Source organism: Corapipo altera, unplaced genomic scaffold, assembly GCF_003945725.1.
Source record: "Corapipo altera isolate COAL_440 unplaced genomic scaffold, ASM394572v1 64, whole genome shotgun sequence".
NCBI classification, from domain to species: Eukaryota; Metazoa; Chordata; class Aves; order Passeriformes; family Pipridae; genus Corapipo; species Corapipo altera.
Window position 1 is genome coordinate 7,568,297 of NW_020884893.1, and position 60,948 is coordinate 7,629,244.

The 60,948-nt window shown below is 45.6% G+C and overlaps 1 protein-coding gene and 2 long non-coding RNA genes across 4 annotated transcripts; all 3 read left to right on the forward strand.

The window, feature by feature from the left end:
* The first annotated feature begins 7,558 nt into the window (after window positions 1-7,558).
* LOC113948505 lies at window positions 7,559-22,714 on the forward strand. 2 transcript variants are annotated; one of them, XR_003528171.1, is made up of 3 exons: window positions 7,559-7,570; window positions 20,002-20,145; window positions 20,582-22,714. It is a non-coding gene; the product is annotated as an uncharacterized LOC113948505 (long non-coding RNA). The 2 variants fall into 2 exon arrangements; XR_003528170.1 differs by lacking the exon at window positions 7,559-7,570 and having other exon boundaries at window positions 19,497-20,145.
* Window positions 8,667-19,186, forward strand: LOC113948506. The gene is made up of 3 exons (XR_003528172.1): window positions 8,667-8,723; window positions 18,763-18,839; window positions 19,105-19,186. It is a non-coding gene; the product is annotated as an uncharacterized LOC113948506 (long non-coding RNA).
* Window positions 22,715-26,878: 4,164 nt separating the features above from the next.
* On the forward strand, window positions 26,879-53,250 carry SLCO4A1 (solute carrier organic anion transporter family member 4A1). Its single transcript, XM_027646337.1, has 12 exons — window positions 26,879-26,930; window positions 39,253-40,233; window positions 41,546-41,636; window positions 42,569-42,690; window positions 42,993-43,104; window positions 47,591-47,744; window positions 48,427-48,623; window positions 49,195-49,360; window positions 49,961-50,133; window positions 50,495-50,559; window positions 51,092-51,240; window positions 51,934-53,250. Exons 2-12 carry the CDS (start codon window positions 39,408-39,410, stop codon window positions 52,081-52,083), a joined length of 2,205 nt encoding a protein of 734 aa, XP_027502138.1. The 5' UTR covers window positions 26,879-26,930; window positions 39,253-39,407; the 3' UTR covers window positions 52,084-53,250.
* The last annotated feature ends 7,698 nt before the right edge of the window (window positions 53,251-60,948 follow it).

Genomic DNA, 60,948 nt, shown 5'->3' on the forward strand with positions numbered 1-60,948 from the left:
GATTTTGCGCATGGTCAAGAGGTCTGTAAAAAGTGGGAATACTGTAATATGGCTCTTCAGAGAAAAGCATCCCAAAGTTATGAAACATCAACAACATGAGACCAAAACGGGTGGTTTCAATGCATTTTGCCTGTCTGCTGATCACAAACTGCCCCACTACGGTCTGCCCAGCCCAGAAGCTGCTTTTTTGTTTAGTTTGATGGATTTTTGGTCAAATCTCAGGGGAATGTCACTCCACTGGCTGGCAACTCCTTGGCCAGGATTTGATCCTGGGGTTTGGCACATGCAGGGTGTGATCCCTCCCTGATCAGCCGCCACATGGAACACTGGCACATGTCCTGATTCTCTTCTCTGTTCCCAACATCTCCAGAGGAGTGCGAGGAGACCTGGGGTGGGCAAGGTCCCCTTCCCATGGGACACAGAGCACAAAGGTCCCTCCAAACATGGACATAAACATCCAAACCACCACCGAAAGACAGCTGTGTCACAGAAAGCGCTGGCTGCTCTTAGGAGCAAACTGGAGATTTCTCCTGCTAATTATAAAAATGGCAGACAAAACCCTGCACGATATGATTCCTTACATTAAACAAATTTTATGGCGGAGAAGACTTTTAGTGGCACTATTTGCAGACCTGGCCTTTCGCCAGCTCGCTGTCATTAAATCTGCCGATCTTAAGTATCAGCTGCACTTATTCCAAGGGGCTATAAATAAACCCCTGAAGCCTATTAAAGGAGCCAGGCTGTTTGTCAAGCCTGGACAGACTGACATCGCCGGTGTTGTGGCTGTGCTCAGTGTTGGGAATGTCTCTGGATGGGTCTTTCACATGCTCATAGATTTATCTTTCACTCTGCGGGACATGCGTGACTTTTTTGATTAAAAGAAAACCTCAGTTTGCTCTGGCAACAAATAGTTCTGGTTCTGTTAGGGATGGGTGAGTCCTTGACCACATGCATGGAGCACGAAACTGTTTAACCTTTGCTAGCTGGAAGGGTTAAAATTGAACAGGAGATTAGGAGAGGATAAGAAATGGAGACGATATTTTATAAGACAAGGAAGTGTTTTAATATAAAATACAGAGAAGTCACCACTCCCAGGATATTTATCAGTCACACTCGCACTCAAGGTTACCACCATTCTGGCTCTCCTCTGGGATTTGCCTGGTGAAAATCTAGGCTATAGGTGCCCTCTGCCACCCTGAGTAGCCCACGGGCCACAGGCAGGATGCTCCAGGATGCAGCAGCCACTCTCTGTGTTGCTGGTGCAGCTCCTATGAAAAATGGGTGGCAGCACTAATGTGTGGTTAATGACCCGTGGTTCAGAAATGACTAAGATGCAGGAATTAAATTTACAATCAACTTCCCTTTTTTTTCTTTTTTTTTCTTCCCCCCTGAAACCTTGAAATCAAAGTTCCTAATCAGAAAAGTCCATGAAAGTTCCTCTCCCCTCCCAGGCAGGGCAGGTGACTGCAGGCAGCTGCAGTTTTGAAGCTGGGTGCTGTCACGGTGCCAGACGTGACACGGGGCTGCTTCAGCAGCAGGGTAAATTGATGACACAATCTAAGGAGAGCTCACTACTTGATGCCAGGTTTATTTTTGTAAGTGCAAACTAATGAAATTTAGAGATTTTAACAGGAGGGGAAAAAAAAGAAAAAGAAAGAAAGAAAGAAAAGTAGAAGCTACAATTTATAAATGAAATTCATTACGGAGCTGAGCACCAACCGCATTAAGGAAATGAGCAGCTCAGGGTTTTACTCAGAACAGCTCCAACGTTTTTTGGCAGGAAGCAGGGAAGCCTACTTTGTCCCAGTGAAGCTTCTGTCTCTGCACAAATGATGGAAGAGGAAGAGGGGGCTGTGCAGGGTCCCTGCAGACACCACACTGTCAATCTGTCCTGGCCTAAACGAGGAAACCACCCCGAGGGGTTTGGGGTGATACTTGTCCTGCAGAAAGCACTGACCTCTGCTACAGACCAGATATCCCTTTCCCATTCCCACACCGCACAGCCAAGGGTGGACCTCGCTTGTCATGTCCTGAATTTTAAGAGGCAGCAAAGAAATTGTTCGAAAGGCAATGAAAGGGAAAGAAAAGTAACCATAAACACATGGCAGAGGCATCCCAGAAAAGGAAGAAGAGCATCCAGGAGGAGAGAAAAAGACAACCTTGAACATCTCCCAACAGGAAGGATGTGTAATTCAGAGCAACCGGGAGGCATTTTGTAGCTTTTTTTATTTTACAGACTTTCTGTTCTCCTGTACTTCACCACTTCTCCACTTACAGATTTGCCCCTAAATACTCTGACAGATCAAAGAAGATGGAGGAGCTATTTTCAAGAGCAGGGATAGGCACATCCTCAGGCACAGAGCGTGGCTGCAGCCACATCTAGAGGACTGCTGGGGTTTGGTCTTTTCTTACATGAATGCTTCTATGATCCTATGATTCTATGGTTCTGTGATTCTATGATTCTGTGTTATGGGGTCAGCACAGCTTGTCCTGATCTAGACACTTGTACTGGGTGAGAAGGAACAGGCACTGGAGAGTGTGAAGAAGCAGCACAGAAATCTTTCAACATCCATCTCCATCCCTTGCCCAAGTAAGCAATGAAGCTGCTGAGAAAAGAACTAATGAACACACTTAAGGAAGTGAGGAGAGGGACATTAATTGCCTGTATAGCAGTGCAGAGTCTGAGCAACACAAAAAACTGGGAGTGACTAATTTATGAGTACAAATTCTATCTGGAGAGCATGACTTAAACTTAGGGAGAAAAATCCATGTGCCTGGAATATTAAAATCAATAGTTTTAACCTATTTAGAAAGAATTGAGTGGGCAAAGAAGGTGCAGGAGGGACAATCAATATCAGAAGTGACATTGCTGCATTCCAAGTACCACTAGAAACTGAAGGGAAAGTGACCTCAAATATAAAAGAAGCCAAAAGAAGGTGTTTCTCCAGACAATCAGCCCTCACTAGAAAACAGGGACTACTAGCTCCTTAGTCGCATATCATATTCCAGAAAATTTCCCTCTGCTCTCCTGGGGAACCTCAACTCGAATGATGTGAGCTGCAGTGCTCATGCTGCTGCTTTAGGGATTTTCTAAATGTTGTAGAAGAGTATTTTCTAACCAAAACCAGGAGGATCCTCGACAGGATCATCTTGACAGCTGGAGAACTGTTCACAGATCCAAAAACCAGCTAGAGCCAGCACAGAGGTGACCCTGTTTCAATCATACATGCTGGGCACAGACAGAAGAAAGCCTGAGCTGACAGTAGGTCCCTTTGCTTTTCAGTGTTGTAAGCCAGGTCACCTGGAGGATTTTAAAGAGAAAATGTGAATGATATTTAACAACTCTTGGTTTAAAGGCACTCTGACTTCTAGGAAATCTAGTAAAACTTCAACGTTGGGAAAGAGAAGGTTATTCTGGCTAAAAAAATGAAGCTCAAAGGGGAGTGAGAGTAGGTAAACTCACAGAAAGGAAGGAAGGGAAAGCGAGTGATAATGAACATAAACCAGCCCCAAGCAGAAGGCTGTTAGGTGAAACCTGTGGCTAGCAGGGCTGAGGGCAATAGGGAAGTGCTCTTTAGATGTAAGAGACTAAAAGTAGTTGTCTAGACAGAACAGCAGACATTAAAAAAAAAAAAATGCATAAAAGGCAGGCACCGACTATTTAATTTCTCTATTTTGGGGGGGAAAAAATGCTAAGTGAAATAGCCATGTAATATGATGATGTGGAATATCTTCTGTTCCAACTCAGGATGTTAAACAGCTGCTGCTACAGCTAGAGGATTTTTTTTGATCGGCAGCTCTCAATATTCAGTGCTTTGAGTTTTAAAATCTGTCCCAGGAGCGCCCCAGGCCGGCACAGAGTTTTCCAGAAGACCTAAGCAGTGTTGACTTTGTGCCAATGCATAAATGTCGATGAGGAGGATGACTTGCGTAATTATAAATCTGATTGTTTGATGTTGATTTTGTGAAAAAAAATAATGGAAGAGCTGATAAGGGACTTGATTAATAACAATTTAAGGAGAATAACTAATTACAATCAACACGAGTTAATGGAAAACAGATCTTATTAAACGAAATTGATATAATTTTTCAAGAATGTGATTATAGATTTGATTGATTTAGTACATTTCATCAACACTGTTACGTTTGACTTCTGCGAGGCATTTAACTTAATGTTGTCTCATTTATTAGGAAGCTAAAACAATGTAAAATCAACACGGCACGCGCTAAACGGATGAAAACCCTGCTGATATGTTTAAACATATCAGAGGAGCATCCCGAGTGGCTGCGTTTCGGTTCATCATTTTTAGCAAACGGTAGAAAATCAAAACTCATTACAATCAAAGTTTGCTGATGAGATTTGGAGCCGGACCACAGCTGGCATGCTGGATGCACTTTCCGTGAACCAGATGGAAGCGAACTCCGGTCTGTTTAACGTGGGCACACACAAAGCCACGCTTCTAGGAACCAGGATTTCACTGCGGGGAGGAGAGATCCTCTTACACAATGCTGGAAACTTGATAAAATAGTGGAGTGAAATATCTCTGGTGTAACATCTAGGGGGACACTGCAGCTATTTCCTGGTGCCTGCGACTCAAGAAGGATGGTGATGAATGGGAGAGGGCACACAAGAATGACTGAAGCGTTGCAAAACATGCCTTATAGTGACAGATTCAAGGACCCCAATACGCTTAGCTTAACAAAGAGAAGGTTAAGGGATGGCTTAATGACAATCCAGATGTATTCAGACAGGGTACAGGAATGCAGAAAGGGAGTGCTCCTCAATCTAACAGACAGAGCGATAAAAAGAGCTGATGACTGGAAGCTGATGCTGTTAAATTCAAACTGGGAAGGGGCTGTGCTTTATAACTGGACGAAGTAACATCAGAAAAACTTCCCAACAGCTGGTTTCATCATCACGGGATATTTCAAATTCATGCTGGGGGTTTTTTTGGGTTTTTTTAAGCCATTCCCTGGATGCACAAAAGATCACTGTGAATTGACACACAAACACGCACACCACAGGGATGGAGTGGTGCTTTTTGGGTTTTTAATTTTCTTAATAATGAGTATGTAAGCTGTCATCCTCAAGCACTGACTGGGACCATTCCCTTTTCCCAGAGTTATTGATCTGGCCTTGGTGGAGAGACACACAGACACCTCCGTGTTATTGGTACTTCATCTTTTCAAGTGGAGAGGCTGGAAAAGTACTATGAAACCCCATAAAACAAACCCAGCCTGCATCCCTCTGCTATAAAAAACCCCAAAATGCAGTGCCAAAGAGAGCAGCTCAAAGCAAGTACATGAAGGACCTGCGTTCCAGTGGTTCAGATAAATCCTGCTGATCCCCATCTGCTGCTGTAGTTTGATAGACTTTTCAGGGAAATGACACATCCATATTCCTTAAAGGTTGATAAAACTGTGAGTAAAACTGTGTAGTTTGATAACAGACTCACCTACTCCCAGGAAATCACAGAATGAGAGAGAGCCACAATCTTGTGGGATTTTCTTCAGAAGCTCCATCACATCTCTGCTCTCTGCTTTGGAAGCTGAAATTTCTCCTTTCACAGAAATTCTTCAGCAGGAGTCCTGCCTGCAGACTCCTCGCTCAGGAAGCTCCAGGAGCCATCTGGGACTAGTCTGCAAGGCTCAGCTGATGTGTTACTGTGTATCCAGATGTACTTCGGGACCAAAAAGGTGTGTATATATATATATATATACACACACATATAGAATTTATTTCTTATTTTTGGTTGGGTACTGAGACATTATTTCTGGGTTTTAAAGCTCTGAAAACAGTGTCATAAAAAAATTTCCTTCCAAAGAAATACTGTGACTGGGGGAGGTGATTAGATAAGAACTTATATCCAAAAGCTAGACAACTAAAGTTGCTTCATAATTGATTTATATATATAAGGGACTTTAGCTCCTGCTGAGGTCTTCACCTTTAAAAGCAGGTCTTTACCTTATATAAAGGATATAAAAGAGAGGCCATTTGTTATCTTAACTTGTAATGAGATCAGGAAAGAGAGACTTTTAAGCCCCTCCACAGCTTATTCATGATATCACAGTGATTCTTCAATAGCAAAATATATCCAGCTGTAATCTGGGAGTCTGGGACCATGTCTCATCCCTTCTACCTGCACTAAGGAGCTGTCTGCACACAAAAGCACCACCAAAGACTTTGAGTCCTCAGCTGTGCTGGGTTTACCTCCGGCATGATTCAAGCCATTGCTGCTGTCCCCACCATCTGCCACCTCTCTGCTGCTGTCACCAGCACCCAAGAGCCACATCTGATAATCAGATTACCAGTGAGTGGGGAGGAGGCAGCACTGCAGGATGCTGACCTGCCTCTGACACACCTCTACACCTCCGGCTCAGGGCAGAGGGCATCACCCAGTAAATTCTTCAGTAGTTCCAATTCAGCCTGCAAGAGCCCTCTGCTCCAAATGCCACTTAATCCAGCTCCATATTAGCCAGCCAACAAGATTTCCATTGATTTTAGGTTTTGGCCCAGGAACTGTGCAGATGCTTTTGAACTGAACATCTTAAGCACAACATTCTGTTTTGTCAGAAAAAGCCTGAACCAGCAGAAACTCTTTTAAAGCAACATCATTACCATAGAGACAAACACTAATTTAATGTGGTTCCCAGTAACAACAGACCATTTATTTAAATACTTCACCATTTAATTTATTCAGCATTTTATATTGAAGAGTATTTTCATTAGGATTCCACTGCAAAACTGAAGAAGGCATTAAATCATTTAATATACTGACAGCTCACTTAATTTATTTAAGCACAGGAGTCTAATTCAAAGAAGCAGACCTTACACAGAGCCCTGTCTTTACAGACCTGGCATATAAGGGCCTATTAATTTCAGAGTAGGGTGTTACATGTTTTTGTTTTGAGGTCCCACTATGTGTTCTCTTCTGGTCAGCAGCCTGCTGTGGTGCTGCACCTGCCAGAGCTACATTTAGGAATCCCTCCTGGTGCACACCAGAGCATCTCCATGCCTTTTGCTTCTGCTAACGCTGGTGAACATCCAGTCCTTTGCATTTGTCCTCTGGCTTGGTTTGGAGCTTGATGGACCACAGAGCAACCAGCATGGCTGGAGTAGCAGATCAGCAGGGAAACAGGGACAAATTGCAGCGAGCCCTGAGGCCATCAGTGATGTCTTCAGTTTAACTCTCCTTAGTTGGCATTCCTGGCTCTGGAGCATGTGATAAAGTCTGTGAGATCCACTGCAATGCACTCCTGTCTCAGTTGATGTTGAATTAACTCGAGACACTCAGTTCACCAGCTCTGGGGCCATGAGTAGTGAGGTCCCCCCAGCCCTGCCCTGGGAGGTGCTGAGCAGCATCAGGACTGTTCACAATTGTCACATCAAAGCTCCCACGTCCACCTGAAGCAAATCCTCCACTTGTTATTCAGGGTGCTCAGCTCCTTGGGCAATCAAGCCCTTGTGGCTTATTACTGATGTTCCCAGATCTACCATGATAAATGGGGGAGAAGAAAATTGTCCCCTATGACAAAGCTCTGGGTGATATTGGGGTCTCTAGTGACTCTGGTTTGGCTGCTTTCCGAGATTGGTGTTGAAGCAGAACTTCAGAAACAATAGCACGTTGTCAATAGGATGCACAGGACATCATTAATAAACATTAGAGAGCTTGATATGATCAGGCAAAAGCAGTACAATGAAATGAGGTACCAAAAGCAGGACAGAGAGGAGGGGAAAGGACCTGAACAGGGTGTTTAATGACTCACCCGACTGTGAAATGCAGCAGAGAGCAAGGCTGGGATAGAAAACCTTTTAATGAATTCAACATGTGTGCACCCTTTGAAGGCTTAGCTACCCATTCCCCAGTGGTGTTTGACCCACCTGAAGATACAGATCATGCAGAAAATAATAACCAGTAAGTAATAATAATAGTAATAATAGGAAGAGCAGGACCCTCATCTCCAATTCATATTTATAATCCAGCAAATATTTCACCTAAAGCCAGGAGATTTATGGGTTTGCATCTATAATTAATATCCTTCCTTAAGCAGGAAAGGGCATATGTTCATACAAATAAATCTGCTACTCTAGACCTGGATTTTGAAGACTAATATTTAAATCCCCAGCAAGACACAGTTTATTGATTGTATAGATGCATACAACAGAAACACACCACGCACTTTTATAGAGATAACATTGTACAGCTATTTTTAAAATAAATAGATAGAGTTTCTCTTTTAAATGCAAGAGATGAAGCTTAATCAGGGAAAAGGAGGAAGATGGGGAGGTTGGCTTGGTGTCTGCTCCAAACTGTCCCTGTTTCCCAAAGATTTCCTTTGCATTAGGCCCTTTGCTAACAGCAGGGCTGCTCCTGGGCGCCAAGACACATAAAGGGCTTTGAGACAGAGGTAATCGATTTGGTTTAGTTTTATGAGGAAAATAAACAGTTAGGCTGATATAACAGTAAAAGGGTCAAACGGGGTCAGGGCTAATGAAGTGACTCAAAGCAAGTTGGAATTAAAACACCCTTCCCTTTTCTTCTGTCCTCCCTTTCATACCTCTCCTCCACAAGTGTCTGCCCAAAATCACACCCATGGACAACAGCAAAGCACCAGCCAAGGTGGGTCAACCCACTTCATTTGGGGCTGGGCACAGGACTTGCCTTGGCTGAAGGTTTCCATCTCCAGCAGTGTCTGCTGAGCAATTGAAAACTCCAACCAAGGTAAGCCCTGCCCTTCAGCCCCTTGTCATGGAGAAGGAGGGAAATGACAACAAAAGGGTGGTGAGCCCCCAGGCAGACTGGTTGCACCCTGTTTTGGAGAGTCATCTCCATCACCAACCATCTTCATGGACTGGAGATGATCCTTCCTCCAAATGTTACCTTCCAGTGTCAGGAAGGGGTTTTGGAAGGAGGAAAAAGAAGTATCAAAGGAAACCTTATGACAAGTGCTGTGCTGCTCCAAGTCCTATGCACCAAAACCTAAGCTTTCCCTACAGATATGCTGCTCAATGCACTCCTTTATGATTTTTATACCCCTTAACAACATGGACTGTGGGTGCCCAGACACTGCTCTTCTCTGTGGCTGTGAAAGGGGGAAAAAATCAAGGCTGTTGCTCTGCAAGGACAAGCACAAGTAGCACAGGGGCTCTGGAAGCTGCAACCAGTGTGAGGTACTCAGCCAAGGCAGAGCTTTGCTGCAACTTTGTTTTCATGATTTAGCATTCCTGCTGTAAATAATTGATACTAATGTAAGGGAGATAAGAGACAGACTGTCTGTGGGCCGGGAGGAAGTGGATCCTGGTGACATCCACCTGGAAATGTGCTTGCGGATTTATCTGAAATAAAAACGTTGAAGAGCCAAACACAAAATCTGAGAGGTGGGGAGGGAAGAGGGATAAGAAAGGCAACCTGTGATCAGCTCTGAGCTTTCTCATCTCTCTAAGAAAAAGCTACCAATAATAATTTCCTTAACAAGAAAATTCCTGCACTAACTAGCACTTTCTCCCTAAAAATTGCTCTCACACTAGTCCATAAGCTGTGTTCCTGCATTGCCAGAGAGCTGGGTGGGTGTTAGCACAGTTGAAGGAATTAAAATGTCATTAAGGGGGTGCATGGAGCACACCCCTCCTCGTTGGACACTGTGCTGGCAGGAAAATGCCAGGGAGCTCAGTATATTTGATGCCTTTGGCTTAGGTTATCTACAAGCAGCTGAGTACCAGGAAGGAGCTCTCCTGCATCTTAGTCTTTGAAATTGGAGAAGGAAAAATTAAATCTCTGATCCTGCAAGGGCAGCCGTGAGACAGGCAATGGAGACAATGTTGCTGGGTGGAGAAGGGGAGATTTCCCCGCTGGGAGCCTTGGAACCCAGCATATCCCAGGGGCCATTACACCGTATCCATTTCTGAATCCTGGTTTTGAGGCTGCTATTGGCATATCACATCCTCTGAGGAGTCTGTGCCCGGCAGCAAACTGGCATTCACTTCTCCCGGCCTGACGTAATGCCTGTTTTCATCCTGTCTAGTAAATAAAAAACGATAATGTCAGCTGAAAAAAAATGACATCACCACTGAGCCTTGCAGCTCTCCTGTGTCTCCGTCTTCACACCTCACTTATGTTACCTGTCGCTCATCAGCTCAAGGATGTTCCTGTACCCACTGTACAAGGTAAGTGTGCCTGGGGGATTTAAATTGCTGGGGGCTTCCAGTGCCAAAGTGAAAAGAATCTGCAGTGGAAATTCCTTCGTTTTGAACTATTTTCTTGTAAACCTAGCAGAGGGTCCCTCAGATCTGGGGTCTCCCAGGCAGGTTGTTGAAGGCCATGACTTTACATATCACTCTGGTAAGCACATGTTCAGGGCTCTAAGTTTGTTTTAAAATATACTTTTTAACTTACAGACTTCATGCAGGAAGGCAGATGAAAAGAGCTGCTTTGGAAATGTTAGGAAACAGCAGCATTGACTTGTCAGTGATATGAATGGGGAAAGCCAGAGAGACTTTCTCATCTCTAATGTGATTTCATGATTCAGTGAATAATGCATATTAGCATAATTCTAACTAAAAAAATCCATACTCATCATAGAATCACAGTTATCAACATTATCCTATTATTAATTATTAACATTTACACTATCAATCAGCCCCTGGCTGACCGATAGCTTAAAATCTTGCATAAAGATTGTTACAACAACAGCCACAGTACATCACGTAATGTGCTTCACAGTCAGGTTGTCATATCCTCATCTATAAAGCTTTTTACTAATGCACTTTACAACATATCTTACAGCACATGGATGAAGAATGTGGCTGCACCCAGTAATAATTCCATTAATTATGAATAAAGCATTTACAAATGACATCCTTATTTAAAACTGGTGATGAACACATTTTGTTTTAATGCAGATGCACTGTGTAATTTGTAATTGGATAAAAAGCAGTGCTGGCAGCGCGGGGCAGGGAAAGGGGGCCAAGATCTTATGAACCTTGCAACAGAAAGGGGGAAAAAAATAGTGGAGAAAATGACTGACAAACAACAAAACACTGGGATAAAGCTGAGTAAAGTCCAAGGTGATGGCTGAAAGGAGTAATTAAAGGCGCCCTGCAAAGCTGAAAGGCAAAATTCCTTACCTACTGCCCTCGCATTGCGGTTGCGTTAATAAAACTCTCTCCTATATTAATAAAGTGTATATTTTCATTGCTTTCTCTCATTTGCAGTGTTTTCAGCTGGCTGGCAGCTCACCAAGACTCATTAGCCACATACAGTTTGCCTTTGCAGTACCTTGGTACCGCTTTGTCCTATAGGCTCTCTGAGATGGCAGAATATTTATTACATACAATATTTCACTGAGGCTACTTACGTCAAGAGGCTATAAATACATTACTCTTCCTAGTTTACTTAAGGGATAAAAAGTGAGTAGCTAAGTTTACAGAGCAGGCTCAAGCTCTATTAATGTGTGGTCTGTTCATTTTCATATGGCTCTCAATTGTTTGAAATTATTTTCCAAATTAATCCTGTGAGTGATTCTTGCCTTGCTGATCATTTCTGAGCACTGCTGGCCTACATGTGCAGTGGTGATATTCAGGTTATTACATGTATTATGGAAAAAAAAGTTAATTTAAACTCATGATGGTTTTTGGTAATAAAGCTGTGAATATTTATGTGGTCGTAGTTTTCAGCTGAGAGCCTTGAGCCAAGAACATCTTATATTGAGGTTCAGCTATTTAAATAGGTGCTAACTGGGGATGCAAAAATCCCAGCAACTCAGTTCTGGCTGCACTGGTGGGTGGACAAGAGCTTTGGTGTTCAGTAGAAAGTCAGCAAACTCCTCCTGATCACTTTTTTCCTGAGTTTTCCCCGTGTTTACAGCAGTCTGGACCAACAAGGTGCCTGGATAATGCACACACCATGGTGTCATGTGTCTGCTAGCACAGAGCCAAAGCTGTGCATGGCAGTGAGTGCTGAGGGTGGTGCAAGATTCTGCAGGCTCAGAGAATCCAGAGAAAAGAGTCCTGCATGTACCATGTAAAGTTAAGAAAAAAGATTGCCTTGGGAGGGACCTAGTTTTGGGCTCAGGTAGACTTTTTTGCAGGTTTTCCAAGGAGATGAGGCTGCAAATTAGAGCCAAGCCAGGCAGGAATTTTTGCTGAATTATTTTCACATTCCCTTTCAGTGTCCCATTTGTGGGCCATACCTAGTGCAAAGCATGACACCTGACATGGCCCTTCCCCAAATTTTCAAGTTAATAAACATAGTAAAAAATTCATATATAGTGTTTATTGCCAGCACTGTCAAAGATGACACTGCATTCCCCTTATCCTCTCAAACTCAGGCAGTGTAGGAGAGGCTGCTGTAATTACAGGTCTCCTTGTGCAAGACTGCTTTGAAATTCCCAATAATTCTTGAAACCACCAGCAAGTTGGTTTTCCAAGCCAGCTGACAGAGGATTTATTTATTAAGGTTTTGGCTGTTTGCAGCAGTGGCTGGGCAGCAGCAGTTCCGCAGAGTTATCAAAAATCTATTTCCTCTCAGAGTCACAAGTAAAATATCAAACCCCCTCTGAAAAGCCGAGTGCAACATTTACATTTTAATCTCCCGAAACACTTTCGTTTCTGACAAACTGGGTTTCTTGGTCTGTGTGTTATGGAGAGGAAAGGCAGCAGGGTTGCAGAGGAAGGTTTATAGCTCTGGGAGTGAGCGTGGGCTGCTTTGTGTGTGTGGTACAGCCAGAGTGGCACAGTGACCTCCCTGTCCACAATGACAGCAAGGACTCTCACTCTGCAGCACTGCTGGGGTCAGGTGAAAAAGAAAAGCACCCTGGCCCCAAAATCTAACAGTGTGTGGGCATCAATAACTGAGCTTGTTCAGAGATCACACGTGCACGTGGGAAAAAATTTTATTACTCCAGGGCTGGAGGAATAACAGCCCTTTTCTGGGCTGGGCACAGCTCTGCTGGCTACAAACAGAGCCCAGACAGGGGTCATGTGGGCTTGGCAGTGGCTATTTGCAGCCACTTATATATAAGGGCAAACCCTTATTTCACTGTCTATTCACATCTTTGCCCACAGGTTAATTGGGATAAAGTGGAGTGTCTGGCTGGACCCAAGCTCTACAGTTTGCAGTCTGGCAACAAAAAGCAACTCTCTCTTTCCCTTGTTATCACCGAGGCTGAGGTCCTGTGCTGCCTCTGTAGAGTCGCTGCAGCAAAACATGAATTATGGATGAAATGAAAAATCCCAGCCCAGTGCACAGAGGGAATATGCAAAGTGCAGAGCAATCACCTCTGTGCCTGAGCCTCACTGTGTGCCACCTTCACATGCATAATGCCCAAAATACTCCGCTCAGCTTCAGCCTGCCACTCCCTCATCCCACAGGGCTCAGGATTCCCTCCTCCGAAGGGATTTGGGTTTTAAAATGATGACATTCATTAATTTGAAAAGCATGCCCTTGTGCTTTGTGGGATCTCTGTGGGAGGTACTAAGGGTGCTGTATGTCTGGATAAGCTCTTTGGAATTCACACACAGAGCACTTCCAGGGGTGCAGGCATCAGGAAGGACGAGTGTCTGCTCCCAGCGTGGGAAGGGTTTGCCCTGGGGAAATTTGGCATGTTGCAGATTGCCCACTCTGAGCCTGGCAGGGCCTCACTAAGCGCAGAGGAACTCCCGAGGGATCTGCAGAGGTGATGGCTGGTTCCCACAGGAGCTCCCTTCTCCTGAAGCAAAGTGAAGTGTTGGACAAATGCTTCCAGTTAGTCACAGACTCTGGCTTTAAGGATCTGTGATTTGAGGAAGCTCAGTCTCTCTACTCATAACTTCTCTTTCACAGAAAAAAATGCCTTTCAGGAGGCATTTCTAAAATGTCTTTTAATTTTTAAATGCTTTAGTTCCTCCCTTGCAAGTGCAGCTCTTTGCTTTCGTGCACCATCTAATAACACACTGCAAATGTGCTTCCAAACAACCATTTCTGAGTGTGCAATATCAACATCTGTACTAAAACCAAGCAGAAATTTTTCCCTGAAGCAATATTTTGCTCAGTATTATTGTTACTTTTTTTTTTTTATTTAATGGTTTGCTGTCATGGGAGCTCTTCAGCCTCTTGGTTTTGGGAACTGAAAGCTTTCTGCTTCTCCCTCCTTGTTGAAGACACCCTGGCAGGTGAGCCCATTATCACCCTTGTACCACCTGCTAAAAAAGCTTTACTGAGTGTTCACTAAAACTGTGTTGCACTGAAGCACCTCATTGAACTGGGAGTCTGATATGCAGCAAGTTGGCAAAATTAGTTGATTAGTGTTTGTACAGGGTTTTGAACTTCTCCTGTTAAGTAGATGTGAATAATAAAAATAATATTAATTTATTATTATTGTTATTGTTATTCTGACTCTCTATCATACCAGTGATGAACATTTCCCTGTGCATGTATTTAAGCTATCCAATGTGGGATGCTTTGTTCTTAATTTTGATTATTTTAAGTGTCCTTTAGCACATCAAATAGTCTCCCTAGATAAGGATTTATAGGAAGGTCTTCAGAGCTGTCAGAGTAATGTTTTTCTAGCAGCAAAAACTTAACCTCCTCTTAGATCTTCATTTCTGCTTTGTCCTGGGTGTAGCTGCAGCGAGTGCTCAGTCACAGCCATCAGGATGAAGATGTGTTGTCAGTTGTTTTATTTTTGATCCCATTTGAATGTGTCAGTCAACTGCCTCGAATCAAAGAAAGTGAGAAGGAGCCTTTAACAGTTGTGATTGGAAACTTCAGACTTACCTTTTTTTTTTTTTTTTCATTTTTATAGACACTAACTAAATGCTTGGCAGGTCCTTGTGAATCATAACATTTCTAAATATATCAAAGAGGCTCTTTGCCAAGCTGCTGGTGAAGGTGGTGTCTATTCCTATTGACTCCTTTTTCCCCTTCAGATTACTTATCATTTAATAATTTCAAATCTTAATGCAAAAAAGCCAGGGACTCTTAACTAGGCTGGCTAACATTGTGATTAATGAAAGTGTAATGCGAGCTACTGTACAGCCATTAGAAACCAGTTAGCTAATTAGTGTAATCACAGGGGTGGAAATAATTAAAAGACCATAAAATAGAGGTAACCTAATAACAACATTTTCCTCTGACCCAGAACTGGTGAGAAGAGGGTGGTTTGCTGGGTTAGGAGCAGAGAGGAGTGGAGATGGAAGGTTCTGTGAGTAATCACTGTCAAGGAGGTCTCGGGGCACAGACAAGGAGAACAGAGCAGATTTTACACCTGCATAATCCAGATTGCAGCAGCACTTCACACCACTGCACCCCTCTCCCATCTTATGCTTTGTCACAAGTTTAGTGGCAAACTAATCAAGACATGGGTGAGGCAGGATCCAGTTGGTTTGGTCTTATTTACTTTTTTGTTCCCTTTCCTCCTTCCCAGGTTATTAACAAATATAGTATTAAAACTTCCTTCACATTCCCTGAGTCCACCAGGTTTGGTTTCAGGAAAGGGGGAAATCGGTGTCCTAAGGTGCTTAAGAAGAAAATCCTGTTAGAGGATTCCCTATATTTATAGAGCTTCTAATGTATTTATGTATGTTATTCACTGCAAGTTTCACAAAACTCTACAGCTTGTTCAAAAATCTCTTGCTAAGAGGAAAGAGCCTTTCTGGGCAGAGTGGAGTGGTGCAGTGACTGATGAGGGTGACAGTCACTGCCAGAGCTGCTCCCAGGAGCTGGTGCCAAGCAGATGTGCCCCCCCCCCTCAACCCTCACCTGCAGCCTTTGCACTCATGTTGGTGCAGACAGCCCAAGCCCTTTGGGCAGTACCAGCACACTATTGCGGTGGTGAATCCAAAACAACCCCCAAAATGTGTGCCCTGGTGCTTCTCTAAGGGGTCTCCTATGCAGGACTGTTCAGGTTCATCTCTTGTTAATGAGAGATGGGGGACGGTGTGATGGGCTGGATCTCACCCCTGCTGATTAGAAGTGACCTACCTCTGGCTGTTAGGTGAAATAGCTCCACGTAACAGGCAATAAAAAATCCTAACTGGTAATTTTCCACTTGGGATGGGTCACCACTATGGCCATCTCCATCGGTTCTTATCATTTCTGCCACGGTTTGTGTGTGTTTCATTTGACCTGGCTCTAATGAGCAGAGAAGACTGAACAGTAGCTGCAGACACACAATCAAGGATCAGCCGCCGGAGCTGATGAGTCTGCCGAGACTGCTAAGTGGGTCTTCATTAGCTATTCACATGCAAAGAGCAATCCTTATTTATTCTTCTTTCCTAGGTGAATCTATTTTTGAATATCTTTTGTGCTGATCCTGTCTGGGGGGTGGGAGGTTGGATGGAGGGTACCACCACTGCTGGTTAACAAGATGATTGTCCTGAAAAAATTGAGTGTGACACCAAGTTGGCAGCAAGTTGAAAAGAAGAAACAATGTGATGCCATTTAGAGAAGGAAGGAATCATTTTCCCCTGTGACTTCTCTGGTGGGAGGCAGAACTTTATCTTCTCTTTGCAGCTCAAATGAAGCATCACAGCAGTAGCATTAACTGTGCTTTCACGCTCCCAGCTTGTCTTTTCATTAACCTTATGTGTTTTTTTTTATTGCTGTAGCAGGGAACACGCTTTCCAGGGAGGGTTTGCAGGGGAGTCACTGGAGCTGCAAACCCGGGATATCCCAGGCAGGTCCCCAGGCTGCACATGTGGTGTTATTGCAGCCAAGGGGATGAGCTGGCGGTCTGTGCTGCTGTACGTGAGCTTGCAGTGAAGAAGGGAAACCTGAAGTGTGTCTACAAGTCTGCTGGAGAGGGGTTTTGGAGCAGCAGGTCATGGTGAGCTTTGCTCCAGGTGCACTTTTGTCCAGCCAGCTCAGCCGTGTGAATCACATCCTGGGACATCCTCGAGGATGCAGACGGGTCAGTCCTTAACCCTTGGCAGAACCAGCGGCTTCTTGAGAGAAAGGTGCCTTTCATCTGCACAATCCCTTTTTCCACACTGGGCATTACTTAAATGTTCTCATTTAAGCATTTCCTAAAAGCCGTGTTCCCGCGGTGCTGGGCCGGTTGGGTGAGGATCCTCTCGCCCTCCCGGCCGCATCCGCCTGTGGCGAAGGCTGCCCTCTCCCGACACTCTGAGTATCCGAGGGATGCGGTGGCTGAGCCGGGGCCCAGCACCCTCCGCCAGCACCAGCCCTGTCCCCGCTGCACCGTGCACGGAGCAACGATGTCCCGTCCCAGTGGGCACAGATGATCCCCCGAGGTGGCCTGACCCCATCACCAGCTGCCTCTGATGCTGGATCCAACCTGCATCCCCCTTGGGCAGCAGGAGAGTCCTGCTTGAAGAACCACCCAGAGCACTGCACTCCTGCAGATTTCCGTTTTCCCAGACCAATCCCTGCCCTTCCAAACCTGCCCAGTACCTTTTTCTTCACGTTTTGTTTTTTTATGATCTGGTAATGTAGGCATGAGTACCGTACTCCTCTGAGTTGTCTTTTCCCAGCTGAGTCTATTTGTGCTGCAGACTGTGTGGGTGCCACCCTGGGAAAGCCACATTTAGCAGTGTGTTGTTCCAGGAAAGCACTTTTATATGAACAGGGATGTGAGACAACCACTTGCACCTCTGGGCTTGGCAAACAGCTGATCCATGAGAGATGACTTTTTTTTTTCCCCTTGTGATTTTGACCTTATTTGCTGAAAGTGAAACATCATTCAGCCTTCCAGGAAATACCACAAGTCTTCAATCTGACATGAGAACATAAATCTTCTGTAAGAGTTCATCCATTCTACATCTCGGGTCTCTGGAACTGGGCTGTGGACATGGGAGTGGGAATCTCAGCATCCTGAATCCAGGGCTGCAGAACCTGAGCCCCTGCACCTCCTCAGCCGAGGGAAAAACATCCCCATGGGGTCAGACCCTTACTGAGCTGGTTCTGCACCAGTTCCTCATGGAAAAATTGGGATTTTTTGGCCTGAATCACCTTGAGTGTGTTAATTTTTTGTAGGACAGGTGAAACCCTTCCCCTCCAGTTCTGTGAATCTGACTGAAATAAAACACAGCTTTACAGCTCAGAGTAACCCAGCTCTCCATGCTTCAGACTCCCCTAAACCCCTCCTAGAAGAGAGCTCAAAGGCTGTAGCATTGCTGAAGTCTCAGGTTCTGCACACCACGCTCAGCAGTGCAGCCCCAGCTCACACCTCTGACAGCACATTTCCTGAGCACAGTGCCTGCATGTCCCTGACCTTACTGTGCAACCAACTTTTGTGGGTTATGCCTCCCCCTGCTATTTTGGGGGACCACAGAGGCCTTTCTGGGAAGGCGGTGGGGCAGCCCTGGGGCTCGTGTGCAGTTCATTGAAGGTTATTTGTGGGACATTGTGGCTCTACATCTTTCCACCTCCCACCCACCACGAGGGGTTTAACAGACATCATTTTGCTCATGAAGTTCATGCTTTTACATCCACACTGTTCCACCTGGGGTGTATTCATCAGTGCAAATCTCTTTGCTTTGCAGGTCATTCCCAGAGCAGGGCCCCTCAAGCCCCACTGGACCCAGGGAAGGACTCATCCACTTTTGCACTTTGCTGTGTTTCCCTCGGGATCAGCTCAGTGACATTCCCAATCCCCATTGTGCTGGGGATTATGCATTTAACTGAACCCACAAAGATACCCCTTCAAAAGCCCCAGAAAGCTTAAATATCCTTTTTTTCTGCCTGGACCACCTTTCCTTGTTTTACCACTAGATGGGAGAGTGAGACTGAGCTAACTGAGGTGCTCCCGTCCTTATCCCGGTAGGAATTCTGAGGGGAGAAGACTACTGAAAGATGCCTGCGGGTCATCCTGCAAATCCTCTTACCTCGGGAAGGGAGCAGGTAGCCCCCAAAATGCCTTGTTGTTTCCCAGTCCTAAAAGTGCATGGTTAGGGGGGGCTAATGCTTGCCTGGTGCTTTCCCAAAATATCAGGATGCCACTGGATCCCACTCTGGAAGGGGAATTCACTTACACAAAGACTGGGTATATTCCTGGGGTGACATACTTAATATTTTTTCTCCTATCCACCTGTCCTGGAGCAGAGGGAGATAGGGGAAACACTTGCAATTCACTCCACTCATCCATACCCCAAATTCTGTTTCCCAGGAATCCGAGTGATCTCAAAAATTGTTTGGGGAGGTAAAGAATCACAGAATCACAAATGGTTAGTGTTGGAAGGGACCTCTGGAGATCATCTAGTTCAACACCCAACAGGTAAATGTAAACAAAGCAGCATTTTCTCCTCCTTTCCTTCTACAGGATTTTCTTTCTCCTATAGGATTCTTATGTAATGATACTCCCAGTGAGAAAATAAAACTGGTCTATTGCAATGATTGTACTTGAAGGAAAAGAATTCATGCCCTGGTCCAACACCACTCACCTCAGGAACCGCTTTGGGTGAGGGAGGGGATGGCACCCAGTTCATTAATATCTTAATAAATTTACTTTCACTGCAGCACTTCCCATCCCCTGAGACCTCCCAAGGTTTTGCTGAGACTGGGTATATTCAGGAATTATATAGCTGTAGAAGCAGTTTATCAGCCAAATCGAATTGTCTAGTTTGACTATTTTTACTATTACTAGGTTTGGGACTTTAAAGAGGAACATTTCTACTTGCTTCCTGAGATTTCACAGGTTCCGGAAGAAATTTCACAGGAGACAAATTTTCTGACTGCCTGTGTGTCTACATCAGAACATGTAATCCCTGTAAAGTGGAAATAATCTTTTTGGGGGGTTTTGCTTTTTGCCCAAACTTCCTAATTTGCAAACTCTTTAGAGAAGTGACTCAACTGATTTGTTCAATGCCTGGCACAGTTTGGCAATGAGATGAAATAATTCTAATAACTTCCCTAACTGCAGTGCCGTTGTTGCCTCTGTTGTGGTCTCTTGGCTTTGCCTGCACAGAAAATATCTGTCATTATCCTGCTAGACATAAATAACAGCTTCTTTGGAAGACAGAGATTGTATTTTTTACGAGACCTATCTACTCTTATTTTCCATAAGCAACAGCCACCCCACCCTGTGCGTGCAATGAGGACACTGAGTCACCAGCATGAAGCAGTGACCAGCTCATACATCTCACCAGGGAGGACCCAAAATCCCCTCCAAAGAAGAGAAGAGACATCTTTCTTCAGATGATAATCAGAGGTGCAAAAATGTTACCTGGAAGCAATTAAAAAAAAAAAAAAAAGACATTCCAGACCTGGTAGGTCCAGGGCACATCTCCTTGTGCAAAGGTTTGCTTGCTCAAGCCCTGGCACAGGCCACCCAGGGCAGAGGAGGAGTCCCATCCCTGGAGGGATTTAAAAGACATGTAGATGCATCACTTGGGGACCTGGTTTAGTGTGGGCTTGGCAGTGCTGGGGGAATGGCTGGACTTGATGATCTTAAGTGGCTTTTCCAGCCTATGGTTCTAAATGATTCTGTGATTCTGCCTCCTCCTGAGGGGCATTTTGAGCTCCCAGCTGGGCTCAGAGTGGGGCAGGTGCTGGTGAAGTACATGGGAAATGCTCCACGGGGCTGAGACATCTTTGGAGGGGCAAGGGTAAGCACAGAGCACAGATTAACAAAAAACTATTACCAGGGTGAACATCAGCCCCAGGACACCAAGGCATCCCCAGACAGAGGGCTCTGCACAGCAGGAGATGTTGGCACCCTCCCTGATGGTATCCATGGTGAAATCCAGCCCTGATGAAATCCAGCAGGCCAACCTCTCCTGTAGACCTTGATCCTGCAAGAGGAACTACAGGGATGGATTTTCAGTCAGCCAGAACCAGCTGGATTGAGGCCTTATCTGAGATAGCAATAGAATTAGCCATGTGATTTCTTTTCCATGTTTACAGGGGCAATATTTTCCCAAAGTTCAAAGTCTTCCTCTGCAGGAAGCATGTGATATGCTTTGCAGTCACACCATATTTTGGCGCTATGAACAATTAAAAAAATCAATTTCCGGAGCAATATTTTCTATGTTTGTAATCTCAGAACTAATTACAGGGCTGGAAAATCAATAGCTATCTGGAAATCTTTCCAATACAGCTAACTAAGCATGCTACATATCATGCTGGAATATATTCTTCACAAACACATGCTGCTCATGACCATCTCCCAGATCACACAGGCAGATGATATCACTGTTAATAAGCCCTGTGCTTCACTGCACTGCAATGGCAGCATTTACCAAAATCTGCAGGGGGGATTGGGCAGAGCAAATAGCACAGTACATGAGAGCTGGAGCAATGCTTGTGCCAGCATTTTAAGCCAACGACAAAAACAGTTGAAAGACTCATTTAGTTCAACAGGAACCTACAAAAAGATTATGAAAGAAAGTCATTAAAAGTTCATGCCTTAGTTATAATGTTGTTTTTTTCATCATGTTCTATTAAAATAAAAAGTAAAACCTTTGGTGACTGAAAATAACCTCTTTGTCTAGTTTCCTAGCAAGAGAGAAGTGGTGTTAAATGGGTAGTTTGATGGTGATTATACATCAAAAACACACGTGAAGAGGAAGGGTGTTGCTCTGATGGATGGATCTCCTCTTGCTGTACAAACACACTCTGTTGACCATGGCAGCTCAGTTGGAGCCAAAGCTCAGACCCTTGTGCTGATGCTCTTCACTGCTTCCCACACACACTACAGGCATTGCTGGGATCTTCTCCAAGATGCTGCTGCCTCCCTCGTGCCCTGCAAGAGTTCAGTGTGCTCTTCCTTGATATGCTGGAGCTTGTGCTGCTGCTAAATGAAGAGGAAACATTCCCATTGGACACAGTGCCAAACAGCACAGCAAGTGGATAAGAAGCACAGACCAGAGTACAGGGGACTTTCCCCAGGCTCCCATTTGCACTCCTGCTTGGTACAAGAAAGCAATGAATTCTGAGCTGTCACAAAGCCACAAAATATCTGCTCTGATTTTATATGTTTTTCTCTGATTATCCTTCATGGTTTTTTCCCCCCAGTGAACTGACATCTCTGCTCTCATTCCCTCCCCAAGCCGGGAGATTCCTGCAGTTCTCCAAGCTGATGATCCTCATCCTGGAGTGGAACTTTGGGTCTAGCAGCCCATGAGTTAAGGTGCAGCATGTGCCTTGTCCCAGCGCTCATCTCAGGAGACAGGCCGTGATTTATAGTCCATCCTAAATAATTTGGCAGGTTAGTTATACCCAAAGAATTTAAATTTTGGAGCTGGACATGATGCATGTAGTGATCTGGATAGGAACTATTGTCATTATTAATTTTTGTTTGCATTTCTGTAGCACTCCCATGTGCAGATGAGGATTTCCTGTGCCTGGTGCAGCACACTGGCACAGAGAAAGGAGCCCTTTCTGTCAGCTCCAGGCTGACAGCCTGCCTGGAACAGCAAGCCCAAACCTGAGAGGGGCTGGGGGTGTTGATGGCAACAGCACCCAAAACACACACTCCAGTGGTGTGGCTCTACTAATCTGGGCTGTTTCCTGCCAAGAAGCAACAACTACAAAAATATTGTGCTTATCATTACCACAGTAAAAGTTTCTCTTTTAACTTCCTAGGCTGAGATGACCTTGATGGTGACGCAGAGCTGTGGGTGCCGCACATTGCTCAGACTCTGCAGGACCAGACCTACAGCTGCTGCACTAAATTTCAATGTCTTCTCTTCAGATAATGGTGTCTTTGGACTTTCCTATTATTCTTGCCAATCTAATGTCATATTTCCTTCAAATAAAACTCGGTGTGTGAGAACTCACTTCTGTTTCTCTCTTAGGAAAGGAAGGCTGTGCTGTCTGTGCATCACCTAACAGGAAAGACCTCAGGACAAAGAGCTCAGACCCTTCAGAAATCTTTCAAAGAGAAGCTCCAGCTCTCCCTTATCTCTTTTAAAGTTAACACATCACACTTTGTACATCCTCAGTAACAAAGTTCCTAATGTTGTTTCCCGATAACCCAGAGGCCCAGGACGGCGATGCTGTTGCTGTTTTACAGAGGGCAAGAGGAGGACACTTGCTCCCCTGGCTGACAATCAGCACTTTGGGAACATCCCACACTAGAGATTATTGAGTTTCACAGCCACCAAAGCATGTGTCACCCATGAATTTGTATAATTCTTCCTCAAATACAGTTACACTTTTGGCTCTGCAATGCCTCCGGCATCAGTTGCTGCTGTTTAATCAGGAGCTGCTTTAAACCTCCTACCTCATCCTTTCATTTACAGGATCCTTTGCTCTGGTAATAGTAAAGGCAGCTCACAGAGTTGAGCAGAATGGATTCTGATGCTCCAGCTTGCAAAGTCAAAGGGTCTTACAGAGGCAGGATAACACGAAGTCTGGTAAAAACCCAGGGAGGTACTTTCAGAAGTTCATTTCCCACTGCAAGCCAGCACCAGCCACCACTCTTGAAAAATCCCATCTTTGTTTGTTATTTATTACATGTTTCCTGTGAATGAATTTCTGGCTCAAATTAGAGTTGTAATAAAACTCTAAAAAAATATTGTTTTAGAAAAAACCTAGATCTGTCCTTCCGTCCTGGGGATCTGTTGCTTGTTCTGCAACAGGAGATCTGAATCATGGAAGTATCTATAACAGTAATATTAGGAAATGACCATTCAGGCACCAGAGATCTGTATCAGACATTATGCCTTTAAATAAATTGTCTGTTACTATGTTAATCTAATCTTGTAAATACATGCACACTTAACTATATTAAAAATGTAAATGCTCCCAGAACTGGACTTCACATGATGAACGTGAACTCTCCTTTTTTCCTTGCCAGCTCTGCAGATCTTGGAAAAACAAGGATTGTTTAATTTGATGGGCATTAATAAGGTTGATATCTGCACAGGTTTAGCCAAAAGATTGTCACGATCATCTCAGGCCCCACGTGGCTTACGGGCCTGAACTCGAAGAAACATCTTTCAACAGCTGCTGGTGACGGAGCGATTCCAGCTCTGGGAGCACCTCCAGCCAACTGACTTCCCTTCCATGGCACTGAATTTGCATTCATTAAAAACAGAGTTTTAATGAGTTATGGAGATTTACAAAAAATGGCAGCCCAGAGCTGCTGACACTCCCAAAGCTTCTGACAGAAGTACAACACACCATAAACCCTGCTGTGAAATATTGAATGAAAACCAGTGCAGGTGTATCTGCAAGCGTTAACATGACCCATAAAATCAGGGATTCAGGGGAACTAAAATTATTGGTGCACCCCAAACTCGAGGAGATAGTAATACATATAATGATAATAATATAAGAATGTTAGTAATAACACTGCTAATATGATTACCAGTCTCCTTGTCATTGTTTATTACCATCACTGCCCTGATAATTCTCAGCTCTAAGAATGGACACAGGCAGAGATTCCCCCATGCTTTCAGAAATAATCTCTGTGCTTTAGGAAACAAATTCCAGCTTCTCGTATTCCTTAGAACAGCTACCAAGATCCTTAGGATGAGCCCATTCTGGGAAGATTCTGGAGGAGCCTTCTGCCACTCGAACAGCAAGGTGTGCATTGGCTCACACTGAGCGCCGGGGGCTGTAAAACCCGAATTTAAAACAAACTTCCCCCTGGGATAGGCTCCTTTTAATTTATGAGTGAATCAGCAGAGATGGCAAGGCTGATTTGCCATAACACTGCCCAGCATCTTTTAAAGATTTTGTAGGAGACAGGTTGCTTCCAGGCGACCTCTGTGCTGCCTTGCCACACCTTCTTCCTTGGATACCTTATCGCAGTCGTTATTAGCTCATGCAAATCCACAGCACGAGCTCCTTATCTTTACATCTCTCTCACCCAAGAGGTAACCTATTTTGAGATGCTGTACGAGGAATCACCAATAACTAAGTAAAAAAACTACTCTGCACCTCTGAGGACAACTTCACCCAAGGCAGGGTGGACCAAAACATATGTGGAGAAGTGAGCTGAGCTGAGGAGCAGGGATGCATCCCCCTGCAGCCAGAGTAAATAATGACTGCAGCTCTGCACAGTTGAACAGGAAATGTGGGGGGGATTCCCCAGCTCGGACACTTTTGACGCATTGCTTCACCTTTGTGCATTTGTTTTCCTTTCCACTCTGTTTATTTAAAATATAAATGGTTTGAAACAGGGCCTTACTCATCAGTGATTACACAGCACCAGCCAAAACAGCGCCCTACCCTTATTGTGCAGGAAACGATTTGTATATAATAAAGCAACATGAGTGTGTGTATGTGGAGCAAATGCTTCCTGGTTTTCCTGACCACACCATGCAAACAACGGGCTCTCCTACACTTCATTTTGCAGCTCTCAATTTAACCCAAACAAGCAAGAATCCCCTTCACCTTCAGCTCCAAGGGGCACAGCAAGGATGGGACAAAAAGGCAGCACCTTTCAGCTCTATCCTGAAGCCCCTGCTTCAGAGGAGGAGGAGGAGGCAGTGATGTGAGCAGCATCACCACAGCCCTGGATGAGCCTTGGTGAGCTGCTGGGTCTGCTTCTGCTTCGGCTCCTGCCCCAGCTCTCAGTTCCTTGCGTGTCCCTGAGCTCCAGCAGCAGCTGTGGGAAAGGTACAACACTGCTGCCCCTGCACTGAGCAGAGAGGGGACCGCAGGGCTCAGCATGGTGGCTGGATGTCAGATGTCTGCCCACGCCTTTGCTCTCCTCCCTGCCTCACACAGCATTAGCTGGGCTTTTCCATTACCCAGGTTATCCTGCGCACTCCGGGAAATGGAGCACTGATTGCACTTTAAAAGCTAAACATACAGTGCCTGAATTATTTATCTCTGAACATGCAGAAACGGGCCAAATTCCCAAGTGATGCGGAACAGCTCCTGTAAAAAATGCAAAGGGGGTTGCAAAGGCTTCACGGGTGGGCAATGAGCTGCACAGTCAGAACCTCACACATGCACGTGTCACATCTGCTGAGATTCTTCCTGACAAGGTAGTTTATGTGCTGGAGGGTGTGGAGTGCTCATCTGCAGGTGCTGGTCTGGAGACTCATCTGTGGAACTGCACAAGGGCCCTCTCTGTGCCTCAAACCAACCACTGTGACACCAAGTCCCCAAAAAGCAAACAAAAAGGCTCAAACAAATGTGTTAATGCAAATGCAAGGGGTGCAGGGTGTCCCACAACGTTCCTGCTCAGCCCCCTCAGCTCTGGAGGGGTTGTGCCTCCTCTGCAATCATTAACTGAGCCATGCCCAGCCTGACAGTGCCTGGCACGATATCGTAACCACACAGATTAGCGCCGTGATAGCCGTGTTTGTGCTCCAGGTTCAATAATGCCCCTGCATCTGTCCCTGCACTTTCCCTTCCTTTTACTCTAGCTCAGCTCCAGCAATAGTTGGAGGAAAGATGAAAATCCTGCCTTTTCTCTCTCTCACCACAGACACAGATGCAGCTCTTTCAGCACTGTTGCATGGATGTACCTCAGAATTTCTCCATGAGCATCCCGGGGATGCACGGAGGCTGGTATAGCCCCGGGACGAGGATGGGCAGCCCGAGCCCTGCCTGGGGGCTGCATGTGTCGGGGGAAATCGGGCGGGTTTGATATGATGCAGAAGCCCTTACCCCTGCTCCTACCCCTGCTCCTACCTTACCCTTACCCCTTCCCATAACCCTACTCCTAACCCCAACCCTATCACTGTTCCCTCCTCACCCACCTTCCTCTCGCTCCCCCATCCCTCTCCCCATCCACCTCTTGCTATCCCTCTGCCCCTTTACTCCCCTCCCGCACAGGACCCTCTCCTTGCCCTTCCTCTCCCATCCCCGTCCCTCTCCCCGCATCCCCTCCCGTCCCCCCTCCTCTCTCTCACCCCCTGCCTTATCCCCACTTTCGCTTCGGCCTCAGTTTCCCCACCATTGGCCCGGTCGCCGCCCGCGTCCGTCGCCGATTGGAGAAGGTGCCCGTCCGTCAGGATCGAGGTGCCCGCCCCGGGGAGCGCGGGGGCGGCGGAGCGAGAGCAGCGGCGGCGGCGGGAGCGGCAGCGGCAGGTACCGGGCACCGCACCGGGCACCGCACCGGGCACCGCACCGGGCACCGCACCGGGCACCGCACCGGGCGGGGGGCGAGGGGAGGGATGAGGGGCCGGGGGCTGCCCGGGAGACCCTCCCCGCCACAGCAGGACCTGCCGGGAGGTGCCACACGCGTCTGCGGGAGATGCGCGGGGGAGCCCCGAGGAGACGGGGATGGGCGCGGGGCATCCTTGGGGCGGTGAGAAGCCCCGCGGGGGGATCAGAAGCCCCGCGGGGGGATGAGGAGCCCCGCGGTGGGGCAGGGGGTGGCTCGGGGCTGGGATGAGCGGTGCGGGGAGGCAGCTCTTATCCCCGGCGTGCGGGCTTTTGTGTGCGCTCGGTGGGTCGGGGAGCAGAGCTCGGGGTCCGTGCCGGCAACAGTCCAGTTGATGCCGCGGAGGGGGGAGAGAGTCACCGAAATGGCCCAACTCATTGAGATTTTCCGCTTGCGATGGTCCCCGAGGATGCTTCAAGCCTGTAACTGAAATTTGTTCGAACTGATTCACTGCGGTTTGGGCTTTTCCTTTTAGCGAAACCGTGTCTTTCTACGGTAAATTAAAAAAAATGCCGAGAAAAGGAGGAAAGTAAGGAAGGGTAGTAAAGTGGCATGGCAAAAGAATCCTTGCAACAAGAAAAAAATGTTATGTTAATGATAAAATAATCCCTGTTTCACAGGGGTAGTAACTGAAGTTGGAGAAGGAAGTACCAGGCAGGATGCTGAGCAGAACTGGAGCACTTTAATCACTTGCCCTATATTACTTTTATAACCCATTTGTTCAGATGATAATAATCAAAAGCTGTTATAATAAAACCATGGTTTTCAGTTCTGAGAGCTTAAAAGGCACAAGTGGACCTTAATCACGTGTTTGTTGCATTAACATTTTATTACCATTTTATAGGCTGTTTGGTTTTACTAGGCAACATGCTACAAAACTGAAGTTATCCTAGTCTGGCACCTCTTTTTTTTTAATATATATATTTCTGGGCTCCTACTTTCTGTAGTGCCACTTGGTTGTAAAAACACACATTAAAATAGCATTTGAGGCAGAATGAACACAAAGGAGATCTTTAGAAAAGTATGTCAGGGCTCTTGTAAACGTGCGAGAAAGGATGATGAAACTGCGGGGAGAGAGGGTTAGTCAAATAATGAAAAGGGAAAAAATAGTAGCTATTTATATGCAAAGAGGTCTGGCCTGCAAGCTGCCAAAAATGATCAGAAACTGAAGCAGCAGCCCTGTGCACTGGGTGGGCTGAGAGGGACAGACGACAGCCACCTGCCCGGACACGACTCTGCCGGAACTCTGCAGTGTGAGATGAGCGTGGTCAGGTGTGACAAGTGCCACCTGAAGCCCTGGGAAGTAGCCACTCCACTGACATTGCCTTAATTTGTCCTGCACATAGAGGAAACCCACTAAGTGACAGTGGCAGAAACATGAAATGTGACCCTGGGGTGAGAGGTGAGGCAGGAAGCAGCAAATCCTGTCAGGGCTGGATATTCTTGGCCAGTGAAACCAAGAACTACCTGAGCAAGTACTCGCTAGAAGTCTTTACAGAGATTAGAGATTTGCAGGCAAGGGGGAAGATGGGATCAGCCACTAACAAAAGAAATACCCAGCAGCTTAGGGAGATCAGCATCCAGCTGCTCAGTGCCTCATGATTTCCAACTCCAAACTCCTCCAGGCAGCTTTAATCTTTTTTGTGTGTGTGTCTTCGCAGCACACAGTATGCTGGGGAGGATTCTGCCCTCTGATTTGGGGCTTTACATCCTGTGGTAGCACAAAAATTGAATCATGGCTCTGTTTTATGCTGCTCATTTTGCTCAGTCCACCCCAAAAAGCATCACTGAGCGCTTGTTTTACTTTCCTTTATTTTGAGTGTACCAAGCCCAGAAACCTGCCTTTGCTGATGGGCTTGGTCACATCTTGCTCGGATGCAAGATTGCCATACACTTTGCTTTACCATTTGGGTTTTTTGTCCTCCTCATGTGTTTCCTTGAGCTGCTGCCCACAAGTTGATTATTCAGAGCCTGGGACATTCACACCTTGCAGAATCCCATTAATGCAACAGCAAATGGTGGAAAAGCTCTTCACGACTCTGCACCCATGGAGCAGAGCTGGTGGCTGGTTGCTGGTGGGTTAGTGAGGTAAGGAGTATGATTTCAGGGGAAAGGTTCCCCCTTTGGATTTTGTGCTTAATGAGTTGAGGTCACTGTATTAAGGAAATGTGTAGGAGTTACTAACCACAGGCTGTTACGGATGTAAGTAGCCGTGAAATGCGTCGGTCTGGATTTCAGTAGCCACTCTGAAGTGCCCTGTGCTTCCCAAGCACATTTAAAAACCACATCATCTTGGTCTGGTGAGAGGCTGATTCTTGTGCAGAGGAGCAGAATTTGGAAGCTGTGGTAGTCCAGAGCACCCCACAGGCAGAATCGGGTTTGACCCTGGGGTTGGTGGCAACATGGCTCTCCCTGCACATGTCCCTTATCAGGTTTCCAGCTATCCCGGCCTCTATAGCTGTGGGATCTCCAGATGCAAGAGCTGTTCCTCTTCTGGAGCCACTCTCCTTTCCCTTTTCAAAACTGATTTATTGCTAGACCTCCCTGTGATATAATTAGTTTTGTTCCATCTTGGCCTTGAGTGACCTCCTGGCGTGCGAGTGGGGATGCTGAGCGGCAGGATTTGAGAACAAAGAGTTTCTGCAAACACGTTCTGGGAAAAATGCTCTGAGAGAGGTCAAGGACTTAACTGGTTTATGAATCCCAGACAAAAGCATCCATCCTACTTCAGTAGCTGGGATGAGTGATTGTAGACAAGTACTCAGAGTGGGCCACCAACTTTAGTAGATTTTGTGTCAGACCTCTCGTTATTATGGTAGAGAGCATGTGATGAGGCAGCAAAGTCTTTAATATTAACAGGATAGTGTTATTCTGACCTTAAATCTCTCCTCAGCCAGAAGTACCTCTAAATCTGAGATTCTACAATGTTGCTGCTGCCAAAAATAATGTCATTCCACCTCTGTTTGTAAATGAGCTTGAGCAATGGGAACATGTTAGTGCTGGGAAATACTCCGTTTATTCTGGTTCATCTTGTTCAGCAAAGTGCAGAGCCTTTCCAGCAGTTCTTGAAATTCTTGGAGCAGTAAAGACACTAGTCCCATTTCTTCCCTTGTGCTATTTCACTGGCATATGTAAAGTTACACTAAAAGTAAATTTAATTGCTATTGTTAATGGATATAATATATTGCTGTATGGTATCTATGATCTTCAGTTGTTTGAATTCCCAGAGCTTGGCTTGATCTCTTCAAGAAAGAAAAATGAAATGCTGACAAGCTTTGTTTAACCATGGCTGCTGATTTGAAGGAAGTAGTTTTCATGTTGAGAAGGCAAGATCAAACACTTTTTTTTCCTAAGAAATACTTTGACTTTGCAATGTTCTGACTGAAAAAAAAAAATCCAAGAAAAAGTACTTTTTGACACTTTTATGGCTTCATATTTGTGGATTCAAGTGCTTTGGTTATGATGTGTGATAGGAGTTTATTTTTCTAGATGGAATTAATAGATAAAAAAATATGTTAAGATTCTATACTTTTGATAAATGGTACCAACCCATGACACAGAAATAAAAAGTCCCCAAAACATCAGAAGGACATGGGCTCTTTTAGATTTTTCTGTTCTCTCAGAGCTTCCCCTTGAAAAACTGCATCAGTCTTTTTAGCCTGCCAGACTCCAAATAAATGAGATTTGAACATTTAATTCAAGATTTCTTTTGCTTTAAAAGCCCCATAGGGAGCAGAATCTCAGCCCTTGCTGCAAGTTGGAGCAGCAGCAAAGCTGCTGTACTTTGCCTTGGCTGGAAGGGTTTTGCCCAGGCCTTTCCTCCGTGACTGACCTGATCCTGCACTACTTCAGCATAATCAGGACAGGGCAGATGCCACGGGGCTTTATGTTAGCATAAGAATTCCCAGAAAAAAAGGGATTTCCTCACAGTGCTTTCAAAGCAACTTTAAGGTCTCCTTTGTATTTCTGGAGCGGATTCAGTCTCATGGAGGATTTAAATCTTTGAGCCAGATGTGGGTCTTGGTTACAGCAGAATCAGCCTTTTCTGGAGTCCCCATATAACCCTGACATATAACCTGTGATCCTGTTAGTGTTGCATATTCTCTATTTGGCAAAAAACCTTGAAAAGGATATTTTAACATGTCAGAGAAACTGAATTGAAAGGAGCGAAAAGTAGGTAACCAGGCTGTGATACACTGATTATGTCTCCAATATTTTAAAATGATTTAAAATTTGAAATATTGCCTTTTTTCAAGAGGTAATAAAAAGACTTCCTTACCTACCACCACAAACCAGCCAATTTTTATTTTATTCCCTTGAATTCCCTTTTACTGTCTTTGAGCGATCTCGAGGACCCTGCTTGGATGCCTTGCGTGAACAAACACCACCATGGGTAAGCAGCAATGGCAGGATCAAGCCCATCACTTCTGATCAAACTCAGTCTTCAGTGACCTCCTTCAAGCTGATGACCAAGGACAAGGTTGTGTCCATTTCTCTTGGCACCTCAGTGGGGACTGTAGGTTGTAAGCAGGTCCATACCAAGGAAAATAAAAAATTCCTGACCCAGAAATGGAAACCTCACTACATTGCTGCGTGGAAGCAGGAATCCCTTGAAGGCAGTTTCCAGATTTCCAAGTGAATCCATCCTCCAACAGCTGCTTGTCTAAGGCCGTGATTCCTCATGTATGAGAAAAGGGAGGGTACAAGGTAGAATGTGTCTCCACACTGTGCATGGACAGCAAACCCCTCTGAATCCCAGCAGATGTTTTGGGTTGACACTGGGAACATTATATGCCTGTTTATTCCTTTATCTCAGGAAGAAACACCATTTGGCACCAGTTTCTCCCTGGCAGTCTGAATGAGTTAGTGACCTGGTTGAGCGTTGTCAGACGAAGGACATGCCAGCCTGCAGGAGGGTAGGCTTTATGTATGTGTCTATGGAATTGCTGTTTCATACTGAGCTGTGGCTCTTAGAGAGGCCTGTTCATGCTGAACCTGTTCTCACCTCTTCTGATCAGGGGTGATTTTTGTTTATTTATTTAGAGGCAGCCAGCCATGGAAGACACCTGCAGCCAAGGACAGCACAGCCAGGGTTTACCTGCCCCTTTGCAACTTGTTCTTTGTGGCCATGCTTGAGGCTTTCAGTGCTTCCTACAGTAGATATTTCTTGTAGTCACTGTAGGAACTTGCAGCGCAAGGAATCACCTTTGGAATGTATCTGAGGTTTCTAAGGAAAGCATCATTTCAGGTTGGCTTCTTCTTACCATCCTTGGTGGCAGTGGTCAGCAGCTCAGCACGCTGCCAGCATGCTGATCTCATGCTCTGTCCCACTCCCCTGTGGGTCTGGGTTCCTGCCCTTCATCTCATAGTTGCTGTAGTTTGTGGTTATGGTACTGGTTTGGGATTTTGAATCAGGGAATGAAGAGAGGTCATTCCTTTGAAAGTGGTCATCACTTCCTCTCAATTACACGACAAGGATCTGCCCTCTTCTGAGAAATCCCCCAATGTACCACAGTGTGTCAAGATCTAGGGTATTGCATGATCAAATGAAAATTTTCTGCAAGCTGACACTGTGTTTATTTAAGTGGATGAAATATGATGAAGTATAATGCTTGTTTAGCTCATCTTTGCAGGGTGGATGGGGAGTATTTGGTGTCAGGAAACTTAGAGGCTGCTGATGCCATGTCAGAAGTCATACAGCCCTATGAACCTGTGCACTGATCTGGACCAAATTCCCTGTGCCACGTCAGATTTGTGCTGAAGGGGTTAATTTTGCACCATCTGGCTTTATGCTAGATCAAATATTGTTTGTGTTGTGGTAGCCAACATGAGGCCAGAATAAGCTCAGGGTAATATGCTTGGCTAATCCAACAGAAATATAATTATCTGCCTGTTCCTACTCCAGATCGTATCTGCAGTAATGGGTGATTTAGCAACACAAAATAGTGATTGTGGAGACAGGGGAGAGGGCTGAGGGCTGGAGCACCTCTGCTGTGAACACAGGCTGAGGGAGCTGGGGTTGTTCAGCCTAGAGAAAAGATGGCTCCAGGGGAATCTTGGACCCCTTTTTATCACCTAAAGGAAGATGGAGAAGGACTTTTTACGAGGGCATGTAGTGATAGGACAACTGGGAATGGTTTCAAACTGAAAGAGAGTATGTTTAGGTTAGGTATGAGGAAGAAATTCTTCCCTATGAGGGTGGTGAGGCACTGGAACAAATTGCCCAGAGAAGCTGTGGCTGCCCCATCCCTGGAACTGTTCAAGGCCAGGTTGGATGGGCTTTGGGCAACCTGGTCTAGTGGAAGGTGTCCCTGCCCATGGCAGGGGTGTTGAAAGTAGATGGTCTTTAAGGGGTCTTCCAACCCAAACCATTCTGTGATTCTCTGGTGTGAGGGCTGTAGATGTGATGATCTCCTTGCAACGGGCAACAGAGGGACAATAGGAATGTCTAACTCAGATTAGGTACTTAGCTTTAAACAAGTCATTAAGGGAGAAAAATTGCAGTCCTAGCACAGAATGACTTCCTAGGGAGTTACCTGAGAGGCAGAAATCGAGGTGATTTAATTTTGCATTTTTCATGCCCGAGTGACTTCCTAGGTGCTAATCTGAGGTTAACCAAAACGGAACAGCTGGAGTTCTACTGTATTTTGAAGTATTGTACATTTCAAGCAGTGAGTTCATTTAAGTGCTGTCTGGGAGGCTCTGCTGTTCCTGTGCTTGGCAGGAATCTCAAGACTAATACCTAAGAGGATTAGAGAGCATCTCTGAATGTTAAACAAGATCCAGGCTAAGCGGTGTGCACCAGTGAGCTTGTGCTCCAGGGGCTGTTTGGGGAAGCTATTACTTGCTGATCTGGAAAAAAAAAAAGTGGGCTTGTGTGGGAAATACTCTTCCCTCAGCTGAATCCTTCCTGTAGATTCTGTGTCTCCGTGTGCCCATGTCATGGACTCCTGTGCTCACTGCCAGTGGTGAGTGTTGCAGGGGATCAGATGATCAGCAAGTTTCTTTTTCTGTGGTGCTTTTAGTTCTTCTCACGTGCTCCCTTCAGCTCTGTGTTGTCTGGCTTGAGTGGGTGGTCATCCAGCCCATCAACATAGGGTTGAGCTGGAGAACTTGTCATAGGAAGCTCAAGATAAAGACTGTCTTTGCCTGGTAGAGCAATATGACCTTGTGGTACATGATTTTCCCTCTAGAGTCCACTTAGTACAAAGGAGGGTTGGAAGGCAATCATGTCTTAGGAAAAAATGAGTTCTAGGTAGTTTCATGGTATCATTTCATCTGGTTTTTCCTTTTTTTTTCTTTTCCTTTATCTTCATACTGATCAAGCCATGAGGATGAACAAGAGTAAGTTTATGTAAACCATGGTAGTTGACAAAAATATTAAAATATATCTATTCTGAACACAGCATCCTTGTGTTGTGTCACACAGGATGTTGCATTTTTTTGCATTTTTATTGCTTCTATCTTTAGAAGCACCAAAGAATCATGTGTCTCACATTCTTTATTTGGGCTTTGCTCATTTTGTTTAATTTCTCGTATTATAAAGGGTTTGCCTGAATCTGCATCTTCTGCACGGAAACAAAGAAGGGACAGCTATAGGAACTACCTGGTAAGAGCTGACTAACTGCTCATGCAGAAACTATATCCTGAATACTGAACATTCTTAAATGGGTTGTAAGAATCTAAATGATGGAAAATAACACCATGCAGTGGGCAGGGCTAGGTGTTGGAAAAATGCTGGTGGTGGATGTGGAGACACCCAGCTCCATGGACAGTGACAGTGGTGGAAAGTGCAGGGCTGTGCCAGCATGAAAACTTTTTCAGCATTGGTCAAACTTATGGGTAGGAAAAAGATATTAAAGCAAGAGTGACATTAGGGAGAGGGAGTGAGGCATAAAGGTCTTTTATAGCATAAAAGACCTTTTTGTCTGGCTAATCTTTGCTATGGTAAAACGCAGTGTCCCAGTTAAATCTCCTTCATGTGTTGACACTGCAAGTTTTTAAAGATGGTCTAAGGCAGCTGCCTCCAATTGTACTTGCACAGATAAGCTGGAACAAATAAGTAGGCTCAGAAAATCTGGCTAGATTTATCTTCAAAGCATTTTTGAGTGGCTAATTGAAAATTATCCAAGCCACCTTCCTGATTTCTTATGTATTATTGCATTAATTTGCCAGCGAATGGAAAGCGCTTGGAAAACATAGGAAGGATTTGTGAGTGCTGAGCTTTACTATTTGGAATTTGTTTAATTATAAATATATCCTTGGTCATGTGATAATTGAAAGCCAGTTTCAACTGCTCTCTTCCATGCTTTAGACTCTGGCAGGAGTTTTATTCATGTAAAAACACATCTCTGACATGGGGGTGGGCCGGGGTATTCCTATCGTCCTCTGCCTTTAGGAGCTTTGTCCCCCATCCTCCAGCTGTCCCTGCAGCACTGATGGTGAGCACAGCATTGGGTATACAGTCAGCTGGCTGCTCTCTAGGTGTGTTTCTCATTCCTGAAACTTTCCCATGTGTGAAGGGCCATGCTGTTCCCATAGGAATTGCTCACAAAAGGCTCCAGGCTGGTCCCCATCCTGTTCCTGGCAGTAGCAGCATCCTCTATATTGCCGAACCAAAGGGATGATTTTTGAAAGTGTGCTAAAAAATGTAAGGTTCACACTTGGTGTGAGCTGGGTAAAGTTCCTCAGCTGCCAGGAAAACAATTCAGTATTGCATGGCAACAACTCACTCATCTCATGCTTACTCTTATCTCCTTTTAACTGAACCAGTGCCCTGTTCACAGAACTGAGATGTGGATTTATCTCACTTCTGGGAGGCTTCCCCATTCCTAAAGCAGTCAGTGGATTACACTTGATCCATATGGTGTTTATCAGCCATGAGAGAATAATACTGCTAATCCTCTGAGGCCAAACTATCTGAGAAGAATTCAGTGTGTGTTACCAAGAGAAGTTAAATGTACAAACCCAGGTGACTTTGTCCCTTTCTGAAGTAACATGAGCTTGGTACTTGGATGTGGACTTTCCCAAATTCAAAGTACTTGTTCAGTAAGGTCAGTCTCACTCATAAATTGAGGAAAATAAAGGAAACCCGTGGCAGCCACTGAACATCACCTGAGGCTGCTCCTCCCCAGTTTCCAGTACACTTCCTAATAATTTTTAATCCCCTATACCTGTTTCTTAGGAAATATCTCAATGTATGCCATAGAATTGAAAAAAATTATTAAGTCTGCTCATAAACTGTGCTCAGCTATGGAAAGCTGAAGTTATGAATAGATGTTATTTGCCACAATAATACCATAGAAAAGTCAAAAACCATAGCGTGAGAGGGAAGATTAACTATTATTGGGCATGTTTCAGCAAATGGGATTATTTTGCATGTCAGTTATGAGTTAATTTGTAACATTAATCTAATAGCAGTCTTTGGCAGAAATACAAAATGTTTTTAATTGGTCCTGTGACTTTTTAAATGATCACCTGATGAAAAGCTTGTAAATTTTACTATTGATTTAATGCTAAATATTGGGGGGGAGGCTTTACAGATTTCATCAGGAAATACAAATCATATGCTTTCATTGCCTTGCTACTTGTGCTGTGTTGACTCGGTAATGTTGGCACTCTGGAACCAGCTGTACAGTGAGAAAAAAAAGAGAGTTGAAATCTTGCAGCAAAATGAGGAAATCTATGGCGGGGAGATAATAGCATTGGGACTGATTCAATGTAAGCAAGAAATCACAAGCTGAGTCATTAAAAACAGAAATGAATGGGAGGCAATAAATGGATGGCTTGGATGAATAAGAATGATTAGGAAGTGCGTGGAGTTGCTTGTTTTTTTTTTTTTCCCTAAAGATTATATTTTGTCCTCTAAAGTGGCATATGGCTCCTGTGAAAGCCAATACCCACAGTGAATGTGTCACAGCCAGTTTATAAATACTTTAAGAGATGACGAGCAGCTCGGTGGACAGCACAGAGCAGGAGTGGGCTCCCTGCCCACAGCACCTGGGCACAAGTCATTAGCTCAGATCCACAGGGAGATATCCAGGAGGTGGCTGTTGGGGCTGAGAAGGGTTTTGGGTGGGGGGAAGCATCTGCTGCTTGGAAATGTTTCACCCTGTTTGCTGTTAACTAGGACTAGCAGTGACTGAAGTTGAAGGGGAGGGTGATGTGGTCACCTGGCTCAGGTGGCCCAAACTCCTGCCACCAAGGGAATAAAACCTTTACTCTTCCCTGACTCATGAAATATCAAAATATCAACATAAATTCATGAAGTATAAAAGGACATATCCCAGTGCTGGTGAAGAGACGATAAGAGTGTTTCCTCCCGAGGGAAGGTGGGCCAGTTTGGGAACTCATGGCTCCTGGTTGCATCTGGTAATAACAGAGATGTGCTTTATCTATCTACTGGAATTGGTGAGAGAACAGTCAGTCTCCAGCCAGGAAACCTTCTTTACAAGTGCAGTCAAATGTAGCATCAGACATGAGTCTGATACACATTTGATAGGGGCAGTGTGCAGCTGCAGTCAGTGGCTGCTGTGCAGGAGGCACGTTTGATTTACATGAACACGAGCTGTTCCTCCCCTTAGAGCCTGATTCAGCACCTCATAATCACTCCTGACTTTAACAGAGTGCTAAAGCAGTCTTATTTATTGCTTCCAATATTGCATCCAAAGATGAGAAACAGATTTAGAGCTGTAAGAGTCATAAGAACATTGGAGAGGCAAAAAAGTGAAAAAATAGAGCCTTGCACCAAGGTATTATCTTTTTGTGCCAACATGTTACAACAGTCTGTCTCTGCAGCAGGATTTCAATTCCTGCAGTTAGTTTTTGCATTTAAATGTTGCACATCAAAGTTACCTGCACTGCACTCAGCCAACTAAGGTAGGAGTTACCTGGAGGAGTCCAATGTGGAGCTGCAAAGCCGTGCCTTCCTTTTTGCCAGGCTCCCCTGCTCTGCATCAAATTTATGCTGAAATCTGAACCTGAAATAGTCCATGTACTCTGCTCCTCAGACTGGGTAATTAAGATAAAATTTTGCAAATGAAAGGTGGATCTCATTTGTTTAACTTACCTTAAGGACCAGACCTGTTGTAGCACTACTGACGTGAATGTTTAATATTTGGTAGCACACGTGATCTGTCCTCTGCCCTTCTGGGGTGGGAACAGGATCTTGGTGCTGTTCTGAGCATCACCTTCTGCCAAATCCTCTTGTTCCAGTGCCTGCAAGACCTGCCAGTACAGGAAAGCACATCAGTGCTCATGCACACCATTATTTACTCAGCAAATGTCAGTATTTTTTCCAGCAACCTACAGATAAGTACTAACATCTTCACCAAAGGTTGCAATATTCCCAGGTTACAGCCATCTGAATGTGGGACATTTTGTCAGGGAAACAAATGCCCTTTTCCCCCATTCCCTGCTGATGAGGCTGATTACCATCTCAGGGGAAACGTTTTTATAGGAACATCTCAAACAGATACTGGCAAAAAATATTGGGAAATACAGGATGCTTTGAAGATGCTCTCTAACAAAACAATTCTCGTATTTAAGACCAGTATTCAAGGGAGAACCTTATTAATTTCATCATTTATAGTTCAGCCAAGGTATTTAAGGAGAAATACTCTTGGTTGCTGGCACAGTCAGGTGCTGCAATGCACAGGAACTGGTTGAAAGAAGGCAGTCTGCATCAGTAATCAGGTTAGAGTCAGCTGCCTCTGCCCTCCAGCTCCCTCTGAAATGGCATGTAGTCTAATTAGTTGTAGAAAGGATTTTACTGAATAGTTGTAAACAGATCTGAGGGCTTGGAATAAAATCAATCTGACTGTGGAAACTTTTCAGGATAATTATAAACTGTTATTGGCAGAGTGTGAGAGAGACCAAAGGACTTTAAGCAGTGGGAAATGTGTAGCTGTGCGGGCTGCTCTCTGCAGGGGGAAGGAGAGGGATGGAGGTTGTGGGGGTCTAACCAGGCCTTTAACAGAGGAGAGGTGGGGGGGCTTAAGCTGCTGGGGAGACTTCCTTAGAGGTGCTTTTTTTTTTGATGCTCCTGAATGTTTTGTTTTTTTCTGTAGTGTTAATGACACCTGAGGTACCAACACACCTCATGGTGGAGAGTACACGGCCAGGTGAGCTGCACAAGGGAAATGCTTATGCTTATTAAAAAAAAAAAAAAAAAGGGAAGGAAAGGAAAAATATTTGAGGGGTTTAAGCATGGTTTTATATAAAGGTATGTAAAAATTCTCTTTTCAGAGATCAGAATGGTCTTGGCTCAGACCTTCACTATTTCCCTACTGATGTAAGCTCTGAAAATTGCATCTCCTGGGCAGGCCAGTCCTTGCTGCCCTGTGAAGTTGCCCTGGCCACCAGCCCACCTTGACCTGCTTCTCGACTCTGTGTTCCTGTTCATGGCAATGCCCCAGAATTCCACCAGAGAAAATGGCTTTTGTTTCACTCAGACTCTTGACTTCTCCCACCCGTCTCCTCGTCCTGGCGATGCCAGCCGGACCTTCAGTGCTGCGAGCGGGCTGGATGCCTGTGGCACCCCAGTGAGCAATGGCATCGCCTCCCCCGGTGTGCCCAGCCCCTCTGACTCGTGTGCTGAACCCCTCTGCTCCACCACCCCGGGAGAGGAGGAGACCCGGTTCGAGGAAGGGATTAAATATGTGTCGGCTGAAGGGGAGGAACTGGCCTGTGGCTGGGGGGCCTTCACCCCTGGGTGCTTACAGCTCTGCAACACATCCAAGGGCGTTTTGTTCTTCCTCTGCGTGGCCTCCTTCCTGCAAGGCATGACCGTGAACGGCTTCATCAACACCGTCATCACCTCCATCGAGCGCCGCTTCGACCTCCGCAGCTACCAGAGCGGGCTGATCGCCAGCTCCTACGACATCGCGGCCTGTGTCTGCCTCACCTTCGTCAGCTACTTTGGGGGGAACGGCCACAAACCACGGTGGCTGGGCTGGGGGGTGCTGGTCATGGGCTTGGGCTCCCTGCTCTTCGCCTTGCCCCACTTCACCACGGGGCAGTACGAGGCACGCTCGGCGGCCGAGGTGGGTGTCTGCGGGGGCAACCAGAGCCTGCCGTGCTCCCAGGCTGCCTCCAGCCTCTCCGGCTACAGGTTTGTCTTCATGCTGGGGCAGTTCCTGCATGGGATGGGAGCCACGCCGCTCTACACGCTCGGCGTCACCTATTTAGATGAAAATGTCAAGACTAACTACTCCCCTGTGTACATTGGTGAGTGGGGCTGGAGGGGCAGCTCGAACCCTTGGGCGGGGTGGTGGGAGGGAGAGGTGGTTCCTCTGCCTCAGCACCCAACAGCCCACAGTGGGAACACCTCTCCTGGCACTTCTCAGTCTTTTGTTCCTGATAACGGGCGAGGTGGAAATCAGAGGGACGTGGCAGCTGCTGGGGAGGTTTGGATTATTTACTGGGATGAACTGTAAGCACAGCTGGGTATTTTTCCCCCTGCAGCGCATGCCTTGAGGATCAGGAGGTGCCTCCTGCTCCTGGCATGGGGCCAGCTGGGGAGAGTCCTCTGGCCATGCCCTGGTGTGTGCTTGGCATTAGCATCTCTGGCAAGCAGCCATCTGTGCATGGGGACACAGAACCACAGAATAGTTTGGGTTTGAAGGGACCTTTAAAGGTCGTCTAGTCCAACCCTCTGCAACGAGCAGGGACACCTTCAACTTGTTCAGGTTGCTCAGAGCCCTGTCCAATCTGACCTTGAATGTTTCCAGGGATGGAGCATCTGCCACCTGTCTGGGCAGCCTGTGCCAGTGTTTTACCACCCTCATTGTAAAAAACTCCTTTCTTATATCTAATCTAAATCTTTAGATCATCACCCCTTTAGTGCCACAGCAGAGCAGAGATGGTCACTGGGCTTTGGTCACTGCTGGTGCAAAGCACAGCCAAGAACAGAGGCTCAGCTCACTCCTCTGTATCACTACTCACTTAGCAGCTGCCAGATACCCATAGTCCTGTTTGGTGAAATTGCTAAAAGGGTGATCTTTTAGCAATTCCAAAATTTATCAGTCTGCCCATGTTGTTGTATCAGAAGGCTATGTAGTGTGGGAAGGAGATCACAAGGAGATCATCAGCAAGTTGATGATCTTTCCATATGTTGTTGTTTAAACAGCAAACCAAAATAAGTGCCAGTGGTGCCATGTTTAGTGTAGACATTGCGTGTCATCAGTGGGGAGAGAACAGTGCTGCTCATCCTGCCAGCAGCTGGGATGTGGCAGCAGGGTCAGATGCATCCCTGCTAAATAAGCTTTTCCACTGAATCAAATTTGCCTGCCCCTTGCTATAAAAATTCCCAGGTTGAATGCAAAAGTTTCCCTGGGACAAAAGCACAAGATAAAAACTTGTTAGAACTATCTGTGTTTGTGTCTCAGTGGTTTAGGGAGAGGGGTGTGATGTGGCCAGGGGCTGAGCATCCTGCATCCAGGAGGGAATTGGGCTGGGGATGCTGGGCACCAGCAGTGCTCTGCAGCATCCCTGGCTGACACGCTGCTGGTTGTCTAACACAGCTTGTTTTCCCTTTCAGCTGTTTTCTACACTGCTGCAATCCTTGGGCCTGCAGCGGGTTATCTGGTAGGAGGAATGTTTCTAAATATTTATACTGAAATTGGCAGAGAGTAAGTCGTTAAAAAAAAATCTTGTTCCTTTCCCTTTATGCTCTAAGTTTCCTTTGGGGTAAAAAAAAAAAAAAAAAAACAATGATCTGAAACAATGACCTGATGGCTGGGTGGAGGCGTGCCTGGGGTGTTTGGTGATGTGTCTGCAGGGGGGAGAGGCTGGAAGAGTGGTTTGCATTAGTGCTGCTACTGGAGGGAAATTGCTGACAAACCTGTCAGCTTAAATCCTCCTTCACGCTGCACTGCCTGTGCTAATGAGGCTACGAGCAGCAGGTGAATTTTTTGAATGAGTTCCCTGATGAGCAGTGCTACCAGCAGTGCTGATGGTCCTCCCAGTCATCCCACCAGGATGCTTAGTCCCTCCTTGCTTTGTAGTATTTGTAATTTATTCTTGTTTCCTTACAGATTCTTTGGCAGATCACAGAATCATAGAATGGTTTGGGTTGGAAGGGACCTTAATGATTATCTAGTTCCAACGCCTCTGCCATAGGCAGGGACACCTTCCACTAGACCAGATGAATGGATTAAAAAGGGGAAATGGGTTTCCAGGGGAAGGAATGGGTTATTTGCACCAGTTTTATTGCAAAGTGTGGTTTTAGGGTGGAGCAAGGATCTTAGCAGCCCCCAAAGCACAAATGAAAAGGGGTGAAGTGAATGTATAAGCCAGAGATGAAATGAGAATTAAATGATACAATTTCCTGGGCTCATTAAGTGGCCAGACAGGCAGGAGGCAGTGTGGCAGGAGGGATGGTGGATGTGGCATCCCCATCAGATCACCACAGGCGAGGCAGAGCTCGGTTTCCTTCCCTGTCACCCCCACCCTGTGTTCCCCCAGCCCCTGCCAGCCTCAAAAAGAGGCACACCGAGCTGTCCTGCTCTGTTTCCAACCACCACCTCTCTCCCTTGTGCCCTTTTGGCTTTGCTTCCCACAGGATCGGCATCTCCCCGGAGAACACGCTGTGGGTGGGGGCGTGGTGGATCGGCTTCCTCGGGGCCGGAGCAGCCTCCCTCCTCATCTCCATCCCCATCCTGGGGTACCCCCAGCGCCTCCCAGGTACGTGGCTCCCCCAGGGCTGGGGCTGCACTGCTCACACCTGCCTTGGGGCTTGCATCCTCATGCACATGTGTAGCTGGGGCCACAGGGATAAAGGAAGAACTTCCAGTGCTTAAGTTGTAATTCCCAAAATGATTTCACTGCCTTGGCTTTCCATCTGCCTCTTTTACTCCTTCTCCCTTGCAGTTGTTGGGGGAGGGAGGATGTCACGTTGCATTTTCCCTCTGCAAATTCTCTGCTTCAGTAGCATCCACATCCTGTGTCTGACACGCTCCCTGTTCCTGTTTGCCTCTCATTTGCAGGATCTCAGCGATATATTGTTATGAGGGTGTCAGAGGCTCATCAGATAAAGGATGGGAGCCACAAAAAAGCATCGGATCCAGACTTTGGGAAAACAGTTAAAGATCTGCCTCGGTGAGAAAACCACCTCATGCCTGAGGTTGGGGGAGCCCTCTCCAGAGGAGAGAGAGTATTGGGCCCAGGTTGAGCTTGCTTTTAGCCTGCCAGCTCGAAGGTTTTGCCCATCTCAAGCAATGACACTTTCTTACAGAGGAGGTGCCAAAATGCCTGGTCCTGTCAGTGTCTGGGGGCTCTTGGTGAAGGGGCTGAACCAGAACTGGTGCTGGGGATCCCATGGGAGAGGAGGGGACAAAGGCCTGGTCCCATCTGGGGTTTTCAGAAGCTCACATCCATGTGTGCAGATCCACCTACAGTCCTGTGCCACACACTGAGTTTCACTGAGAGTGTCTTGATGCCAAGCTTTAGGTGACGGGAGATGCCCAGGCATTGCCAGCTTTTTCCCTCTCCCCAGCAGCATTTTTTCTGCCTGTTTGCTTATGCCTGGCCTCACCTGGCCCAGTTGCATGTTTTCCAACATCTCCTCCTCCCCAGCCCCTTGGGGCTTTTTGCCTTTCCTCTATTTTTACTTATGTTAGATCCCTGTTTGGCCTTTTAATGAGAAACGAGATGAAACAAGGCCCCCTGATTCTCACAGCTCCATTCCAAATCCAGGGAACAAGATATGCTGCACTGTAGCTTTCAGTTCCCTTTCTCTTTTATTCTTAGTTTCCTTTTTTTTCCCCCGTTTGCCTTCACATCTTCCAGCCACCTTTTATGTGTTACTACTTCTTATCTCTCCAGCAAGGCAGTGACACAGCAACTTGCTTAATCCCTGAGCTGCTGCTTGGCTGAGTGGTGCAGGCGAGCAGGCTTGGACCCAGTGAGGTCTGGTAGGAGGTGCTTTTAAGGAATCCTGACTGGGAACAAGCCAGTGGCCAAAATAAAACATGGTCTTTTAACCTGGAAACTTCTGTGATAAATCTTTAAAATCTTTTGTGATTTTTTTTTTCTGTGTTGAATCGTATTTAAGTGGAGGGCAGGGGGAGAGGTGCTGCTTTGTTTACAGCTTGGGGTTAGCTGGCATTCAGGCTCTGCATGTTACAGAGATACCTGGGTATCGATTCCTTTTGGAGCTTGCAGTCAATAAGGGGTTTTTTCTTTTTTGTATTTCTCCCAGGACCATTTTTAGGGAGGAGATTGTATCCGTGTGTGACGGCTGCTCCATGCAAAGGCAAACACTCAGTGTTGCCAAACCCCAGGCCGCTGCCAACAATTATTTCTGAGCTGTAGTTGTGGTGTTGCTGTTGTGCTGGCAGAGGAGGGTGGAAGCAGGTGCTCAGTACCAGAGTTTTCAGCACCAATCGATCTCTGTTGTGTCAACACAGTGACTCACATCGGTCTGGAATTCTTGGAGACTTCATGGGAAGTTTACCAGGGGTTAAGACAGTTTTATGAAGAATATTACATTGAACAGATTTCAATACTGTTATTAAATGGCATTCTTGACTGGGTGCCATTTTCCAAGGTCATGGCTTATTCTCCGCACGGAAATTAAATTCAGAACCTGCATTTAAATAATGATAAGGTTATGACTAAAACCAACACAAGCAGAGAGGGGAGCAGAGAGGGATGAAATTCAGTGGTTGATGCTTTTCTTGCTTCTCTGGAACAAAGCTCCCACTGTTTCTTGTTGAAGGCTGTCTGACAGCAGGAAAGGAGATAGTCCTCCTTGGGGAGCATCTTCTTTCACCCCTCGTTCCTGAAGAACAAACAGCTGAAGGTGGGCAGCCTTTATCAAACAATTTAGATCAGTCCAGACCTTTTCATTTGAAAGCAAAAACCCAACAGACTTTTGTGGTCCCTGGTTTTGATTAATAAAAGGGAAGTGCCTTAAAGGCTTGCTATTCTGGAAACTTGCGTTAAAAAGATCACATCTGTGCAGGCAGCTCTTGGGGACACGTGGACCAGGCTGGAGAGTGAGGCCAAAGGAACACTCACTGTTCCTTTTGTTTTAGTAAGGGACCTTGAGCTACACATTTTCTTACAGGATGGACAGGAACAGTCTCACAAAGATAAGCAGAAATACTGATGAAATAAAATGCTGTTCCATGCCATCAGGTCCTTTCTAAGTGAGGTTAATGAGTTGCTGTACTCACAGTGCTGCCTAAGAGCAGGAGCTTACAGGAATGTAGTCCATACAGCTTAATCCTCTGCCCTGAAGAGACTTCTGTCTTAACTCTTGGGTTGAAAAGCCCTGATAAAATAGCATTTTCCTTTCTCTGGTTCCATATGATTGCTCTCCTGGAATAACCCGTCCTGTCAGAGCAGAGGGACGCAAACAGAAGGCATGTAGAGCTGTGCCAGGAGAGGAGGTGAGGGACAGGGTTTGTGAGGATCACTCACTTGTCTGTCAAGCTCTGATCTTCAACATGAAAAGCTGTGGTCAATATTTCACTCATCACTCTTGGATTAGGTGCAGGATGGGACTTTGTTTTGTCTCATGGCTTTACTGCAGCTTCCCTGCCCTCTGTTCTCCTGGTGGTGGTGACAGTAGGTGTCATTTTATGCTGGAAATGACCCCATTGATGTGCTATGAATAAATTGCTATGAATAAATATCCATCTATTAATGACTCATTAGGTTGTGTCTGTACTCTGTTACAGTCTGAGGTGTCCTGGCATGCCAGGATTTCTCAGGGGAGCAGGTTCTGGTTATACAGGTGGTCCCAACCTACTCAGAAGAACCATTAAGTGATGAAAGAGTTCCTATGTGTGCCCATATCAGTAAAGATTTGGAGAGTCAGCTTTTATACGTGATGGGATTCTCCTCTGTGCGGTGCTGAGCCTCCTGAAATCCCTGTGGCTGCAAAATCTGAGGACAGTCAAGGCCATTCAAGAGTTGTGTCATTTCTAGGTGTGTTTAAAGTCCTACTGATAGCAGTGAAGAGGTCTATGTTGACTTTAGTAAAGTTTTATGTACCATAGCTGCTCACAACTACATCTTTTGTCTTCAAACAGATTAAATTACGTCAGTAAACTCTTACTCAAGTGCTGAAAGGAGTTCCTTTGCATTTTTTTACCTGCAAGTCTAACCTGGCAAAGGGCACAAAGTCACACTAGTGCCAGGGAATGACTCTTTTCTGTAAAAAGGGGAAGGAACTGTCCATTTTCTGCATCAGCCGCAAGGTCCACAAGCCTTTTTTCACTAAAAGATTAGGCTTTGTGCTTCCAAATTAAGCATAGCTGAAAAGATCTGGAAAATAGTTTAGTAAATTAAACTAATCCCAAGAGCTACACAATGTTTAGTATTCAGCTCCACGTAACCAAAGTGTAGGAATGTGTGGTATTTCTGTGTTTGAGCTCATTTGTTCTTTCGATGTAATGAAATTCTCTGTTTGATGTGAGCAAAGTTGCACAAATCTGAGGCTGAGCCTCAGCACATCTCTCACTCACTTGTTCTGCAGTAGGTTTTCTCTGATCTCACACCTGCTCTGGAGCAGGAGTGGTAAGTGACTGTTCCTTTCTGTTCAGTGAGCATCCCTGTTGCTGCCACTGTTGCAGGATGACCAGGTTTGTGCCCACCCCAGAAATGGGATAACCTGTGGCACCGGTCTGAGCTTGGCTTGGGGAAAGTCATGCAGCAGAATTTCAAGCTCGTTACAAAACGTCCCCTGCAAAGCAGTGTCAGCCCTCTTAGTCCAATATCCGAGATAGAGAGAGATAATTGAGACCATCCCATGTGCCTGAGGGCCTTTTTGTGTCTCAGAGATGGAATTGTTGTTGGATCTGCATATAAATTACACATGGCAATTTTTCAGGCATATCTATGGCATATCTACTAAATCCTGGTGGGTCAAAGTAAAATGTATTTACTCAACTTATGCATTAAGCTTCAAGTAAAACTGCGCTTAGCTTGTGGAATAAAGATTGCTTTCCACTTTTTAGTGGATATAAGGTGTCTTGGAGGTGTTTCCTCCATATAGAAAGGCTTGCTTGGTATTTCCCCCAAGGTTATAATTCTTATGAGGATGTGGGTACACGAGTAATGTGTGTATGTGAGGATGTAGCACTACTTTGTGCTCTTTCTTGAGTCAGGAGTCCCAAGATACCTGCCATCAGGGCCTAATAAAACCTTGAAATGGTTGAGATTTAGTGAGGAGTAATGTCCTTTCAGTATTGCCTCGTTTAGGAATAGAAAATACTCAGCCTGACCCTAAAAGCTGGAAAATTACTGCTGAAATCATCCTTTTGGAAGTCGTGGGTGCCCTGGGTGTGAATTATATCACACACTGTGACATCTACTCTGTGCAGGTACATAGGGACAGGTGAGGGTACCCTCAGCATCCTTCCTTGGCTGGTAGGACTCAATAAGCATAAGTGGAGAAGATCCCTGCTCTTTCAACCCCCATTAGCTCCCTTTTGGTATTTTTTCTTTCAAAGAGATGCAGCACGATGGGATGCTGCGTCATCTTACATGTGATCCTTCTGACCTAAAGATAGGGACAGACCTGAAGTCAAAATGTGCCACAGTGATTCAATTCCAATATATTTGTCCTTCCCAGATCAGTGCTGCTACTTCTGAAGAACCCCACCTTCATCTTCCTCTGCTTAGCAGGAGCAACCGAAGCCACCCTCATTGCTGGGATGTCCACCTTTGGACCCAAATTCCTGGAGTCTCAGTTTAGTTTAAGTGCCTCTGAAGCTGCTACATTTTTTTGGTAAGGAAACCACGTTTTTGCAGTGTTTTCCCATTTTGCCAACAAATAGAAGAGCACTTTAGCCCATTTAGAGTGGAGACAGATGCTTTGCAGTTCATTTACAGAGCTGTTATCCTCTTCAGCTGTTAGATAGGATTATTTTCATCAGCACATCTCCACCAAGTGCATTTCCAGAGCTGTATCTACTGACATCAGGAAGAAATGTGGTCACTTCTGTAGCCGTCTGTTACCCTCTAGAGGAAGGCAAAATAATTGTAGTGTGTTTCTTCTAGTGCATTACCAGGAAACATTGACTAAACATTTCCTGTAATGAGGGATGTCTGAGCTGGGGGACATATTTTGTCAACACCCAAAAACTGGGAGGATCCTCGTATAGCTGCTGTAACACAGACCAAGGAAGTGGTCTCCAACAATCATCAAGGCTCATGATGTGCTCCTGAAAGAGTCAGTTTTAAGATTTCTGGGTAGGAAGAGCTCTTTACCAGGCTCAAGCCATGTTACCTGAGCTGTTACAGAGGACCAGCTACTATAGCAACGTCCACTGAACTCCCACCAAGAAGCCACACAGCAACCAAGGGGTCCTTTATATGCAAGACACACTGCAATTAATGTATTCAAACATGAAAACTCCTTGCTGACATTTCTAAACTTGCTTGTGGGTTTTTTCCCCTTTTTTTCCAGGTTATCTGGTCGTGCCAGCTGGAGGGGGAGGCACATTCCTGGGAGGATTCCTTGTGAATAAATTCAAACTCCGCTGTTCAGGAATCATCAAATTGTGTTTACTTTGCACAGTGACAAGTCTGCTGGCGATATTGATTTTTTTTATCCACTGCCCTAACATGCCAATGGCAGGAGTAACCCAGATGTATGATGGAAGGTAACAACAACCATCCCATCTGTCTGTGCAGTGGGGCCCTGGTCAGAATAGAAGGACAACTCCAAACACACAGTGCTGGTGGCAGTCTCATGTGATTGTGTTGGGGATGAAAGCTGGTGTCTGGTCAGTCCTACAGGCAGATATTGAGGGCGAGACACAGAAAATAGATGTCCTAATTTTTGCAACTGGATGGAGTTTATAGAAGAGACTCCCTAGTTAGTAAGGGAGGGGAGATCAGCAGCACCAGAATGTAAGATACTCCACTCTTCAGTTGCCTTCACAGTGTCCTCCATCTCTAGCCAGTGGGATAAACTGGACCAAAACTGGGAATCTCCTCTCCAAATGGAAGTGTCACCCTAAGAGCTGGTCACTTAAACTCCCTTGGTAGCTGTGGGAAAGAGGCAGCTCCAGGGCACAGTTTAAATTGGGTGAGATGAAACCCTTCCCAAGCCTGGCTTTATGCTCCTTGGGTATCCATTGCAACTCCTGCTGTCTCCCCTTCTCTTTCTCTTCCTCTACTCATCTCCTCTGGAAAAATGCTGTTCACTGACTGCTCCTGTGTTTCCCTTAGTGCTTTGCCTGGTGGGCACCTCAACCTGACAGCAGCCTGCAACGCCAAGTGTGGCTGTTTGCAGGACACCTACAGCCCTGTCTGCGGGAGTGATGACATTATGTATTACTCTCCCTGCCACGCCGGGTGCAAAAAAGTGTCTGAAAAACTCAGGAATGGCAAGAAGGTATGTCTGAAAGCACTGTGTATTAACAAGGTGGTGGCACATCTTTGGAGTGATTTGGCTGGCTTTGCAAAACTGTCCACAGGTTTGAGCTTTGCTACAGATCATTGTAAAAGTCTGGGGCAGGATGGATGCTCTCCGGTACAGCAGGTACCCAGAGGTCACCCTGCTTTGCTTCTCTCATTATATCCAATCATCTTTGCCTCATTCTGGGTCAAACTGTGCTGAAATCCAGGGTAAATCACCCAGGCAGGCAGGGAACTTGGTAGGCACCTAATTCCTGTTCTAATGCTTAGTTTGGGTCTTCAGTGAACATGATGCACCTCCTCATCCTTCCAGCATGTTACTCATAGAGCCAGACAGAGGCTTAAGAAGGGTAGAGATGATATTCTGCATTCAAAGACTGTCTGGCAGAGTTAATTTCTCTTACTTAATGACCTGCTTTGAAACAGAATTGTGTCAAGAATGCAGCTTGATTTCCACTTCATTCCGGGAGTGAAACCAGCTGTTTTCTGCCCTCCCCGAATTTCATGATTTTTAAAGCTTTGACTATCACTGTGCTGTCCTTGGCAGAACACTCACCAGCCTTTTTTTTTTCTCCAGATCTATCGTGAGTGTAGCTGTGTCAACAGAACCCTCCTGCCCGGCCCTGGCGATGCAGAGGCAGGGAAATGCACCTCGTCCTGTGCGAAAAAGCCCTTGCTCCTGTGCTTCATGTTCGTGGTCATCCTCTTCACCTTCCTGAGCAGCATTCCTGCCCTCACTGCCACTCTGCGGTAAGCACGGGATGGCCTCAGCCTCTGCCAGTGCTGCAAGAAGCGTCAGCATCCACCTCTCCACTTTATCCTGCTGGCTCAAGCCATGGGGAAGATGTGATGGGAACCACCTCACCTCCAGGCTGGCAGCCTGGAGACATCAGGACTAATCCCTCCCCAGTCTAGCTGGGAAAGCAGATTTTAGCGTTGGAAGCTTTATCCTCTGCCATGTTTACAGCAGTGGTGGGGGCACATTGCACTGGGGTGATCCTCAGCCTCCAGAGGGGTTGGAGGTCCCGGGTGTGTGGGATGTGGCGCTGTGGGGCAGGGAGGTGCCAGGCAGCCTGGCAGCATTTTTAAACAAACCCCTTGTGTTCCCCAGGTGTGTTTCCGACAGGCAAAGGTCCTTTGCACTTGGGATCCAGTGGATTGTGGTGCGGACACTAGGTATGGAGCAGAGTGAATCTGAGCACTGGTATGGTCTGCTGGTTTTGTGGAGTGTGTACCAAGCTGTCACCTAAGAATAAAACACATTGGGTTGGAAAAGAAGGGAGTAGGACATGCACTGATGAAAGAAGGATGCTTTCTTTTGTTTGCTGTCATTCAGAAAAACCTAATTCCCTTTTGCATGTGATTTGCAAACTGAATGGAGGGTTCTGTGACACATCACAGGTGGAAGAGGAGTAATGTCCTGGCAACGTGTTCTTATTTTAAGAAAAGGAGCAGACTTATTGAAGCTCCTGTGGGCGTCTTTTGGCTCTTGTGCAACATGTAGGTCAGGATGGTCAAAAGACCTGCTGGACTTTCAGATCTGGAAATCCAGTGTATTTTTGATACCTTGTGGCTCTGGGTGCTGCAGGATGAGTTTTCCTAATCATGGTAGCAGCAGAGTCTGATGCTGTTCTGCAAACACCTTGTGAGTTACAGGACTGGTGTGTAGGTGCTGCCCAGACTGAAGCTCCACTTTCTCTTCCCACAGGAGGAATCCCTGGCCCCATTGCCTTTGGATCCATGATTGATAAATCCTGCCTGCTCTGGCAGGACCAGTGTGGTGAGCAGGGCTCTTGCTACGTTTACCAGAACTCAGCCATGAGCAGATACACCCTCATCGCTGGACTGGTCTACAAGGTGAGGCTGCCAGTTAACTCCACTCTCTGATAAAGCAAGCAGGTCTTTAGGAGACAACATTTTTTTCTGGGAGACGATTCCACAGATCTGGCCTCCCCCAGACAAAATTAAATTTTTACATGAGAAATGTTCTCAGGGAAGTCAAAAGTCCCGTTTCCTTCTCACCAGGTAATGGTGCTCCAGACACCATCATTCTCTTAAATTCCCATTATTTTCTAGGTTTACAGCTTGTTTTGCGCCATATGAAATATCTCCTGCAAACAGTAACCAAAGTGATTTTTGCTAGAAATGGAGTAAAAGACATAACTGCAGTGTGTTAGTGAGAGTGAGGGATGGCTTTTTGGGCAGGTTGTAAATAACCATTCCCTGACCACTGCTAGAAAATAAGAGCTTATGTGGGTTTTATTTATTAGCAGAAAACCATCATTTTAACTGCTCCCAAACAAGCAGTTGCCCTGGATAGTAGTGTTTAGCAGTTGCTGTGATAAAGAGGCTCTCAAAAGCCTTGAGGCAAATGCCTCATGCAGCACTGTGCTCCAGATGTCTATGTGGGGGTAAATTCTCACTGTCCCATTGCCATGGGGCTGGCCCCCAGCATCACCTCCTCCCCAAAGCTTGGTCAGCAAATCTCATTCTGGGTGTGGGATAGGCACCAGGGGAGCAGAGAGTAACGGGGTGTCTTTGTGACTGCAGGTGCTTGGGACAACCTTCTTTATAGTCGCCTGTTTACTCTACAAACCCCCGCCACCGGAGTCGGCTCCAGGCAGCTCGGATGCATCCGAAAATGGCAACGGTGACCTCCAGGAGCACAAGCCTTCACTGCCAGCTGAAGAGGATATATAGTGCTGTACTCGTGCAAGTGACTTTCTCAGCCTCAAAAATACAATGAGAAGACGTTATGCAGTCCCCAGGGGTTTTTAAATTAACAGTAATATTATAACTTTTTTTTTTTTAGCCGAAGATAAATAATTTAATTAACCACTGGTGTGCTTTGCTGTTTCCTTGATGGCAGAAGCACATTTAAAATCGTGCGCTGGTGCCATATGCAGTTATTTAATTTTATTTAAAGAAAGGGCTACCGTAGCTTTATTCTGTGTCTGTGACAAGCGAGGACCATGTTCTCCACTCGTGGAAATAAGCACCAGTAACTCCAATGGAGCATGTAGGGTTTAAACCACCAGAGGATCTGGGCCCTAATATCTCAATTGTAAAGCCAACTGTAGCAAAACTTCTGTTGGGACTTCCCAAGCCTGGAAAGAGCACTGCTGTCCTGCAGTCTGCATTGCAGCCAGGACAAGTGGTCCTTAAACTGCTGTATGCAAAGCAGATGGCCCTGGCAGTGTCCTCCTCCTTCCTGTGACACACAGCATTCTCTGTTTGTCCAGGAGCAGGTTCTCTTATTATGCAAGTTCCTATTACCATGTGATGGGAGATAGGTTTGAGAGGAGATTTGATTAGCAAATCCATCAGGACACTAGGGCAGCCTTCCCCAGAGCTGCCGAGCACTGTACACTCACTGCCTCACTCATTGCAGGGTTTACACCGTGGTGACACTTCATTTTCTTTCTTGTGTTGTTTCAAAGTGATGCCTTTTGTAATGTACTGTGCAAAACTTGAACTTCTTGTTGTTTGCTGGGTGTGGGAAGACATGAGATACAGATCTATGCAATGCTTCTCTTTGGTTGTTCTGGAAAGACGTTGCCGTTGGGTAAATGGAAAAGTTAGAGTGAATTTAGTTTGCCTCTAGACCACTACCTTAAGGGATAGGACTGCCTTGTGGGAAGGGGATGCTGACTTGTAACTGGCCTGCTTGCAAGTAGAGAGGGCAGTGTTCCCAAAGTGACCTTTGAATGTGCACTTGCAATAGTGACCAGGAGCTTTCTGTGGGGCAAAAGTAGAATTTGGGCATGTTTAGGTCTGGCTTCCCTCTCAGTCCAGATCAGGCAAGGTTAGTGCTTGGTCTGCCTGTATTTGCACAGCCACATGATCTGGGTACATCTCCGGGGCAGGCTGTGGGCAGCCCCTGGAATGCTACATTGTAGAACCAGGTTCACAGGGGAGGAGACCTACATTACCCAGCTGCAAAACTGGTGCTTTTTTTTTTTTTTTTTTTTTTTGTGCCAGCTCCTACTTAGAATTACTTTGTAGATGTTTTTTGTATATTTTGTGTATTTATGCTTTCATAAACAGACACAGGAAGGGCATTTGCTTCCTTTGTTAGCAAAGGACTGGCTCTCAGAGCAGCGGTGAAGCCGTTCCTGTTGCAGACAGGGATGGCAGCTCTGGGAGTGTGGTCCATCTTCAGGTCCATGGTGGTCAAGAAAATAGCTTCTTCCATTCCCAGATTCCCTTCCACCCAAGCCAGGTAGTGACATTCCCACTTCCAAACCATCCCTTGAGCATCCCTGCCCCATCCTTGTAAGTGCTCAAGGCCTGGTTAAACGGCACTTGGAGCAACCTGGTCTAGTGGAAGGTGTCCCTGCCCACAGCAGGGAGTTGGAACAAGATCTTTAAGGTCCCTTCCAACCCAAACTATTCTGTGATTCCATGATGTTATCATCTCCAGTAACTGCTGGAAAAACTGAAAGTGCTAAGGGTGAGATGGAAGGTGGCTTTTGGCAGCTGGTGCAGCTTTGATGGGGCACAGTGTGCAGGGGAGCCCTGTTTTACCAGGGAGGCAGGATTAGACCCACTGATGCAGGAGTTAACCCCAACACCACCCAAACACCACAGGCCTCTTCACAACCTTCACCTGGGTTTGGAGCCACCTGCAAACATGAGCCTCTCTCCAGGCCTTGCCCTTTCCACCTTAGACACTTCGGGTACAAGCAGGGACCTTAGATGGGGGAAATGCATGAATGTATTTTGGGAACATATTTTGTGTATGATGTATTTATGAAAGGTAGAAGGTTTTCTTAATATATATGTATGGATATTGCAATGCAATTTTAGTGTTTATAAAATGAGCTTTATCTGAGTGTGTTGTTTCCAGAGCAAAACAAAAGCTTGTGGGATTCTGGGCATTTATTATGTTGCTGTCATGAATTTTAGTAAGCAGCAACAAGGCAGCAACCATAAACAGGTTGTTTAGGTGTACAAGTAACTTAAAAAATTTGGAAGTATGTTTCCCAGTTCATTTGAAGTATTATGTTGCTATAAAAGCATAGAAATACAATCAGTATTTCACAGGTATTTGTGTGTGTGTGTGTTTTTCATCAGCTGTCACCCTTTCCCAGCTTCTGTTCTTGGCAGGGGTGTATCTACGGTGCCAGGCTTTGCTGCAGGTCATCATGGTGCCTGCAAGAAGAAGAGTTTGAACTCAGGTTTGTGTTTAAATCATAGTGTTAATAAAACCCTTTATGGATGCAGAAGCTGCAGGCACCAGGTGACATTGAGACCCTGTGGGTTGGTGTCTGTCTCTGACTTGCCCTCTTCTCCTGAGAACAGAAGATAATTACTTTGGAGGGCAAAAGGAATTTTGTGGTTGCGGGGGAAGAAAAACCTTCATTTCCCCCCTTCATCCACAGATCGACCCCATTAAAGCCATGGAGTTTCTGCCAGACCTGCACTGGGTAAATGAGGTCAAAGTTCTGTGTCACCTGTGGTTTGCTGAGGGCAATTCACAGGGTTAAAGAACACAAACAAACAGTGGTTGGTGTTGAGGAGACACTGCGGGGAAGTAAAATAAATGAGTGCCCAGAGGGAGGGAAAACAGGAGCAACTGATCATTATTTATTGTAGACAAAATCTCAGGCAGTCAATGAGCCGGTCATCCCTGGTGAGGAGTTTGTTTGGAAGCTTCCTGGAGGTTTTAAAATGCCAGCAGATGTAAGCTTTGAATGATATGTAGATGGTTTTGCAGAGCTTCCTACCCTTCTCCTGCTGCCGTGGTCTCTCCTATGCCCAGGTGTGCAGAGGAACCTCGATGCCCCCCTGTCCCAGCAGCTGCACCCTTCAGCCTCCCTTGCCCCCAGCCCTGCAGACAGGAATGGGAGCAAATACTGATAATTCACTTTTTATAGTTAGTTTAATATAATACAAGAAGCAAAAAGAAACAAAAAAACCCCAAACAAAACCTGATTGCCATGGTTCGAAAGAAAGAACCTTTTTTCCAGGGGCCCAGACCCTGTTCCTGACCTCAGCCCATGGCTGTGGGTCAGGGCTTCGTGCAGGGCCAGGTGGGACTGGGGATGGTGCCACTAGATGGCAATGGAGACAGCAGCACGATGGCATGTCCAGAACCTCAGAGTGCTGGTGAGAGCAAGTCCTTTGGTGCTTTATAGAAAGGACAAAAAAATCAAATCACTGCACTGGATTCCAGGTTTCCGACAGCAAAGCCAAAAATACGTTTTATAAGATCCAAATAAGGTCCAAAATAAACTTTTAGTATCATTTTTCTAGGGAAAGTAGGCACCATTTGTAATCACAAAGCTATGCAACAGGTGAGGGTTAAACAGAGCAGCTGCATTATTTCTATGAAAGCTGATAATTTGATGCATTCCCTTCCCAAGCAGGGGTGGAGGACTCTGAGCTGTCACACAAAAGGCAGTTTTTCTTACCCAAATGTGATAATTTGGGTTGCTATTAGCCTGATCCTTTCACCTCAGTCTGAGAAAAGCCTACCTGTGTTCTCCTTAAGTTATGAAGGATGCTCGGTTTGGGGCACAGGAATAACCCCAGGTGCTCTGGCCCAGCTGAACTGAGTAGAAAACCTTATACTGAGCCCAGTGGGCTCTGAGTCAGGCTCATAATTAATAACTTTTCTGGCTTGCTTTAAAATCAAACAGCAAAAATGGAAGAGTGGCAGGTTAAGGGAAAGGTGTGTGTTTTACCAACCTGAGCAGCCTCAACCCAGTGAACTTGGGGGTGATCAGGAGATGTGTGTGGAGTGGCTGTGGCTCTGCTGCAGGAGAAGAACTGGGTTTCTATCAAACAGTTCCAGGGGATTTGAGGGAGCAGAATGTGATGGTATTTTCTGTGGCCAAAATAATTTCCTCTGGAACAGAATAAATGCTAAAATTTTCTTGTCTTCCCTCAAGTGTTCATATTGACCTGCAAGCAGCAATTTTAGAAGATGAAAATGAGACCATTCTGCCCCTTCTAATGAGGTTCTGCATGTCTTCTCCAGCCAGGGACCTGCTGTCCAATTTCCTAGAGACACACAGAAGAACAAATCTCACACTGAATTAAAATTTTCAGTTGTATTACATCTCCCCCGTTTCATTACCTGGTAACACTGTGTCAGTTAAGAGAGTCCTGAGAAAGCTCTTAGAAGTACATACAACGGGATGAACTCACCAAAAATTCCCTTTACAAACCTCCCTTTCTAGTAAGGGGAAAGCAGAGCTGCTATAAAATGAATATTGCAGTAGTTCAGTGAAACACTGATGCATTAGTAACTATAGAAACTGTAGCTCTAGACATGAGTGTTCAACATACTAATGTGTCCTGGTTCAAACTAATAAGAAAAATGTGATCTCTTACTATTCTAGCTATCTGGTTCAAAAATATAAAATCTTTTCCAAGTGGAGCAATGCTCTGAAAGTTGATGAAATCACAGATAAAGCCTTCCACCTCAGCAGGGGTAAACATTAAAAATTATGAGCTATCCGAGCCTCTGTGGCATTACAGGTAAAATCTGCCCAGTAGTTCATAGAATGGAACCATGGAATGGTTTGTGTTTGAAGGAACCTTACAGATCACCCAGTTCCAATCCCCCTTCCATGGGCAGGGACACCTTCCACTATCCCAGGTTGCTCCAAGCCTTGTCAAATCTGGCCTTGAACACTTCCAGGGATGGGGCAACCACAGCTTCTCTGGGCAACCTGTGCCAGTCCCAACTGCTTAGTTATCACCTAAGCAGTAGCTATGGAAAAACATTATTAATATAAAAAGTAAAGTACCTGTCATCTTTGCATGCCTTCATTCCTAAGGATGAGTTGGCAGTGGATTTTTTTGTTGGGACATGCAGACATTGCTTTTTGTTTTATTCTGGGAGAAAAAAAATTAAAATGCAATAGGGTGTAGCTTGATACACCAAAAAAAAAGATGGATTTGTGCTTTTTAACATCGGACAGGATCAATTGGGGGTTGTCCATCTAACTTACTTCTTAAACACTTTCTGCTCCCTGTGCTTCCTCTGAGAAACAGCCCAAGCTGCTAAAGAAGCTCAGTCTGGGGCCTTCTGAGGTATGGTTCATCTTCCTTTAACAATAGGTTAAAACTTTATTTTCCTCCCTTTTTTTTTTCCACATGATAATCTCCAATTCCCCACCAGCAAGATGGGAAGATCATTTAGTTTCACACAATCCTTTTAACACTTCATTTGGATCTGCTCTAAGAATATTCCCTCATTAATACATTTCAGTGCCTGTCTTTCATTTTCTCTGTGCTGGGAGCTGAATAGTGTGTTACCTGCATTTGCATAAATCAGATAACCAGGAGGAAAATTGATGAACACTCAGGACAGTTTATCAGTGTTTTTCAGGGATCTCACACTTTGCAGGTCAGGGGACCTGTGAGTGTTTCTGTCATCTTATCTGCTTCTTGTCTTGCTCTAAATCTTATGATGCTCTTCTCTCAGAGATAAGGCTCATCTCATTTTTCCATAGTTCTCTTATTTTGTTATCATGGAGATCCCAGTAGCTCCACGTGGGAGGGCTCACGGGAATGCCCAGTTGGGTTTTAGATTCTCTGTGAGTCCTGAGAACACAGGAGAGCATCTGGTCCTCCCTGAGTTCCACTGAACAACGTGCTCCAGCTCTGTGTGTTCTGGGGCTCGGGGACTTGGGGGTTCCCTGCTGCAGCCCAGAGCAGACGGACGAGCTTCTAAACCTCTGCCTTCAGCTTCAAAAAATATTAAAGCTGTAGGGAGAATTAGAAATCTTCCCACATCATTCCCACGATGCTCTCCTGCCCGTCCCCGGGGTGGGCACGGGGAGCTGTGGGCGTAGGCAGGACCCAGCTGCTCCCTTCTCCTGCGGTGCCTGGGGAAACACTTCCCTGCAGAGCATCCCGGAGCCAGATGGGTGGTGCTCCTTGGGAGCACAAATCCGAGAGCTGGAAGGGAAAAAACGAAGTGGCTGTACTCGTGTTTTGCTAATCTAATTAGGCAAAAGAACATCATTAATACTCTGTGTGTCTGATTGATTAACATTCCCGCTAAGCACAAGGTTGTTCTCATTAGCAGAGGTTCAGAACCCGAATGCCTCTTCGCCCGAAGTTGCAAATATGTTGTGTTATCTCGAAGGCACATCTCCTTTCTCTCTTTGTGCAATACTTTGCATATTTACAGGACTATTAGTGATGAGGAGAAAGGCAGGAGATAGGGGAAAAGTACCAAGTGCAGAATAGCAAAGGGTCTTGCACAGCGAAGGTTTGTTATTTTTTGTGCCTCATTAACAGTAAAAGGCAGAAAGATATTTTTTTTCCAACCTCATAACAATAACATTCTTTTTTTTTTTCATATCCCATAACATAACAACAAGATTTTACATTCTGCATAGGAAAAAAATATTAATTGGGGCCCCAGTCAGCTGAAAAATTGGAACTGCACAACTCATTTTCATCCAAATGAATTAAATGTCTAAATTTTCATTTTGCATTCCTTTCTTTTTTTTTTCCTTTGGTCTTATAAATATTTAAATGAAAATTTTTTTTTTTTTTGCTTATATCAGGAATTCACAGTTCTTAAAAGGGCAAATGTGTGATCATTTATGTGAAATAACCCCAGCCATTTCACAGATGACTTTTCTACCTTGGAATGGAGAGCAGTGATGTTATTCTATCCCATCCTGACCCATCCCATCCCAAGTGCCGGCAGACAGCAGAAGCAGCAGCCACGTCCACCCCTGTTTGCCCATCTCCTTGTCCTCAGGCACAGCTGAGCCCCTCTGGACAGGCAGGCTGTTAATAGCAGATTAATCAGACTGATGCCCTTGCTATCTGCTAATAACAACAGTTTTTCTTCCTTGATGTCTTTTACACCATCATTTTCATCGATGCCAAGTGCACAATCAACGAGAATTTGCAGCAAGTTTCCTCAGTGCTCTGCCAGCTTGTTCCAGGGCTGTGTTATCCCATAAAACCATTTCCTCAGCCCAGATGCCCCTCCAAGGGCCAGACTCAAACTGACCAGAGTGATTTCCCAGGCTCTTGGTGTAGGAATAGACCAAACTTTATATCATCAAATTATTCCTTTTGCAAGCAACAAAATGCAAATTCCTGTCTTATTTTCCCTTTTCCTTGTCCTACCAGAAGGATAAAAGATGTTATAAAAGTATTAAGAGCTCAAGACTTTTTTAGTGAACTTACCTATAAATAAGTTTAATACAGGATGGGGCTGAACTTGCAGGTGGGCAGTGTGAGAGGCTGTTTTTTAGGACCACTTTGCCCTGTTTCCCAGGGGGAAAACTGTTTCCCAGCTGTTTTTCTGAGCTGTATTTACCCGGCCCAATTTCCCCCAGCAGCAGAAAACAGTCTGCAAGTTACACATGGTCCATCTGAGCCCTGTCAGGGCAAATAATAAAAGCCCAGAGCAAGGCCAGTGATACAAAACCTCAATAAACATGGATCAGCCATTGCTTCCCCTCGTTGTGTTTGGTCTCATTCCCCAGAGTGATGACAAATCCCATGTGAATCTGGGTCACATCAGGACAGTGACAAAGGAGCAGCACAGACTGTGTGTGCTGCAGCTTCTGCTCGTAGCCTGCCCCTCTCCAGTTGGGAAAAATGCATTTATTCTTCAGGAATGTACATTAAAAAATTTTGAAAGCAGATTAATGCAATCGAGTTTCATGCTCACTTCCTATAGAATCGTCGTGGAATTTTTTTTTTTTTCTGTTTATTTCAGAGGGGAAAAAAAGCACTTCCAAGAAGCATTGGCAAATAATTGTATTTACAGAATTATTTTTGTGCTCACAGGCTCTTGGAGGAAGCAGTGGGAAAGGCATCAGAGCTGTGCACGTTGTGATCTGACTCACAGATAAACTGCTCAATGGATCCACTTTCCAGACTGCTGCTATTTTAGTTTGGCTTTTGTTTGTTTTTTCTTTCATTTCGCTCATTTCCTCTCCAACACCCACCCAGCATTGCCCACACCTCCCATTTCAGCAGGGCAAAGCATCTGAAAGCTCTACAGGTTAAGGAAACACCCCATCAGAAACGCTGCCCTCTGTCAGGAGGCAGCTGCAGGTTATTAAAGTTTATTCTTGTATTTTTCTGGCTTCTCACTTCCAAAGTGACAGAGCTCGCTGCAGTGAACCCAGAGCTGGGAAAACAGTTTTCCTGCCTGGATAAGGAGTGCTGTTAGTGCAGCAGCTTCGGGAGGTGCTTTATCAACCCTCCTCCTCTGAACAGCTGCCCTGGGGGTCTGTCCCATCCATGTTCCCTCCTGCTACCTCTCCATAGCCACAAGGCTCAGCCTGCCAGGGAGCTTTCCCAAATTTATTAAAATAAGCAAATTCCTTTTCTGTCTCAGCAACTTGGGAAAAAGTACTTGTCCTGTATCTGGAGTTCTAGGTCTTTTAAAACACATCTTTTTTTGCGTGTTTTCAGCCTGTAATAGAGCTTCTATGGACCTGGGGGCTCCTGCCTGCTTCTATGACACATTAGATTTTTAAAGAAATACCATCTTAGCTTATCCCACCCAGGATCACAGCAAATCCTCTACCTCTTGAGAGCTTTAGTTACCAGCTTTCACGGAATTCT

What these genes read in the sequence shown, in the direction of transcription:
- SLCO4A1 (XM_027646337.1), top strand. Translation starts at nt 39,408, where the DNA reads ATGGCAATGCCCCAGAATTCCACCAGAGAAAATGGCTTTTGTTTCACT. An exon ending in CTACTCCCCTGTGTACATTG is followed by an intron (nt 40,234 to 41,545) that starts GTGAGTGGGGCT and finishes TTTCCCTTTCAG; the next exon opens with CTGTTTTCTACACTGCTGCA. An exon ending in GCCCTCACTGCCACTCTGCG is followed by an intron (nt 50,134 to 50,494) that starts GTAAGCACGGGA and finishes TGTGTTCCCCAG; the next exon opens with GTGTGTTTCCGACAGGCAAA.